General features: G+C 47.9%; 1 protein-coding gene and 1 long non-coding RNA gene across 10 annotated transcripts; one reads left to right on the top strand and one right to left on the bottom strand.

The window, feature by feature from the left end:
- Positions 1-30,355: 30,355 nt before the first annotated feature.
- On the bottom strand, positions 30,356-40,860 carry LOC111845527 (uncharacterized). Of its 6 annotated transcripts, XR_002838642.2 has the most exons (5): positions 33,927-40,860; positions 33,531-33,668; positions 31,969-32,568; positions 31,483-31,632; positions 30,356-31,042 (listed from the first exon to the last, which is right to left on the bottom strand). It is a non-coding gene; the product is annotated as an uncharacterized lncRNA (long non-coding RNA). The 6 variants fall into 6 exon arrangements; XR_002838640.2 differs by lacking the exon at positions 31,483-31,632 and having other exon boundaries at positions 33,927-40,856; XR_002838643.2 differs by lacking the exons at positions 30,356-31,042; positions 31,483-31,632 and having other exon boundaries at positions 31,684-32,568; positions 33,927-35,096; positions 40,319-40,860.
- Positions 40,861-41,894: 1,034 nt separating this feature from the next.
- nr4a3 (nuclear receptor subfamily 4, group A, member 3) lies at positions 41,895-68,914 on the top strand. 4 transcript variants are annotated; one of them, XM_023814832.2, is made up of 9 exons: positions 41,895-42,219; positions 45,497-45,652; positions 48,883-48,914; positions 50,035-50,831; positions 57,585-57,714; positions 59,600-59,763; positions 60,322-60,521; positions 64,260-64,438; positions 67,915-68,914. In XM_023814832.2, the coding sequence occupies exons 4-9, from the start codon at positions 50,037-50,039 to the stop codon at positions 68,196-68,198; spliced, it is 1,752 nt and encodes a 583-aa protein (XP_023670600.1). In that variant the 5' UTR covers positions 41,895-42,219; positions 45,497-45,652; positions 48,883-48,914; positions 50,035-50,036; the 3' UTR covers positions 68,199-68,914. The 4 variants fall into 4 exon arrangements, with proteins under 4 accessions (XP_023670600.1, XP_023670583.1, XP_023670590.1 ...); XM_023814815.2 differs by having other exon boundaries at positions 48,883-48,921; XM_023814822.2 differs by lacking the exon at positions 41,895-42,219 and adding an exon at positions 42,305-44,761 and having other exon boundaries at positions 48,883-48,921.
- The last annotated feature ends 3,175 nt before the right edge of the window (positions 68,915-72,089 follow it).

Raw genomic sequence — 72,089 nt, 5'->3', positions numbered from 1 at the left:
TAACTTGCGGAGAATCGCTAGCAAATTCAGATAGAATCATTAACTTAATGGAGCAACTCTTAATTGGTTTAATTGGGTTGATTAAGTCACGCCAACTCGTTGATGCAGAAACCTGCTGAGAACTAGAATAATTCCAGGAATACAGTTCAAGGATGGAGATATTTGATCCGTAATGGGTCTGTTTTTCCAACTGCAGAATAGATACTAGTGGGAAGGTGATTCATACACGTGATATTTACTTAAGTACCTCAAGTGAAGCGTACGGTAGAGGCCTGCAGCACCAGAGGCAGGAGGTGAGCCTGCAGCCCTGAGGTTTTGGGGTCATGCAATATATCTTCATCCAATCTGGAGCCTGAGTACGTATGAGGTCATGTGGGGGAGGGGCAAGACTAGCTCGGGTCTTGGGGGGGATCAGAGCCAACATGAACGCCGTTGATCCCAGTGTGGGAGAAGGCTGGCCTCGTACCACCACATCTTCAGGCTTTTCCAGAAGGATCCATGTAGGATTAAGGGTCATGGGACCAGGAGAGCTTGTGCTCTGGGTAGAGGGGTGATTTAGGATATGTGCTGCATGAAACCCTCCCTGAATCCCAACTCGCAGGCAGATTCCAGGAGACACAAGCTGAAAATAACCTCACGGATTATTATTATCTGCTCGATTATCTACACACATTTTACTTTTGATGGTCTCCTTCTATTGTCACCTAAAATGATTCGGCGATTCAGCACACAGAAGCTGCAGGTCCGTAACACACCAGGGAACCATTAAAGTGTTTTATTTCTCTTTAGGCAGCTGACACTCTCATGCCGAACACAAGGTCGTCCTGTCGTGCACGTCTGTGTGGCTGCCATGCGTGTTTGTGCATGTGTGTTCGTGAGGATGCCGCTGCGTTTCGGACAGTATGAAGGTGCGGCATTAAAGTTACAGGTCCCTACAATGGAGGCCTGCCAACACTTCTGAGTAATCACTGCCTCGCCCCTCCCCAACCCCCGCATGGCTTCTCCGTGCAGGAAACATGTCTGACGTGCCAAGGAGCGCAATGACATCACCCCCCCCACCGGGTTCCAGGAATGTGTCACTGCCGCTCCAGTGACTCGAGGCAATCCCTGACGATTCCTCCAAATGGGGCAGGGTGTTGTGGGGGGTGGTTAAAAATGCACCCCCTTCCACTCTACGGCAATCCCAAACAACATCTCAGGATGATACCCAGTGCAGGTCTCTGCAGTTTCCGAATGAACTCGCCGTAAGTGCATCACGTGCCAAGAAGGACGTTACTGTCCAGAGAACCTTCCAGAGCAGGGTTAGGCAGCCCTGATCCTGGAGTGCCGGGACCCAGCAGGTTTTTTATCATACCTGATGAGTTACTATCTGCCTGAGATCAGCTGTGGTTCATCAGATAGGTTGGATGGAAAACCTGCTGAATACCGGCACTCCAGGTCAAGTCAAGTCAAATTTATTATCCCACCAGGGAAATTTAGGTTGCAGCCAGGCATTTAAAAAGGAATACAACAAATAAATAAATGATACAACATTAAAACCAGTGACAATGACCAATACATAATACAAAACAGACCATCCACAAAACCACAGCACAGACCAGTACCCAGTACACACCAGTGCATCATTTGGTACATACATCCATCAGTGACATCAGTGACCATCAGTGACCTTTGCTTATTCAATATATTAACAGCAGCACAAACAAAAGAAAGTTTATATCTTTTAGTCCTGTGTGTGGGAACCTGAAGGTAGAACCACAAACTCCCTGTAGAGGGGGTGTCTTTATGACCAAGTACTACCAATGCCTTCCTGAGCACATGACGGTCATACTGGGTCACCAAGCTGGGTTTGAGTTACCCCAATGACTTTACCGGCTATACTGACAAGCCGGCCAAGCTTATTTCTCTCTGTATGGTTGAGGTTACCAAACCATACCACAATGGAAAAGGACAGTACAGACTCAATAAAGGTTCTATAAAACAGTGTCGTCATTTGGTACATACATTAAAAGTGTTAATTTTTCTCAAAAAAATAAAGACGCTGCTGAACCTTCTTAGGATCAGGGTTTCCTACCCCTGTTCCAGAAGTTTTCATGTCCAGATAAATTGCGTCTGTCCACCCATTTATCTGAGGATCAGCCCCCATATTGGCTGATTGGATGCAAGGGGAGGGAATCGATTGACTGCCTGGGCAGCTCACATCCACTGGAGAAGTTGAAGATGAATCTGGGACTGGGAGGTGTGTCCCTTTCAGAGTAAAAAAAAAACAAACAAAATGTGTATGGGGGCCATTCTTGACCACGGTTTGACCATGGCTGCAGCCCGCCAGGCTCTTGCGTAGTCGCATCTTCCTGCGCTTTTGCCTGCATCCGCTGTGCCGCTCTGGGCCTCGCAGGCACTGACGTGCAGCCTGAGCCGCAGCAGAACATGGCGCACATGATGACGGGGGGAGGGGGAGGCCACTACGCGCGTCTGCGTGGGGAGCGCTGGAACCCGCGCAGCTGGTCGCGGCTGGAGCCAGGACACCGTCCCACAGGAAAGCTGAGAATTCACCACTGGCTTCCCGAAGGACCCTCCAAGCGAGGAGCAGAGAGAAAAAAAACAGAAGAGGCCAAAAATAACGGCGGGGTGGCCCAGGGACATGGGGCAGGCCACGCGGGGGGCAGGCCTGGGGGTGGCACCGCTGACGTCTATCCCGGACACTGCAGCGTGCTGGTCCCTTGTGATGTCGTCACCAGACTCCACCGGACGGGGGCCCAGAACGTCATCAGCAAACGGGGAGAGAGGAGGGGACACTCAGGGATGACGGTCACTGGCCATACGGCACCGAGGGCTGACCGTAGAGGATGGATTTGGGGGGGGCGGTTTTCAGGCCCCACCAGGGAGCACGCTACAGGAAGTCCCCTGCCTGGACCGCTGCCTGGTAACAAACTCCAGATACTCGCATTTTTCAGAGATGGTGATGATCCATTAGGGTCTAATGGGGGCTTTTTAATTACAATACGGCACTTGTTCTTTTTCAGAAGTGGCACTTGCAGGTAATTGCTTCCATAACAGGCCGTCATTTTCACAGAAGCCATGCCCAAGAAAACAAGTCCCGGCTTCACCCACCCATCGACTCCAGTGTCTTCTCCAGGGCGGATGCCGTGTTTTACAGGGCAATTGCTCAGAACTTTAGAAAAATCAGATGGACCTTCACCCACCTTAATGCCCCTAGTGTGTATGTATGTCCCCCCCTGGCCGGGTTTTCCATTCCACAGCAGAATGATGCCGATGCCATCCTCACATACCAGTGACCTTTGAACTTACTTTGCAGAGGGGGTACCAGGGCATACCAGGACAAGCCCCCCGTTCACAGTATGCGGCCGGGGAGTTCTCCTGGAAGCGAGACGACGATGACGACGATGTCTGTTCTGCCATCCTCACTTAATATCTGACCAGTGATTCTCTGGGGCTGCCTCCATGAGGAACTGTGGAAGTATCATCTAAGGGCCGTAACTTAGATGTCATCTCAGAGCCAGCTGAGGAACCTCAGAGAACGTCATCTGGACATCAGCTGAGCTGACAGAGGATGCAGTGGACGGAGGTCACCGCTGGAGCCACGACGGGCAGAGAGGAGGCGGAAAACTGAGAAGTCCTCAAACTTCCTCATTCAGCTGAAACAGGCACAGCCGTGGATATCCCATCTCAGTGTGGGGGAGGGGGCGGTCACGCTGAGCAAACACTGGGTGGGCGGTCTGCAAGCCGTCTGCTTGGCCGCTACAGACGCGGGGGTTGGTTCAGGTGACTGTCTGGGGGCAACGAAAGTGCACCTCTAGACAGTGTGGGGGGGTTAGGGTCTAGGTCAGGGGTGCCTGGGGAGGTCAGGAGTTTCTGTTTGGGGGGGGGGGGGCAGAGCCAGTTCTAAGGAAAACAGCTGAAAAGCTGAATATAAACATTTAAATTTACCTATATGGTAACACATTAGTTTAAGATCTGTTCCTTAACTACATGTAAACTGTGACTAATCAGTTGATAATATATTAGCAAATAAAAAGATTTACAATACATTTGGTATCTTATTCCTGTGTTACAAAGTATTTACTAAAGAGCTTGTAAATGCTCGATTAAGCTTACTGATTGTCTGTGATTTACAGGGTTTCGTAAATACCAAGAGCAAGATATAATTGTAATATATTTCTAAATTTGTTTGTGAATGAATCTTTCTATCGATTAGGCTCATCTATTACCAAGTGACTAGTGACAGTTTATTAATAATTTAATAGCAGACCTTAAACAAAATGTTACTACATTTATCTTTGCTTGCTAGACACTTCTGTCCAAAGTAACATACAAGTGATGAAAATAGTACATCACAAGGATACATGAGGTCACATGACTCTTAGCACATCAAGGTCAAAGTTCAGAGTAGGTGTACACGTTGTCTTTTTCTCAATCAGCTGCCTGTGTGTCATGAGAGCAGAGCAGTGGGAGTACGGGCAGTCGTAGGTGTGAGGCGGTCAGCAGGCCAGGTACGTCCTGGCCCAAGGTTCTGTCAGCTGCTCCGATTTTGGAGTCACGTTACACACTGCAAAAGAGGACCTGCACCTCTCCAAAAATGCTGATGTTCATCCCAACAATTTGGAGCCTTTCCAGATGGCTCAGGGGAGCCACGTAAAAATAAGCGGTCACATGATGCGGTCACATGATGCGCAGGCCGCGTGGCCGCGTGCTGGTGACACACGGCGTTACCCCTGCAAACTGGGACGCCATGTTTAAAAATAGCCTTTGTCTAAAAGCAGACAGGCAGTAAAAATAGTCTGACACTGTTACTTTACTCTCGGAGCGGCACATGTTATACCAGCCCCGCCCCCCACATCACCCCCCCCCCACCCGCCACCCCTCATTTAACAGTTTCATTATGCTGTTAGTGCGTCACTGGGCACCGAAGATGAAAGGAAAAAAAAGAAAAGTGAAAATAAATAAATAACAGAAAGGAATAAAGGCTGGTGGGAGAACAGTTACCGTTACCGCGGAGACAGCTAAAGTTTCCCCCCGCCAGGTTTGGGGGGGCGACAGGACCTGGGTGAAGCACACTAGTGTGGTGGGGGGGGAGTGTGGCATGGATGTGTGTGGGTGTGTGTATGTGTGCGTGCTCAGCAATTACGTAATCAGGCTGGGTCTCCCTCCCCTTGCTGGGTCTTCTGCTGCAGTCAGGGTGGGGGCTGAGAATGGAAGTTGTAACAAACACACCCCCACCCACACACACATAGTTCTCATCAGCTGGCTCAACTCCCGTTACTTTGGCTGCTCACAAAAGCCACTGGTTTGTTTGACGCAAGTCACCCTGCCCCCAGCACCCCCCCCCCCCCAAGAAAATCCCCTACCCTGGCACCCTGACCCCCTTCCACTCGCTGCCAGCCCGCCTCGAAAGCTGGAGACAGAAGCGTCCCCCACAAACGTCTTCATTTCATGGCCTTTAAATCAATCCAACCCCCCCTTTCCTTTCTCACAAAAGGCACTGCCGTCGTGGCCCCCCACCACCCCCACCCCCTCTTGGCCAGCTCCAGTGTCTCGATCCTTAAGGCCGAATCACACACACAGCCGACATGAGCTAACTGCCGCTGGTCCTGGTCCATGTCGGTCCACTCTTCCAGAAGATTCCAGACTGAGGCCCTTTTGTCCACCCACCTTCCCCCGCCGGTGGTTTCAGAAAATAAAACCCGGGGCAGAGTTACACGGGTATTGCTGCAGTCCAAACCCTCTGTTCTCAGTGAGGCCTGGAAATCAAACTGGGACTGAGCTTGACGGGGGGGGGGGGACTCTGGAGTGTTCTGCGTGTCCTGGCTGACTGCCGGTAGGTAGTGAGTTTTTACAATAGGCTGTCTTCACGACACCCCGATTATAGCGCCTCACATGACGGCGCTGCTCCGGACGCGGCCGGGCTCTGATCAAGGCCTGCTGATGGGGCAGCTTGGCCCTGCACTCTACTAGTGAAATCCACTGGAGTGCTCTTGGTCTCCGTCCTCAAAGATCACATTGCTGTCTTGCTGTCTTTCTCTTACCTGGACTCCCGCACTCAAATCTGACATCTGTGGGCTGAGTCAGTCGTGTCGTGACTCTTGCCAACTAAGTGAAGAGGCCTCTGTAAACATCCTGTCCGCTTTCTCTAACGGCGGTCCATGCCGGGCGCCGGTATTACACCCCCCCCCCCCGATACCCCTATGGCCATCTGCCCTGCATTGGTTGGACATATTTCCTAAACATCCCAGACCTGATCTCAACACCCATAGCAACTGAATCATCTCACTGATGATCTAATTCCTCAGTATTGGGACACCCAGCTGGAGGTGCTGCCCACTCATCCTCACCTTCTCAGGGTTAGGGTATTCCTGTAACTGGTCTTCAAAAGGTACCCCAACCCCACCTGACCTCACCACCACCCCCAAACTCCACCTGACCTCACCACCACCCCCCAACCCCACCTGACCTCACCACCACCCCCAAACCCCACCTGACCTCACCACCACCCCCCAACCCCACCTGATCTCACCACCACCCCCCAACCCCACCTGACCTCGCCACCACCCCCCAACCCCACCTGACCTCGCCACCACCCCCCAACCCCACCTGACCTCACTACCACCCCCCAACCCCACCTGACCTCACCACCACCCCCCAACCCCACCTGACCTCGCCACCAACCCCCAACCCCACCTGACCTCGCCACCAACCCCCAAACCCCACCTGACCTCACCACCACCCCCCAACCCCACCTGACCTCACCACCACCCCCCAACCCCACCTGATCTCACCACCACCCCCCAACCCCACCTGACATCACCACCACCCCCCAACCCCACCTGACCTCGCCACCACCCCCCAACCCCACCTGACGTCGACACCACCCCTGGTGTTTTTGCACACCTGAGTAGTCAGGCGCTGATGCTGGTACAGAATGTAATCCCCCCCAGCCCCCCCCCCCCCAGATCAGCTGTCACACCACAGGAAAGAACAGCCCCTCAGTGCCTCGTGCCACCCATTGCGGTGACCCCCCCCCCGAATGCCGATCTGTGACATGAGCCAGGAAGGAATCACTGGGACACATATGTGTATTTATAGACCGGGGGGGGGGGAGTTTATCTTCTAATTGTTACAGCAGGTGGAGGGCAACTCGATACGCACATGTTTCACAGCCCTTCTCTCAGCATCTCCTCCAGTTTTACTCCAGGTGTGAGCAAGCGACTTGCCACCGTTCTCAATTAGTTCATTTCGGATCCATAGCATCTCTCCCCGTTTTCCAGGCACTTGCGGGGGCTACGGTCCTTGTGATGCTCGGTGTAGCGCTGGCCCTGTTCAGTGGAGTACCTCTCCTCATCTCCACAGCCCGTCCGCAACCCCCCCCCCAGCCTGCTCGGGAATCGCACTGTGAGGTCAAGAGCTCTCTGTGGCACACAAGTGGTCCTTTCTTTGCAGTGCAGAGAGAGGTTTAGGGTGGGGGGTGGGGGTGCTCGAGGTCACAGCACATGGCCCGCTGTGTGAATGGGACCAGGCCGGGATCCCAAACACCCGCTACACTGGTGGAGCGAACAGAAAACTCACAGACGCCTGAGCATCACCATTCACAGCCACATGATGGTGGCAGAGAGTGAACTCACCAGTAGGGGGAGCAGTCAGCAACATCACTGCCCTCCTCCTGTCTCTGAGAGTGAGGAAATTAATGCCAAGCAAGAATGCGGCCAGAGCAGGCTGGATTAATGGAGTCCATTACAATCTAGAGCCAGCATTTAGTAATGCAGTGACCTAGTAACCAGTAAACAAATGGTGATGATCACAGAGCTTGAATATTTAGAGTGATTAGCTGCTTACATGGAACAAACAACCATATCCTGTGAACCAATCACACACCTTGCCTCCCAACACACACAGATTTCCTGCTCTCTCATTAGGGTACAGTGACAGAGACCAATCATGTGTCAGCGACAGGAGACCGTGCTGATTGGATGTCCGGGATGTGGGTGTGGGTGTCTCATATCCATTTAAAATTCTTTGAACGAATGCAGGATGTGTCATTCTTCCTTAGCGGCCCTGAAACAGCGAAACGGACGAGTTCCAATTGAACATCCATCTATAATCAGCGAATGAGCAACCGGTTCGGCTCAACCTGGGACCTAATGCACACACACGCGCACACACATAAACGCACGCGCATACGCACACTCATAGACCGGTGTACTATGCCATACTCGTCCACAGGACCAAACAGATGCCCAAAACAAGCAGGACAGAAGCTGTCGGGACTCGACTCAAGGCATGGGGTGTTACGGCCACACTCCGGGCGAGCGAGCAGTGAGCGGGGAAGCAGATTCCGGACACACGGAAGTCCAGCAAACGGGGTTTATTGCAGGCACAGGTACAAAGACACGGTAGACAACGTCAATGACAGACCTGAGGAAACCGACTTGAATGCGGACTGAAATACAAGACAAGCCGAAATAACAGGAAACAGGTGATCACAATCGGGGTAGTACACGTGGGTAATGAGGGGGCGTGGCACACACGAGGATCGGACAAGCCGGGCGTGGCACACACGAGGATCGGACGAGCCGGGCGTGACAAGGGGCCATTGTCAATAATAATAATAATAATAATAATAATAATAATTGATACTTCATTGATCCCTGTTCATTCTCCCCCAACTTGCTCTCTGTAGGAAGCTCAGGATTAAGGGCCTTGCTCAAGGACCCACAGATGTGCTGAGGTCGGGCTCGAGGCTCACGGGCACGGAGGCGTAGCCCACTGAGCCACACATCGCCCCCAAAACAGACCCCTAATATCAAAAACAAACAAATGTGCTGACCTTCAATGCCAAATCGAGTAACTCAACAACCCTTATACCCACCACTACAAACTTCTTCTAAGGTCTTTGCAGGCCAGAACAACAAGGTAACCCAATCTGGTTGGGGGGTCCAGCGTGTTTGCCGAAGGGGCCGGGGGAGAGCAGGAAGTGGGCACCAACAGGTGGAAACTCCCTCGAGTTCATCAGCCTTGGCTTCGTGACCCCCCCTGAATACTGACATACTGTTACACCAGCCTAACAAGCTCAGTCCCCACCCCGGAGTGACGAGCTACCTTGTGTTATAAATAAGGAGAACTTGGGTAGCCATTGCCCCTCTGTCATCTGATTAATGCTCCAAGCGACGACAGCAGCAGAAGCTCAGGATGCAGATGAACCGCTTGTATCTCCAGCTGGTTGTGTGTATGTGTGGGCATATGCTACATATGCGATGCATACGAAATGTAATGTTTTCACCAAGCAGTTCCAGACTGACATACTCCCTCGGTCCACCTTAAAAATGCTAAAAAGGTACAGAATTCGATGCCACTAGGACCGCGGTGCTCCAACGGTGCTCCAGACCAGGGGGCTGAAATGGGAGGTTAGGGAATCATACCTGTATATGAAGTAGATGGATAATAAACATGATGTGTAAGGGTGGGGCTTCTGGCTGGCTGGGGTAGGTCAGTCATGTGACCGAGCTTGGGGCTCTTGATTCGTCCCACCTGTCTCTCATTCATTACTGAAGACATAAAGTAAAGTGTTCTGTTACTTAGCCTCAGAGTAAAGCAAGGCATATTCTCACGCCTGTCCCGGCTCCAAATTCTGTTGTCTAGAGTAGCGGACATTTTCATCTGATCTTATTATGACATCAGACTGAGGCATTGCCGTGGTTACAGACTGAGCTCCCTGAGGGTCACATTACGTGGGGTGTTTAATCAGAATCGCTCCACTAAAAGATGCCAAAGAAGATGTAAAATCAGCATTAGGTTTGGGGGCTACTTTGGCTATAAAAAAGAGGCTGTGGAGCATCCTGTCAAGGTCAATACTATTATTCAGAAGATTGCAACATCCTCACAAGCAGCAAGAATAGGCCCTGGACTGCCTCATTACATCACACTTATTTTCGCACTGAGTCAGACATTGTTAGATGTTGCTTAATCGACACTGTAGACGCAAATAGGAGACCCGTAAACGTAAGTCTTCAGCAACGAGAATTATTTCTGTGATTCCTAGAAATCCCTGCTGTCTGGAAAATAAACTTCAGCGAATTGCGTGGATGAGGGTTCAGTTTCCACACGAGTCACTGGCTCTGTGGCCACTTCCATGGCGATACATGGGACACGCAGTCGGTGTTGGGTGGGACTTGGGGGCGGGGGGGGGGGGGGCGCTCCCGACTCCACGAACTGACCAGAGCCACACGCGTGCCCCCCCATTCCAGGGACACGGTCGAGTGATCAGCCTTCCGGCATGTTTTATGAACAGTAAGTTGGACAACTCTGGGATTTCTGGAAGCAGAAGGAGAGATCCCATCTCGGAATTAATGGAATTCAGGAGGAGCTGCCATAATGTAGTGCGCAATGGAAACTCCTCTACGGGATATCATCACCCCCCTCACAATCAGCCCTTCCATTTGTGGGAAGACTGCCTCGATTTATTTTTCTGGGAGGGGGGCATTAGTGGTGTCTGAGGTGCTGTACCTAATATGGACTGAGCACATCAAGGCTTGACCGTTTAGAAGCAAGACTCCTTGTTTCATATGAATGATTATATCTTTATTTCATCTCTCTGCTTCCATCTTATCTTTCTCTGGGAATTAATTCAGACGCATTCGGGCACCTTTATTCGAAATCAGAAATGGGGACAGAATGATGTGAGACGAAACGGCAGAGCCGCTCCGAGAAGGGGAACAGATGTTCGTTAAGTTGGTCACCCTTGGCGGCTCTTCTGAACATCACGGTTTCTTGCGCCGTTTCGCTGTTGTTCCCATCGGAAGCCCCGTGTTGCACAGCGATGAGTTACCACCATGTTGCTTTTGTCTTTTTTTGATCTCCAGGACTCTAGCTGAGTCAAAAAACATAGTTACCTCTGTTAACCTTTTGTCTTTAACATCGTTTTGGTACTAGTCTGACATACTTCTTTTTTTTATCTCAATAGGGAAGGATAACACACATCTGAGGCTTGATAGTATTACCTTCATTTGTCAGTTTGTTCTTTATAATGTTGATTCCATAATTACTTTTGAGTACATAATTTGTTCTTCACAGAAGACAGTGTTCGGAGAGTGGAGCCTGACTGTGATGCAGGGATTTGGGTTTGCGGAGGGGGTTAATGAGCCTGTTGGACAGCACCAGTGGAAAATGCTCCGTGTCTGGGTGGGTGGCAGTGCAGGGAGGGCGTGACATCGCTCACCAGCAGTGAGACCCGCCAGCCCCCGTCTGCACGGCTGGATCAGACCGGCGTGGTGGGACGAGCAATACGGGCCCCATCCTCAGCTCAGCTACGCGATGGGAGCATTGCACAGCTAACATTCCGCTGATGGGGGACTTATTATGAAGTGACAGTCGCACCCCCCTCCCGACCGAAGCAAGGTTTTATATCAGACCTGCGGCATCCACCATCAAGATAAATATGTGACATAAGCCCCAATTAGCTTCAGATACCCCCCACGCCGTTCACAAATCAAACAAAACATGCCCTAAATCCGGAACCCATTTTACTTCCTGTATCGCCAAACTTTGTTCAATGGCAGGACATAGTGTCTGCAGGGAAGGGCGTGTGAGCCAGATGATGAAGGGAGGACCGTCTCAAACGTCCCTAGAGGGATTCTCAGCCTTAACAGAACTTCACTGTAACACCAGATCGTTCACCTTTGATCAGCAGGACCGATTCTGCTTAAACCGGTGCCGGGGTCATGGGGTCACCCTATTGTCGCAGTGCCAGTATGTCAGCACACTGTCACCCCCGGCGGGACTCAACATAATCCCGTTAAGAGTGTCTCCCTGCCTTCCAGCCCTGTTATAATGATGTCTCTCTTTAAGGGGAAGAGGCATCGAACAAAAGCAAATTAAGAAGCCAGTTTTTCGTTTTCCTTTCTTGTCTTTTATTTTGATTTACCCTTAAGCGCCCCTCCCTGGGTGACAGACCACATCGATTAGGGGCAGCCTGAGCACACAGGAGGCAGATCAAACCCAAAACAAATAAGTAAATAAAAGTGCGCTGTTATCCCAGCCGGTGTGACCTCGACATTACAGCATTGGTGGTGCATTCGGAGCGGCAGCTTCCGGCATCGTCGCATTAGCCTCTGCGCATCGTGGCAACATGGTTGGCGTTATTTCAGCGCTCAGTTGTACTGCGTCACCCGCCAGTTTGTCGTGGCCGAAGGTGAGGACACCGCCACAGATTCTGTACCCAGGGGGCATGGCCAGGAATCCTGCGTGTCCCCCCCCGGCAAAATGTCACGTTGGGTTCCTCGGTGGATCGGTCCCCCTTGACAAATTGACAGACTCTGGGGGCCCAAAACATACCTACCCCCCCCCCCCCCGCCTCTACCCCCCCCAGGTCCGCAGCTGACTCACCCAGCACGTGATGCACCATTTGCTTCATGCTGATGACACCATTAGGGTAACATGTGATGTTACCAATGTCACATAGTCACACAATTATGACCACATGCGAAAGCTGTCCCATTGATCCCTTCATTTTTAAGTACCTGCATAAATATGCGAGCAGGTTTTCTGGGAAAGTGGGCACTACTTTCGATGACTGACTCACCTTGGGACAAACCACCGGCAGACTCCACCTGTGGACTGACAATAATACTAGTCATAACTGTAAATCAATATCCAGTGTAACTGTGGATGTGAACACTGCAAATAAACAGAAACAGATGCAAGATAAACAACACATTATCGTTTATAGAACTTGGTTCATAAGCTTTGTTCATCTCTGTGCTTGTTGTGTTCATTTATGCTCAGATCTGAATGCATTACTTATTGCCAGATTTTATTCCGGATGATGAAAGCAGATTGTATGTGAAGACCCCCGTGTGCATAATAGGGTCTGTCCCTGTGAAAACTCCAGCTTCCTGTCCGCTTGCAGTCCCAGTCATTCTCCGAATCCCTCTAGTCATTTCAATCACTGCTCATTTCAGCAAACGTCATCTTGTTCTAAGACCTCGGAGAGATAACCACTGGCCCCCTGCCCTACCCCAGTGAGGACACGTCACCCACAGCGGGCCGCGTGCAAGCCTGTCAGGGAAAATCACCATCTCCCATCATCCCCGGCGGCTGGCGGTGGGCTTGTCATGTGGAATGTGTCCAAGTTCAGACCCCCCCCCCCCCCAGATGCATAGAACAAGACAATGGAGGTGGGTGAAAATCACACAAAAACAGCCACTTACTCTGATATAATTCCTGTACCACATTTGTGAGGAATGGAGAGCTAACAGACACAAGTTAACCCTGTACACAGTCTGCAGGCACATGGACAGAGAGAAGCCAGTTACGCATTATTAATCTCTGATGGAAATGTAGAAAAATTTAAGGAGAGCAGGCAAGGCAAGCCTGTCCTCCAGCTTACTGCTGTGCCAATCCTCCATGTGTCACTCCCTCCATGTGGGATGTCAACTCTAGGGCACTGGGGGGGGGGGTGTTCAGGTCTCCATCCATTTAGGGGGAGACATGATTATTGGGAGCATCGTATTAGTCAGTTCTGATTAGAACCCCTCACCCCCCCTGTAATTTACGCCCATGTGTCCATTGATAAGAACAGGTTAAGGATCCTACATCCCTATGGTTCTCTGATACACTGGGTTGTTTAAAATGATTTTTACGATACTCCCAACCAAACTATGGGAAGTAATGAGCACTGAGGTCAGCCACATAGGAGTGACGAGACGGAGCACCATCAACAGAGAGAAGACATTTCTCAGAACCTCTCAAGGCGCTGCCATTTTAGAATCACAGCAGTTAAGACGTTTACATCTATCCTCTGTTCCAGACATAGATGTAAATAGATGCTGGACATTATCTAATTAATGAATGACACGGCTGTAATCTGCCTCATCTGCGTCCAAACCCAGGTGGAAATAGATCGAAATCTACGCAGCGGAAAGCTTTCCTTAAATAGGATTAGTGCCAGAATTTCCAGCATCTTGGCACTTGCTGACTTCGTAAGTCCTGCTCGTCGTCTGCCCGCTTTCTGTGGCTCACGCCTGTAGGCTAGATCGCTCCTCTTAATAGCACGACACCTGTGAGGGTAGGAAGCACTGTGCTGATTGGCTGCTAAGCGGTTTAAGGTGGGGTGAGGGGGGCTAGCCTACGCCTGACCTAATTGGATCACAGAAACAAGTTGTAATCCGAAATCCTCCCGTGGGCTTCCCCTCTCCGTGAGTCTGGCCAGGCAAGGTCAGTACCCGGTCTGCCTCTGGCCCAAGCAGATTTCCGGAAGCGACGCTGGCGTCAGACCGTGTCCTAGTTCCGGAATCCCAGAGCGCCGTCATCGCCGGCTCTGTCTCCATGACGTCCTGCCGGCTTTCCCCTTCCCGGCGGCGGCCCGGCTGAATCCGTGCGGCCCGTCTGTCCCCAGCAGCCGCTCGGGATCGAGTCTCCGGAAACAGCGTTGCTCACAGGGAACACGACGCAAGGGTGACGTTAAGCCCATTAAAAATCCCCGTCGCCACGTGAACCGACGCATCCACAGCCTGTAACGCCGCTGAGTCACGCCGTGCCGATGTCTCTGGCTGCCTCACAGTTAGCGCTTGCTGTGCCCGTTAAATGAACGAACCACAAATGCACCCCAGTGCCAAAAGCGGGTGGCCCTCCTCAAACCGTGCACACTGCGGACACGTAAGCCACACCCCCAACTGGAAGCAGGGGGGTGAAGGTTAGGATGCAGCAGAAGCCAGTGCTGACTGTTCAGATCCTAACAGAGCTGTGATGTTAAATTAATTTAAGTAAATAAGTAAACTTCAGATCAGTGTTATTTTCATTGTTCATTTTAGTCATTTTCATTTGAAATCCAGTTTAGTTTTAGTTATCATGGTGTTTTATTAGTTTTAATTTAAAGATATATTTCGAATTAGTTCATATATATTTTATTTAATAATATTTCAATGGATAGATTGACAGTTGTAGAGCCTTTTTATCAGTCAGCACAGATCTGGGAGCAGAAAGTGCGCAGACGGAAACACACACGCCTTTCCCTCCACCGAGAAATGAATAAAGAGCAGTACAGCAGACTGACCAGCGTTAATGAATCAAGTCAATGTCTGGTGTTTCCGTGGTGACTGTCCACTTGGTGACAGCGTGGGTGGGGGGTTTCGCACATGAATTTTGCTGATTTAGGATTCCCCAATACCCCCCACCCCCGCCATCAGCAGTGACACCAAACTTGATGCCAGTTTGCTTGTTTCTGTTTTATTGTTTTTCACATTATCGCCTGCATAACATTTTAAAATGTCCTCAGCTGACACATGACATTCTGAAAGGTCAGTGCAGTAAACCAAATGTTAAATGTTAGAAACATCCCTCTTGCGATTTTCGAAATAATTTTCAATTTTTCATGTCTCTAATGGTACGCCGCAAAGGTTAAAGGTGAACAGATTGCAATCATATCTGCAGCAGATATTCATTTGGGACAATCAGATATCTGTGAACCCAGTACCTTGTACCTGCTATGTAGCAAACACATCTGATGTCCGTTAAACAGCCAGCACTTATGAGCTCACAATGAGCAGTTAGAAGATGGACGGGTGGATGGATGGATGGACGGACGGATGGATGGATGGCGTAAATTAGGATTTTGTCATTTTTTAATTTTGACTTCCTCTACCGGGCCCCTGGAGGACGGAATCCCCCTTGGATTCTGGTTCCTCCCAAGGTTTCTACCTTCTAGGGCAGGGGTGTCAAACTCCAGTCCTGGGGGGCAGGAGCCCTGTGTAGCTTAGTTCTTTCCCTGTTCCACCACAAATGATTCACAAATGAGCTGTGTGGTAATTAGCACAAGGAGTTGAGTCAGGTGTGTTAAATGAGGGGAAACCCAAAAATGTGTAGGGCTCCGGCCCCCCAGGACTGGAGTTTGACACCCCTGTTCTAGGGAGTTTTCCTTGCCACTGTCGCCTCTGGCTTGCTCACTGGGGGCTACAGTAAAGCACTTTGAGGAGATATAATGTTGTGAAAATGAGCTATACAAATAAAATTGAATTGAATTGATGACCTACAAATAATGAATTTAAATCCAATAATAGTTATGGTGGTTAATATATCAGTAAGTACAGACTAGTTGATTCTTGACTGCAAAACGGTGGTCTTGTAGTCAGTGTGTGTGTGTGAGTGTGGTTTTGTATGTATTACATTGTGGATACCGAAATATTACAGCATAATAATGTAATGAAAAGCAATGATAATCTGTTATTTTCATGTTGTGGGGACCATTTTTTGATCATCACAAGGAGAAATTTAATTTTATGAAAATCTGTGAATGCAATTAGAAAACTAAAATTGCCAGAAGTCTTGTATTTTTTATGGTCTTTCATATGCTTAGGGCTGGGTAGGGGTTAAAGTTGCCATGTTGGGATTAGAGTTTTCCCCATAGAAATGAATAGCGAGTCCCCACAAAGATATAATTACAAACCTGTCTGTGTGTGTGTGTGTGTGTGTGTGTGTGTGACCCCCTCGGCTGCCCATAGGGCATCCCATCCAGGGTCTCCTCCTCTTTTCTCTGGGTTGCCAGGCAAAGGCCATTTTGACCAGGTGCAGGATAAATGCTTATGGAAGCTTATGGATAAATGCTTATGTATAGATGATTTTTAATGATTTGGGTTATCAGATATAGCGATACCAAATACACACATGCATTTTACAGAATTCATACATGTGTTTTTAAAGTGATTCAGAATCCATGATCACTTTTGCATTTCATGAACAACGGAGAACAAAATAATGTATTACGGTGGATGAGCAGTCAATGCTGTCACAGAAGAGAACAGTGATCCTATTTATACACTAAATTACCAAGGAACAACTGAGACCTCAAATTGCCTTCATTCACAGCCGAGTTTATTGTTACTCAGTGACGTGAGTCAGGGTACTCTACAGCAGAGACTTCAGACGGCAAAAATATCACGCGACAAGTAAACGAGTAAACAGGATGGAAGCTTCCCCGGTTTCTGGGGAGGTGGGCGCATGCTTCACCGTTCTGTTTGAAAACGCTTCACCGTAACGCAATGGTGGGCTTAGATGCGTCGTCAGGAAGGATCCGGCCCGCGCGTCGTTCTCCCTGCGGCTCGATTCTCATCCGGCAGCTTCCTTTCTGTGGTTTACTAGGAGGGACTGTCGACGCATCTGTCACGGTCCACCTGGGTTTCACGCGACCGCAGCTGAGCGGCTCGGCCCGGCAGCCATGAAGTGACCACAGCCTCCCGTTCATTATTCATGCTCACCATTGTACTCCACAACACACAATCATGAAAATTTCAATGCCGCTGCCCCAGACAGCAAGGCGGGGCTCCAGTGAAGCCTGCAGCTCCACCAAAGATGCGGTTTAAGTCTGCTGTCAGGCTCACGGACCTTCGCTGTTCTCTGAGGGAGGCCTGCTGGGCAGCTCAGCTAACGCCCTACAAACCAGGACTCAGATATGATCTACCTGCCCGGATCACCCACCCCAGCTGGTGCTGAGGGGGAAGATGGGGTGAAGTTCATCGCTCCTGACAGCCCCGTCAATGAGCCTCCCTGTTCGGGAGGGACGCCAGGGTGAGGCGTGTGAGGCTGGCCCACTGACACACATACCAAAGCACTTCGAAAGCCGGCAGACTCACGCACACGCACATCCTTACACAGCACAATGTGATGTGTGACGTAGAGGGCATGCCCAGACCTGGATAAAATCACTGGATCCTATAAAAACCGTCGCTTCACTGGGTAAGTGCGTTTAAATATGGCCAGCATGTCAGTAATTTGGATAGTGTTGTGACAGCATGACAATAGTGATGTGGATCACAGGAGTGAAAAACGCTGATTCCTGTCCTGACCTGCTACGAGGGTCACGCTCTGATACTTACTATGACCTCACATGACACGTACATCCGCGCTCTGCAAATGATCCCACACACCCCTCTAGGCTCCACCAACGTCCCCCCACGTGATTGACACCTTCTGCCTCCTACCGCCTCGCACGAATGATCCCCTGGACCGCCGCCCGAACGATTGCTCCTCCCCCAGGGAAGCACGGCTCTGTGGGACGTCGCCGCGAGCCGCTTACAAAAGCAGGTCCTGGCATCGTCTCGTGGCGGTGGAGTTTTGTGGGGGAGGCGGATGGGGGCGTTCATTTTCATTTTTATTATCTCTGTTGGAGGAAAAGTAACACTTCTGCCATGTTTAACAGGGGGTCAGAGGTCAGCACAGCTGCATACTTGCAATATTTATATCTCTCCAATGATGAATGTCAAAGAAGGGATTATATTTGTTTTCTCCAGTGCTTCAGATTTTAAATTGAATTTACATGAATCACATATATATATATATGCTAATCCTAAATTAAAAGGGGAACAGAAAACAAATTTTCCTTGGAAGCCTGCAATTATTTATGTGTAATACACTCATTTCCTTCATTTGAGAGGGGGGGTGCAAAATCATTACAAAAATGCTGGAATATTCATCTACAGTCGTCTGTGCAAAATTGTATGACTCAGAAGCCAACTACCTCTTTATCTTATGAAAAATGCGTTCGCGCACAGCATGCGTGTATGTATATCTGCGCAAACATTTCAATGGAGGAAAGTTTAATCCCTGCAAGCAGACAGACATGAGATAAGCAGGAGACGCTGAAGCTCTTTCTCTGGCTTCTTTCTGCCTTAAATCTCATCGCTTACAAAGTTTGCTACTCTATATAACTTCTCCTTAAAGGTGCAGACTTTATACATGACGGAAAATCGCAACCAGTCCACACTCATCCCTGTAGGTCTCATTTGATGTGTGGGTTTTTTTTTCTTTTAATTGATAAAGAGAGTCACAGAGGGAGCATAAGTCAGCGCAAGACAAAGCTGGTATCCCATTACCTCAGGCGCAAACGCAGCCCCGGCGCGCCCGCGTCATCGGGAACAATACTGCGCGTTGTGCGCCCCCCCCAGCGGAAACAGGATGCGGCCTTATCACAGAGAGTCTGGAAAGTAGCAGCTAATGCCTCAACGACCACACCGCTGCTTTCCAGAACGTTCTCTCTGCCTCTCTCTGCGTGTTTTTTTTTAACTTTTTTAACTCTTTCCGTGAAGTCCTGATCGATCGGCAAGGCGTGAGGGGAAGTGGAGAGGGGGTGGGGGATAACACTCTCTAGGGGAGAGCTCAGCACGGAGCTTAAAAACACAAACTTTTATTGGAGAACTTTCAGTGAGGTGGCCACATGTGTGTGTGCCGATGGACGGGAAAGGAGGAAGCAGCAGTGAGCGAGCGAGCGGGCGACTGCAGACTGCGATTGTTTTTCACCACCGGCTCAGGAACAGAAATAGCGCTGTGAGTGGATAAACAACACGTTTCATTCATAAAAAGCTGCCCGGGCTGCCATCACTACCCCCCCCCCCCCCACACACACACACGCACACCCGACAGTCCGCCCATGCGGCCCCGTCATCGCAGGCCGGGGAAAAAGAAGAAGTGCCGTCATGTGACTCGCAGAGGAAGTGGTTACAGAAGGGCTGTCAGTAGAGTGACATCACAGCACCCTCATCGTTGGGTGGGGGGCAGTGGGGGTCGGGCGTCGGTTCCAGTTCCTCGGTTTTGGGCGAAGTTGGAAAATACCAATGAGGTGCCGCATCACGTGGTGCGACCCGCTTTCCGCCGGAGCACGGCGAGCGGGCGGGCGAGCAAGAGGGGAGGGAGGGAGAGAGAGGCGGCCCCCCTGCTTACGTGCAACTCGGCCTGCGAGTGCGAGCGTGCGCACGCCAGGGAATAGGAGCGGCCGGCCGGCTTTCACACGGCCCACGCGCTCTGCCGTTACGACGACGCACTACTTTCCAAGTTTCGCGGCATCACCCCAACAAGCGGCTTCCCGCCTCGACCACGTCCATGATGCACAGATTAAAATAACGATCAAAAAAAAATAAACAGCGTCACTGATCAAACTGGCTTGTTCAGGGGAGCAGGGCGGAGTGGGTATCACTTCTGCTGTAAACCTTCCCTTTGCCTCGGGGGGGGTCAGGTTAAGGGTCACAGACCTGGGTGACCGGCCACGTGGTGACCATCTTGTAGTGAAAGCCGTCCTATTTTTAGATTGTGGAAGCAGCTGGGGTAACTTCCGCTTGAGGTTTTCAATTCCCTTTTCATTGTAAGTTTGATTTATTCTCTCCACTGCCAGTCTTCAGTAGAGCCATTGTTTCACAGTTTTTTGTTGTTGTTGTTGTTGTGGCTTTAAAACGCAGCCCTATACATGGTAAAAGGAGAGGGGTCCAGCTACCGGCGGCGACGTGCGCATTTCAGCCACGGAGAACCCTGCCCACTCCTTCACGCCTACGTGTCAGTGCGCAGGGAAAAAAAAATAAAAAACACAAACAAACGGCCAAGTAATCCCACACCAGCGAACGTTTGACGCGCTCGTCCGCTCGCCCGCCCGCCTGTCCGGTCCTCAGAAAAAAATAAAACACAGATGCTCCGAGATTGGGCACCAATAATATTTAGTCACAGGCCGCTCAGCGCGTCCACGGTTACGATGGGGGCGGGGCCCAGTACACAGGAGAATGCTGGTTGGGTGCAGACCTTCTACTGATCTGACGAAAAGTGATCAAAATCACATCTCGGGACAGAGATGTTTAGCTCAGCCTCTCAAAAACAGATGAAGGGCAGGCAGAGGTCATTCGACCAGGTCAGTAAGAGGGTTAGGATGGAATGTAAGGATTAGGGTTTTGCTTTTGTACCTTTAATGTCCCGTAAGACACGGGTGGAGGTCGTGCAGGCACACGTCACGGCAATTACGTGAAAAAAATGGCCAAACTGCGTAAGGCGACGGACGCACGCGGAGAACGCTGACCGGACTAGTCATGCCCGCCACGGTGAGATGGGCGAAGGGCCAAACAATTAAACATGTAGGAACAGAGATGAGCATCGGGAAGCCGCGAGAGGAGTCGCGCCGGCAGGACGCGGAAGTTCACCGGTGCAGACTGTGTGATTGACTTAATTTAGGCATGCGGTGCCCTGCCAAATGAGGACCTCCCCCCCAGAGAGAAAGGGTGAGTGAAACAGCGCAGGAGGCCGCGTCCTCTGCTGTCGCCCCCGTGGTTGAGCTTGACCGACCGGCCCACTTCCCCAGGGCAGGTAGCCAGCAGTCACACGGTTGGTGTGACCGCGAGGCTGCTGATGAGCCGCTCCCACGCGTGCGTAGCCCCCACCCTGCCCCCAACAGTGGGCCTCACAAGAAAGGAGAACACACCGAACACCAGTATCACTCTCAGGTGCGCTTGCCGAACACCCCTCCCCTCAAATCCAGTCATCTGGTTACACTGAGATCCTCAGCAGTAGGTGGAGCAGGTGTGTGGGCAAGTAATGTAAAAATTAAACCTGGAAATGGTTACTCTGCTGGAATTCCTTTATAAGGCTAACATTTTTGGGGGGATCGGTTTAGGACTCGGCTAAGCCGCAGTTCAAACCCTTTCAGAGAGCATGAAGGACTCTGCACCACGTTTTTGGCCTGACGTCAGTCATGCATGGCGTTCCACTTGTAGGTATCCCCACCAGAATCACCACCTGAATCTCCACCTGAATCACCACCTGAATCCCCACCTGAATCACCACCTGAATCCCCACCTGAATCCCCACCTGAATCACCACCTGAATCCCCACCTGAATCCCCACCAGAATCACCACCTGAATCCCCACCAGAATCACCACCTGAATCCCCACATGACTCCCCACCTGAATCACCACTTGAATCCCCACCAGAATCACCACCTGAATCCCCACCTGAATCACCACCTGAATCCCCACCTGAATCCCCACCTGAATCCCCACCTGAATCTCCTGCCACTCCTCGGTTCCCACAGTCCGATTGACGCTTCGTTCCATGAGCCCCAGACTAAAAGTAAAGGCCTTCTATTTACGGCTAGGGGCCCCACAAAGCCCCCCAGTACTGGCTTTGCTATGTAACCAGAGCCCATTCTTCTTTTTTCATGTTTTATTGGCAGCCCCCCCCCCCCCCCAATCATGAAAGTCATTGCCCTTCTGCCTATAGCTAGAATCGGCCCTGTGCACAATGCCGACCGCACAGCCATGCGTTAAGCAGACCCACCCCACCCCCCCCACCAGGTGTCATGTAGCAAAGCCCTTACGCATCCCTCACCCCCATGCAGACACACCCCCTCAGGCATCACTGCTGGTTCAGGGTCGTCGTCTCTCAGCGCATCTCGGGAACGGTCACCCCAGCCCCAGACCCCCCCCGAAAAGCAGAAGCTGTATCCAGGCCTGTTGTTCCCCAGGTCCCTGTACACCAGCATAGCCCCACCCTCACAGACCGCTAATGGACACACTCACTCCCAGCTACAAGACCTCGCCGACCGCACTGGTGTCGTTCTGCCCACTGGAATGAAGCAAAAGAGAAAGAGCTGCATTAAAACAACCCCCATGTCGACTCCCCCTTCAGATCTTACCTCTCCCAAGTCCCGGCACGACAAGGAAATACAATCGGCTGTGATGGCGCGGTCTGTTTGTGTCACATGCCTCCTCTAGGGAGCCCCTGGCCGTCTGGCAAGGTTACCCCAAGGGACCCTACAAGTGTTAACTATGTAAGCCTCTGACATCGCCCCCCCCCCAACACCACCTCCACTAGTGTGTACCAGCGCGGGGTGATCCACCATCGGGTGCTCTGCTGACCCCATCCAAGCCATAATGAAAAGAAAAATGAACAGCCTCCCTTTAATGGGGAGGATGCAGGGAACAGGAGAGAGTCACCAGGGTCATGACGGGCAGGGCGGAAGCCAAAGGGAACACGCAGAACTCCCACAGCCCAGCGCCAACACCAGCGCTGACATCATTTCCAGGTTCTGAAATTCTAGAAATAACCAACCCAGCTTCATCTACTGCAACACTTTAAGGCTTTGGCACCACAGAAGCCTGAAACGAAGCTGAGTTTTCTTTTGACCGTATTAAAATGGGGATGTATTAAATCTTTATGTCACGCATTAAATATGCAGGGTAGTTACATAAATTGCTTAAATGTATCAATAGTGGTTTCAGATTTCCCATATACATTATTCATAAAGCAATCTACTCTGAGGATTCTATATTCATAGGGGAAACATCTACGCAGAGCGTCTTTGGGCCCGTGAGATATCTCGCTCGTTTTCACAGATTCACGCTGGCCCAGCTCGCTGTATTCAGCCAGCGGTCTTTAACGGTGGCAGGCGGCTGTCTGTTACGCAGCCGTTAACTCCCGCTTTAATTGGTCAGGGTCATTTTTCCATGACACAGAGGAAATGGTTACCAGCAGCGCCGATCGGAGCTCCGTCCTGTTGGAGGTAAACGCCGCCGTAAGGCTGATCCCCTCCCTACCATCATGTTAGCAGTCGAGCGTCAGATGGACTATAAACCAAGCACCCCAAATCCCCACAGAGGGCCACAAATTCGTGGAATGAAAACTGGAAATGGAACAGGCAGATTGAGAGCAATGTTAATGCCTCCACCCCCCTCCCCCCGCCAGGCACTGCACAGGTGAAGCCCAGTCTGTACAGACCGCACCCTGCGGCAGACCTGCCTCATGCTCCTCCTGCTCGCACATCTAGACCTTCTTCTGTCAAACCACCATGGAAAGGCTACAGAAAGATCTAGATGGTACCTTGCGGTTCCAGATGTGACCGATTGCACAACTTCTGAGGTTTATAATAAAAACAACACGCAAAAGCACAAATATCTCACAAACGGTTCTGTCTTTCTGGTAAAGCAGCCCACACGAGGTTCAGCAGTGATTGGCGCGTTTGCGGCCTCCTTCCTCACGTAGAGCCACCTGTCCTGTCCAGGTTTACTTCCCGAAGAGGAAGTGCATTCCCGGGGCCCCTTCTGTCGCTGCGTCAGTGGCATGCGTCGGCGTCCGAGGGCCCAGCTCCCGCCACAGCAGTGGACGTTAATTTAGCCCGCCTCCCGACGCAAAATACGCGTGACTAAACTCTCACTTGCTCTTGGCAGCGCCGCCGGTGAGCCTGCTACATGTTTGTCAGCAGTTTGTCAGCGTGCGCAGAGTCGTCTGCGTCGTCATGGTGATGGAAGTGCGATTTCACCATGGTGACTTGGGGGGGGGGGGGGGTGGAGAGAGAGAAGCCGGGGCAGCTATCCAGGTTGGCAAACAGAGCCACTGATGCTAGAAGGCCTGGGCACGTGGAACAGAACCACGGAAGAGAACCGGATGTGGGCCAGAGCGTCGCAAGTGCGTGGCGAGCACGTTGTCGTGCTGAGACCGCCAGTGTTCCCATGGTACCCGCATCATTAAAAAAAACTACTGAGTGGGATGGAGATTTCCACTTTTTCAGGCTATTTAGTTAATCCATAGACTTTACTTCACAGAAGGCATATTTGTACAACAAAAAAATAAAACAATCAGTGCTTGCATGTGACCAAGAAATGGTCACCATCTCGTATTTTTAACCATCTCTGTAGCATTTAAGGTACTCATTCACTCACTGCTGATCACTGCACCAATCATACAAATGAGGCCCACTATATGTATTAAACTTTTTCAAGTGTACAGTTTCCATGGTGACTCCTGAGTGGTTGGAACGCCGAACTGGGGATGGATTTTGGCACGTTTTTGCCGCTAGCCCGCGGACCTGCGACCTTGGCCAGCCAGTGCCAAAAGAGCCCCCCACCCACTTTCCCAGTGACGCATCGGCACTCGCCCCATCAAGTCCCCATTAAGTCCCCAGCGCAATCATTACCGCCTGCGACAAAAAGGAGCCTCTTCACTCCCCTCCCCCTGCCTTCCGATGCCTGGTACGTCCTACATTTGAATATGAAAGGCGTGAAACTGCATTTGCCCGCAACTTGTACAGCAGCTCCATTTTGTTTGCGCTGTTTTTGTTTTGTTTCGCTTTGTTTCCCTGAGTGGCCGGGGTCTATTATTCCCCATTCCTCGGATATCGTAATAAGCGCCGGGCCCGGCAGCGCTTTGTTCTGCTCTGTCAGTATTCCCGTCCGCCTCGCCCCTCGAGGGTGTCGAGGCGCGTTCATCAACGGCTCGTCACACTGCGACGTTGCGCCGCTAATCCGCCGGATGAGTGGGGGGCTTCACCCTTTGTTTTGGCCCAGGGCTGCCTGTACAGGTGCGCCACCTCCATCCAGACAATGTGAACAGGTGTCCCTGGGGATATATTTAAAAAAAATAAACTTCTTCATCATTTTGGGGTTATGGATTACAAATTCCGCTCCTCCTGTCTGTCATGTAAACTGTCGCTGCTTAATCCCATAAAACTGGGATGTTGTGTGGCTCAGAGGGTTACAACACTGTGATTGGATGGTCACGGGGTCGGCAGAAGGACTTCACTATGGGGCCTTCCTGCAAGGCCCATAACACCACTTGCTAACCCTACTTTCTCAACCGTATGCTGCTTTGAATAAAAGCATCTACTAAATAAATGAATGTAAAAAAAAAAAGATCCTTTGTGTGTCTGAGTTTAAATCATAACCACAACCAACCACTGGTGAAATAGACATAACTGTCGTAAAAGATTCAGCACGGGTGCGAGTTCCGACAGTATCATTAAGATTCACGCATGATCAAACCACAGAAGATGGAGCGTTCCAGGTGGACCGAGCGCCTCCCGTGGTGGCAGAATTCCCGGTTTCCACAGAGTGGGCGGGACTTACTGTCCCTTGGCACGTCACCACTAAACACACAAAGCCGCTACTTTTGCAGTGGCCAGCAAGGAGGCCAGGGGACACCAGGGGACACATGGTGCCACTTCATTGAGGGGGGGACAACTGACTGGAAAATTTTTAAGTCGAGCCTGTGGATTGTCCTGAAACAAAGGGTGTAGTGGATTTATGACCCGTCGGGGTCACGGAGTAGTGAGTTTCCACCAGGTCTCGTCACCCGGAGCCAACTTCTAGGGTGTAAAGGCTGGCATGTGGTAACGAGGGGTCCCCCGGCCCCCCTCAGGTTCAGGATGACACACACCCAGGTGAAACAAGCGGAACTGCGACCGAACACAGACACGCGGGTGCATGTGAAACCAAACAGAGCGAGCCGTGGACTACAGGAATAACCTGCGTCACGAAACTGAAGCAGAACTGGCAGGGTGACCACAGGCGGGCAGCAGGGCACATGGCAACACCTACGTTTACTTCCCTTACCTGCCCTCCGCGGGCACTGAGGATTGTACAGCGTGACCAATGAATATGGCGGGTGCCCAGTGAATGCCTGACTGCAGATGGAAGTCCGTGTTGGAGTGGCAAAACAAAACAGGAGAAACGGCCACAGAATGATAACATTTGTCATGTTTTCGGCGCACGTCACAATCCCTGTGAGCTTGTGACACGGCGGCTTCCTCTCCCCAGTACTGACCCAGCAAATCCACCACCGTGGAGTTCAGTGAGGAGCACGGAGAGTGAATTTCTGGGCCGGACGGTGAAGCGGGAGACCTGGTGCTCAGGCTTCGACGTTGGGGGGTGTACCATAAGGTAGACCTAGTGAGGGTGACAGCTGCAGCTTGAGCTGTGGGGCGGGGGGTGCCTGGGACCAGTCAGACCAGCACGGTGGTGCATTCTCCCTTCCTGCTCCTGTTTGCGAAATATGGTGCAAACCCTTCCACCCTCACATCCAGCCCACGGATTTCCATGGAGAGACATGGGCAATCCCCCCCCGCACCACCACCTTTCCATCACTCAGACTGGGCCGCATGAAGGCTTTTTCCCTTCCCCTCCCTCATAGGACTGCAGCACCAGTGCATTCCAAATGTTTTCCATCGAGGGGGCGTGACACAAAAACCAGCAGGTGTTTCAACATCTCCCCCCCCCCCCCCCAAAATTAAAACACAAATTCAATTAAATATATATATATAACATTTCAGCTATAAACTACCAGCTGGATGTATCACTTCTGCAACGGATACGTTGCTAATAGCCTGTGCGCTTGTAACTATTGATAAACATTAACTGCTGGTTTATAATTAAAGAAAACAGGTGAATCATTAGCTCACGTTGCCGTGACGGAGAGCCGGCCCTGCCGTTCAGTGAATCCCTGTGCCCTTAATCCATTAGACGACATCGCCCGGTGCCAGATTTAGAACCTGAGTAGAGCTACGCCGGCTGCCGGATTTGAATGGGGCTTTTATTTTTCTTGCCCAATAAGAGATGGAGAGATAGCGGAGCGGACAGGTCCATGAGGGTAGCCACAGCAGCCACACACCGCTAATTTGCCTATTCCACTACACCACACGACACGGTAGCTTTCTGGAAGTTTCCCTGCTGGATCATCCTTCGGTCCCCTCCCCATTTTCACATAGCGGCCTCTGTTTCTTGTCGCCGGCGGAAAGAAAGCGTCTCGCCTGAAGGCTGCCATTTTTCAGGTAGGCCGCTGTGCGAGGCAGCCACCCCGACCGCCGCTGTTTACTTTAACCCGCTGGGGCCCATTAGTGAAGTGGTGCGTGACATTTGCAAGAGGCAGCCCGAGAAGTGCTTGATGGTCTGAAGGGGCGGGCGGTGAGGGGCTCGGCCGATGCCAAGGTGCCATAACTGGGGCCTCCTGTGGAATGTAAGGCGAGGAGGAGCCTCATCCGTCACTCCGGAGCGCAAGGGGCCGAGCCAGAACGTAAAACACAGTCATGTGGGTGACAGAATGGGGGGGGGGGGTATGGGGGGGCACCATCTCCAGAACAGCACGTCATTTGTCCTTCCCCAGGCGAGACAGTGTTTCTTATTTTTTTATATCATTCTTGCTTTTTTCTCGTGACACCTGCCAGAAGCGCAGAATGTGAGCAGGGGATCCTGGGACACGTGTGAGGCCCCCACCAGTCATGGCCCAGACGCCAGGGGCACCCAGAGTCATTTGCTTCGTAGCCTCTGTGGCAGGGGGTGTTGCTATAAATTCTGGGGCCTCTGACAAAATGGCGCCTTGGTCCCCCACCACCTAATAAAAATCATGTCCCTTTCTACTCAAGGGTCCCCGTGCCATGCTGAGGTCCCATGAATCTGCCCAGGTATCCATGGCCCTATTGTGCCCCTGGTCTGTGGGCACGAAATTGGCATCTTTGTCCCTCAGGAAGGAGTTAATTCATGATACAAAGTCACACTTTACACACTTCCCCTAAATGCTTCTAATTAAGGCCCAGTTTCACCTTTGTGATGAGTCACCAATGCAACGCATCACAGGAACACACACAGACTTTTTACAGTACCCACATATCTACGCGCTACAGAGGTTTACTTAAGCACTGCTTTGTCGACCTTAATTCGGCCTGGATTTGGGTTTATTCACACCTCTGCTTAATTATCTCATTAACATATGCGATTTATATCATAGATCTAGACCAACTGGTGAAATGGCTTCAGAATAAGCTCCTCATTAGCCGGGGGAAGAGAACGAACGCAAATTAAATCACCAGCGTGCATATAGAAACACACAAAAGAGCTCTCTGTGAAAGCGAAAAATTAAGTGAAATAGAAGGCGGCTGTGCGATAGCAGTGGATTAGAGACACACACCTTCACCAAAGCAGCCCCATTCCCGGCCCAGTCCACGTCTACGCCAGGGATTTATTCTTGAGTTGGATTTTTTTTAATAGCAGCCTGGACACAATGGGATTAGCCATGACTCGGTCAGCGCTGTCCCGACTCCAGCACTTGAGCCTCATCATCAGCGTCTTGCCGATCGTTATTTTCACACCGGCCCGGCGATCACTCGGCTATTTATGGCTCCCCCTGGCTATCAGTGTAATCAGGAGGTTGCAACTGGAGCTTTTACGAAACACACAGACATCGCAGCTCTCGTTGGCGGCGATGCTTCAGAGACCATGAACTTCACACTGGAGAAGAATATGGTAGCTGCTGGACCAGAATGCTCAGATCTGGGTAGAGGAAGAATATGTTGGAAGCGTGACATCATGGCTGTGACTTACAAACTGTGACATCATGGCTGTGACTTACAAACTGTGACATCATGGATACTGTCAATCTACCAACCCACACAGCCTGGCACAGAGAACCAGCTCTCTGCCTGCAGTTTATGCCTTGCTTTTAGCAAGGATGGCCCATTCTTTCTATATTATATAATGTTAGCTTTCCTGGGGGGGCAGTCAGTTGACCTTGGACCCCCCAGCTTCTTGGGAGTCTTTGGTCCCTCTCCTCTAGGCTCTCATCTTCTGCCTTTATTTCTTTCATATTTTCTTTGTCTTCCATTCTTCCTTGTTTCATCTGCCATTCTGTATAAATGATGCAGTAATGTACTAACACACGCCCATATAAAGCACCTGGGAGTGACACTGCTGTGAACGACGCTATATAAATTGAACTAATCTGAATGTCGGTCTTTGATAAAGGCAATTTGATACGTTTGGCGCATTAGTGCTTGTTCAAACAAAAATGTCACTATCCCTCTACTGCAGGGTCTCCAACTCCTGGAGAGCTGCTGTCCAGCAGGTTCCCTAACCTACCTGGCTTCTGATGAGCCACACCTGTTCCTGGTATTGACCCGAGACCTGGCGCGGCTCATCAGAAGCCGGGTACAATAGAAAACCGACTGGACAGCAGCTCTCCAGGATTGGGTATTGGAGACCCCTGGCCTACGGTGCACCTGTGAGCTTTGGGATAGATTACTACACCATAATAAAAGCATTCATAAACTAGTAGAGAGTAAATAGATTTCCATGTAGCTCACAACTGGTCCCTTGATGAAATGTACTTTGACCTTCCCCATATACTTGACATAGGGCTTAAAAGGATGATCGATGAGAGTATATAACCATATCTTTGACATGGTGTGAATCACAGACCATAGTGGTCTCCTCAGTGAGACATACAGGCCGTTTTCTGGAGCCAACGGGGTGACTGAGGTCAACTTGGTCCAGAGCAGAAAATTCACACCTCTGGACTTGTTCTCATCCACTAGGGTCATTTTCCCAAAATCCCTGTAAATTTTGACCTTTTCACATGCCAAATTACCAGTGGTGTGTCCCAGCCTCCTCAATGGCCTGATGCAGGCAAAAGCTGCAACATCATTGGCTGAAGGTGTGTGTGTATAACTCCAGCATCAGCTATGGACAAGTGTGATGTGATTAAGAACTAGAAAGGATTTTCCCCTCCGCACCCGAAACATCAATGTTTGAGTCAAACCCAAAGATTCACATTCAAAGGAAGGTCCTTCAGAACACGGCCCAGAAGCAAGGAGACATTCCGTGAGGCGTGACGTCCATGCTGGTCACAGCATCTTCCCCGTCAGTTTAATAGATCGCCATGCCACAATCCCACAGGAATGTATGAGTTTGTGAGATCCCCTATCGGCCTGAACCATCTAAATGAGCAGAGACACGCTGTAGCCCGGCAGCAAATGCCAGCAATGACTCCGGCGTCACGCGTGGCTCAAGTCGGCCAGGCCAGGCCCCTTAAATTATTTATTGCACAAAAACATTACTGTCTAAACATTTAGATAAGGCAGCTTTTTTGCTCCAAGTTATTTTCCAAGTTTACATGCAGAAAAAAAGAGAAGTGAATCACATCCTGTGAGTCAGCATATTATTTAACAAAGTGGGCACACGGACTGGAGCGAAGCTGTCCTCTTGCAGCCTGAGGGGCCCTGTTCGCACCCGAGCCACCAGGGAAGCGGAGCCCGGCCCAAACCCCAAGATCCCATACCACTCCAATCTGCGGGGTTCCAGATCTCCTGGGCAACTAGGGTCATGGCTAAACATGGCTCCAAAGGACACACTTTCCCCATCGTCAACAAACTACCTTCGGCTTGTATGATCATACTCCTTTTCCTCAAAGCTAAACAAATATATAACATAAAAGACAGTGACTTCTTTTCTAAAATTAATAGGGATGTCGGGGACCAGAGAATCACAAGACGTATATAAAAGACATTTATAAAGGCATGTCACATGACACAAACTGCTATGTCACATGACACAAATGGCATGTGAAAAATTCAAATCTACGGTATGCATGTGTTTGGTTTATTCAGTCCAGTAACGTAAGCATGACTTCGGAAGGAGACCTCGTGGAACTTCTGGAATTTGCCAACGTCACAGGAGACTCTCAAAGATGGCACTTATAAAGAAAAGACAAAGAGAAAGAGAGAATCATCTGAACACATTTCCCGCACACCGTGAGGCACAACAGAACTGGCAGGCACACCAAGGAACAAGCAGGGACAGACCTCACCATCATGACAGACCTCACCATCATGACAGACCTCACCATCATGACAGACATATACTAGCAGTGACACACTACAGAACTGCAGGGCTACAACATCACAGAGCAAAGGTGTCTAACTAGATGCATGGAGGATCCTTTCTGCAGGTTAATACTTTACTAAATCCTGCAGCTTTAACTGAACCATTTAATTCAAAACTGAGCTGAGCATTCCCTGAAAATCAAGCATAGTAGCAACCCTCAAATACCCTTCATTCACATATATATTCATATATATACACACACACCAGATCATTAAGGAATGAAGGTAGGAGCTCAGAGCTAATACCCACATGGTTTTGCACCACTGGATTCCATGCTTTATTGTTCGCTTCCCAAGTAGCACACATCCCCTGCTCTCTAAGGGCACTAACATTAAGTCATAACCAGATGGTTCTCAGTGATTTCCCAGGAGACAGTTCCTCTGAATCACAGAACTACCTCTGAACGTAAGACGTACAAAAACAAAAGCAAAAAGAACACGGAATAACAAATCAGCTTTTTTTTTTTTTATTCCTCAAACATTTTTTTCCGCCAGCGTTCAGTACATACAGGCTGAGAGTCCGTTCCGATTAATTACATCAACAGATAATTACATAACAGACACAGAAGTGAAGTTGTTATTATGCAACCGGGAAAGACCTGTCACCGCTGAGGTGTGGCTGACCTACTCTACATTTCAGAGGAAATAAAAAGATAAGTCATGAATGAACGAATTGCCACATACCTGTGCCCACTCACACATGAACGGTATGAGGCAATGCTCCTTCTAAGCTCACCTTAGTCATCCTCTTGTTTACTTTTCATCGGGATGCCTGAGCGATGGGAATCACTTAACATTTTGTTATCTTTCACGTTCTGGAGGCGGGGACACCCTGGGCTTTATGGGAAGCCGGCCTGCAGGTGGTGCCCTGGGCTGCCGTTTCCACAGAGGGCCCCGACCCACGCAGCATCACCGCCGTGACGGTGAGGACGACAAAGCCCAGGAGATTCAACAAATACTGAAAGGGCAGCCGGGCGTGCCGACAGAGAGCAGCACAGGGCGAAAATGTCGCCGGACGAACTCCCACGTAAACGTCACGTTAGCAGAACTGCGACCTGCAGAGATACGCAAAAGGTCGGTAACAGCCGGGGCGTATCACGCAAGAGCGCAACTCGCTCACTCCACATGCCGCGTCTTAGGGCCGTATCACGCAAGAGCGCAACTCGCTCACTCTTTTTATTAGCCGATTCTCGTGGGTGAAGCTTATTTTCACATTCGCACGAGGAGTTCCACGGCAGCGCTTCTCACGGGCTCTGAACCTGCAACCTCCTGGTCTCAAATCCACCTTCTTCTTTCACCCAGTGGCATCTTCATCAAGACCCAGCACTCATGACATCTGGAGAAAGGTATGCAAGAAAGCGGCCATTAAACCAGCCACCCCCCCCCCCAAATAAAAAGCAAATTCAATATAAAAAAAAGCAAATAAAAAGCATCAAATACAATAAAGGACCTTCTTGCTCACAGAAACTTCTCTCATGACCATATTGAGATTTTATGAAGTAACAAACAGGCTGTGTCTCTAGCCCAGTGGTCCATGACAGCCTGACAGTAGGATGCACCACTTGATAATTTAGCCCACACTGCTAACAGCAATCTGCACCAAGTCAGCAGCACAGTCAAAATTCTCAGCTGGGGGAAAAGCCAACTGCTTGGTCTCTGCCGCACGTGCTCTTTCACACAAACCCATCCCCATCAGTCAGATTGTCTCACCAGAAAACACAGCTAAGCAGAGCAGTACCCAAACGTACAGCTTGTCAAATCCTGGTGTTGAGCTCACCTTCATGGTCCAACAGCAATACTCCATCCGAGACTGAAGCCTATTTAAATTCTGTGAGCATCACCGCTAATATTATAGGACTCCTCTGCTGAATTTCCGATTGGTTTTCCCAGTTGCAAATCACTCACAAAACATACACCTTAATAAACAAAAGGAAAGCAGGTCTTGGTAACTTCTTGGGCTTCTGGCTTTTATAGTGAAGGACTGTCGAGGCAACCTGCGCATTAAGGCGTCTGACACAGGCTAATGGGGCAATCAGACCGTTACTAAACCCTGTACACTCAGGTGACCAGGATGTCTGAATAGGACCTGCCAGCCAAACTACTGACTTAGTGCTTCCCTGTAGACCCAGGGCCCCCTTCCAGGGGCCACAGTCTCTGGACTCCTGCTCCCCACATTCCCCCAGCGAGACCCACGTTTGTTCGTCGCCAGAGATTCCGATACACGACAAGCAAGAGCGAGTTCATAACTGATGCAGCTGCACGGTGAGGATTAAACACACATACCGGGACATTTCTCACCTGCTGCTGTCCCAGCGGAGCCATTTTTTTTTTATTTTTGCCTGGGTGACGCGATCTCCTGGAATCCCCGACACGTGCTCACGCTCTCCCTGGTCCTGGTCACATGACTGGTCCTCAGCCTCCGCTTCAAGCTGCAGTCTGATGAGCGTCACGAGGAAAAAAAAGCAAACGAGATGCTGAGTTTCAGGTTTGTCAAGCGACCTCGTCCAGTGCCAACCATCGGCAAGAGGAAGAACCTTTTGAGTATTAACAGCCGGTTAGTTCTGGTAGAACCCCCCCCCACCCCCGCCTACATCTCTCAGTTCATTAAAAAATGTGGGATAAAAGAAACCAAAGAAGCCCTGTATCCAGAACTCCACCTAACCTGCATGTTCAGCATGTCCCACAGAGACCCACCTCCATCCCAGGGGTCCACATCCTCACGCTCGCATCCCCGCACCACGTCGATAGCAAGCTTCGCGGGACTTTCTGGCCAGTCAACCGATGCCAGCTGTCCTCATGAAGCTGCAGCACTGTGTCCAGGCCTCGGCACCTCAAACAGGAGTCGGAGGTCGTCGGCATCATGGTGACAAACAGCAACATGGTTTGGAGCAAGCTTGTCAAAAATCACGACAGAGTAATGTCTGGTGAGACACGTAAATACTGGAACACAGAATTTCTTCCCAACTTCAGAAGTGAAATTAGAATCACAGGTAACACTTTACTTGAGGCGGCACAAATAATGTAGTAGTACACGCTTAATTAATGTATTAATTAACCAGAAACTAAGTGTTAGTTACGTACTGATCCCATGTTCATTCATCATAAATCAATCATAACGGTTCATATATTTCACGCTCTTAATATGTTTGTTCAGGATTTGCACCTGAGTAGTAACTGTATTACTGAGTAACTTGCGGCCGCAGAAGTAAAATGTTACCAAATCACAGTGATCATCACAACTTTCATTCTGGAAAAAAAGAGGATTCCACGACTGAAATGGCCCCCCGCTGGCTCTTGTTGAAAGGCGACCCAGCTCAGCAAGGCACCAAGCAGAACATTAAACAGCAACGTCTAAATATAAATCCTGCTCAGCAATGAAACCAGATCACATTTCAAGAAGAGCACAGGAAAAATATTTTAATTTCAGCCAGTCCCAATAAAAAATAAATAAATAAATACTAATCTGCAGCACTGCTGCTGATAAGCGACCAGCTCAGGGCTTTGTGTCTGGCAGCCGTCTGCTCGCGTGGCTGTGTGCATGAAACCCAAGTCTAACACCCCCCACCCCCGTGCTAACAGGCGGCTGGCCACGGGGCAGGGGTCCCGAGCCCTAACACCTGTCCTCAGTGGGAACAGGCAGTCCCGGGCCCAAAGACAACACCCCAGAACCCCAGGGGTAACCACTCTCTCACATGACTCATCACAAGACCTGACTTTAAATGCCCCTCCCACAACCGATCATGGGACACGGGAGCAGCAGCACGCACACTCGATGGGCAGAGCGGGGACTGCCACACTGCCTCAGGTCACATGACCAAGCGGGCTGAGCGGCACCTGCTTCCCAGAAGCCCTTACATCTCCAGGCTGCGGACACAGGACACAACAAGTATAATATTACACATACAATCACCCTAATTCAGCTACTCGAAAAAACAAACAAACAAGGAAGCCTCTCTGAGTCCCCAACAAAAGAAACTAGAGTTTTTTTTTTTTTATCTGGGTGGTGAATAAGACTCGGTAATCACCACCAACTCTCATAAACAACGTGCCAAAAAAAAAATAATGTATGGCTGTCATGGCATAACATTATTATATAAAAAAAAAAAAAAACAGATTCACACGGACGAAACTACGCAGCAAAACTGCAGAGTGAAAAGTCCAGAGGTGCGAAAACGAGCAACTTGCTAGAAGCATGACGACCGGCTGATTCACATGGTGAAATGTCAGGCTGAATGTCAGGGTTCTGGTCGGCATGTGCAGAGATTAACGCAGAACCATGAGCCCGAGACGGAACCGCGGCAGGGCTACCTCTACGTGGCAAGGATCGACGGGTGTGGGATTCCGGAAGACGGACCGGGAACCGATTGCGAAATCGTTATATCTGATCACGTTTCAGGCAAATTGCTGTTACATCATGAGAATGACTGTGAATGCACATAGAGGTCATCTCTCAACCTATAATTAAAGTTTCTTAGATGTCTACACACCCTCATACTTCGCCTTCGGTAAGAATCATTTAGCTCAGGACTTGTAAGACTCACTTCAGTTATTTGGGTAATGCAACATGGAGGGTCAGAACCCAAACGAAATGTAAGAACGGGAAGGAAGCACAAGACCAGATGTCAGGTTCAAGGACCAGCAAGAACATCTGGCCAGAATGTGTGTTTGGGCGCTTGGTGACAGGTTTACACCGAGGAAACCCATTTTAGGTAAAAGCGGCTTGTCACTTGACATCACTTCACCCTGTCCCATGAGATCTGTGCCCTCTTCCTGTTTTAAAGGGTGCTATCCAAGTATTCAAATAAATTCAAAATGTACTGTATATTCATATTACTGAATAAGTAATGTTCTCCAGTGAATTATTGATTAAAATGACCACAGAATGCATACATGCATTCTGTCCTGTCCTAGGTGCCCGGAACTGCCTCCTTCCCACAGACCACAGGATGCGACTTCCTGTCACTGACAAACGCAGAGGCTCACAGGTTTTCAATACAACAGCGAAAAGGAGCAGGACATTAAGCAAAGATAAATCTCAGCTCCTGGAATGTCGCTCCGAGGGACAGCAGTGAGTTTTGTTTGTTAGTTACCGCCCACGGCGTGTAGTAAACAACTTCAGTGCCTTTAAAGCGGGGACCATGGGCTCGGGGATTTGGAGGTAAACCTACTAGCCGGAACACTTAGCACTGTGCTAACAGCACAGTTAGCCACGTGAGACCTTCGACCCAGCAGAAGGAGCAAGCCAGTGCAGGCAAGAGCAAAGGTCTCAGTGCGACACACAGCTCTGCGTGGGTTACAGCGCTCTCGTGCTCTCCGCTCTCTTGGCCCCCATCTCCTTCAGAAGAAGCTCCCCATGGACCCAAACAGCCCCCTCTCAGAGCCGGATGCCACTCGCTCACCCAACCCCACCCAGCGCCCACAGAAACTGGCCTTTCTGAGAGATACCATTCAGGTAGACCGTGTGACTCATACCCAGCGTGGGCTGAATGGGGCAGGGCAGGGGATTCCCCCCCACGCTATCAAAAGGTTAGAGTGTAGCAACCTTATAAAACATCACAGATCGAGCAGCATTATACACTCCAGTTAAACCTCACAGCAGCAGAACAGAACCTTTTTCCACATTCATGGAACAGATATTCGAGTTCCAAGCAAAGGCTGGTATCCACGCCCTGAGCCCTGACCTGTATTTTTTGCTCGTATCACTTCTTGCTCTGCCATTCTCTGGTGTGAAACACTGCAAGATGTCACCTCATATATGGCATTTGGCACAAACATCGTGACAATATAAAATGTTTAAAAACTGGTCTGACGCTGACAGAAGCCCGCAAGGGAAGCGATAGTCATCTCAGCCTACAGAAAGATCCACGCAGACTCGCTCCAACCTGTAATTTGCCATTCAATGGCCAATCTAAACAATGGCAAAAAATGCAAAGCTATGGTTAACATACAGTTAAACACACGGTCATGATGGGAAAGCGCTTAAGTTCTGGGAAAGTGTTTCATTCACCTTATATCATTCAGTTAATCAGATGATGTGGGGGTCTAGTTATATGCAACGGCCTGTATGACAGGTCGAGGGCCAAAGACAAAAGGCAGAGATTGACTGAGGTTTATCGTTTAAACGCAGGTGTCTGTCTGTAAGCAAGTAATCGCAGGACAATCACCATAGATGCATGGTGAGCATGCAACATGTGACTGTTACTAACCACAAAGACCAGCCACTGAGTAAGAACGCTAATGCTAACACCAGGCCACAAGAGTTGCTGGGAAGAATGCTAAAGCTAATGCTAACACCAGGCCACAAGAGTTGCTGGGAAGAATGCTAAAGCTAATGCGAACACCAGGCCACAAGAGTTGCTGGGAAGAATGCTAAATCTAATGCTAACACCAGGCCACAAGAGTTGCTGGGAATAATGCTAAAGCTAATGCTAACACCAGGCCACAAGAGTTGCTGGGAATAATGCTAAAGCTAATGCTAACACCAGGCCACAAGAGTTGCTGGGAAGAATGCTAAAGCTAATGCTAACACCAGGCCACAAGAGTTGCTGGGAAGAATGCTAAAGCTAATGTGAACACCAGGCCACAAGAGTTGCTGGGAAGAATGCTAAAGCTAATGCTAACACCAGGCCACAAGAGTTGCTGGGAAGAATGCTAAAGCTAATGCTAACACCAGGCCACAAGAGTTGCTGGGAAGAATGCTAAAGCTAATGTGAACACCAGGCCACAAGAGTTGCTGGGAAGAATGCTAAAGCTAATGTGAACACCAGGCCACAAGAGTTGCTGGGAAGAATGCTAAAGCTAATGCTAACACCAGGCCACAAGAGGTACTGAGACGAATGCTAAAGCTAATACCAGCTCACAGCAGTTACAGTGCAGGCATGCTAATGCTAAAGCTAGGCCACAGTATCACCCAGTTAGTCGAATGGTAGGTTGAACTCTCAAAGGTGTGTCCCATTGGAGGGGAGAAGCAACACGTGACCATTTGTCGAGAAGGAGAACCAGCAAATACCTGACAGGGACAAGGTAGTCGCCGGTGGTTCAGGAACTAGACTTGTGAGAAAAAAAGGTTTGCAAGTTCAAAGGCTGAACTGCAGAACATAAGGCTTAACTTTATTTATTTAAAAAATAGCTGGAGGACAAATATGTGTATTTTAAATACTGTCACATCCAAAGAATAAATGAATGTAGTGATCTAGGACACATGCGGCTGTCTTTTAATCATGTGTTCAGCTGCACCGGAGACGGTTAACTCTTACAGCATAGAGGTCCATAACCCAAGGGAAGGCGTCAGCAGCCGTGGCACAGCACCAGACACCAACATCAACAGAATTTACAAGGTATATGAATTATAGCTCAGATATTATTGGGCGGCTTTTGAAAGAAGAAACACCCCTTAAATATCTTAGCCAGTCTGCATCCAGGCTTCTCCGTCTATCCAGGACTCGAACCCCCAGAAAAGTGTGATTGGATTCCTTCTGTCCTCCAGGGCCAACAGCCTGGCCCCCCTCGTACAGAGCGCTAAGTGAGAGCCGGTGTGTGTGTGTGTGTGTGCCGCGATGATGAGATAAGATTCAGATGGTTCCATTACAGCTAGGGAAATCCCGTGAGCTTTCCTGGACAATCGACGTCTGGGCCATCCCCAGAATTAGGCTGCCTTTCAGCGGCTCCAAGCTTTGCCAGCAGCACAATTACCCCTCTGACAAAGCACAGAAAATTTCACAAGTCGAATCAAGGCCACTCTTTGTAAGTACAGCACTCTATTCAACAGGGCAGTTTTAAGGAAACACAGGGGACTTACATGTTATACATAAATTCTAAAACCATCCAAATACAATTTTTGTTATATTTTTAACAAAAATGTTTACTTTTCATTTACAGAAAACAGAATGTCTAGTGCGGACCAAAGGGAAGATCATCTTCTACGTCTTTACGTCACTACAGCCCCTGTCCTTTAAAGATAAAATAAAATAAAAAAAAGAGTTCATTATGGCTATTACCGGTTGGTTACGTTAACACTCATTTTATCCTAACAAGAAGCGGATGACAGCAGTCGGACAGCAGCTTTCAGATTTCAATCTGCCTCATTTTGGTGGCGTAATTTCTGAATGCGAAGCCGCTCGTCATCGCGAAGAGCTTCCAGCGGACCAAGTGACCCCCGGGTCCCCGCTTACGGAAGGCTTTGTGTCGGCCAGCCTTCAGGCTGCAAAACCACAGACGCTTACGAATTATGTAAGACCCGCTGGACGTCTAAAAACGTCAAATAAGCGCCAGTCTCCTAATTACGAAAGCGCATAATGATTATGTGAAATTCATACTGTAAGAAAGAAGAATGCTCATTTTATAATATGCAAGTAATGTAAACTCCCCACTCTGATGTAAAAAAATCGGGAGTTTTATATACATGCATTATTTACATTTTCTAGAGAGAGAGAGTGTGTGTGTGTGTGGGGGGGGTAATATTACAACCCAGGATCGACGATCCTGCCGTAAATGCACTTTTTAACCATAAGCGGACAATCAGGCCAAAACTCCTCAATGGATCAAAGCTGTAGTACTAAGGGATTCCCCCCTACCCATGTTGCCTCGTTGTAATTCCCTTTCGTAAACAAACATGGATCATTAGGGCGTGTTAACTAAAGTTGTGCAAATGCATTATATAGTATATTATAGTATGTCTGATAGTACACAACGGACCAGCAGTGACCATGCAGTGTCTACTATAAAGGAGGACCAACACATACGCCAGCTACCCGCCCGAATGCTTGTGATGCACCGGATTCAGCGACACAACCGGCTGCCAAAAAGTCCGGGGAAAGAATCTATAAGATACACAACTCGGGTTAATGACAACACGGTCGGTTCGTCACGTTAACCGGGTGCTCAAGCAAAGCCGAGACAACCACACGTAAGTTACAGGCGTGCAAGAAACAAGGTATTATTTGGAAAAATAAAAAGATTTTCGCCATTATGTCCTGTCACTTAGTAGTTACCGGAGTAAAACTTAAGGAGCGGGTGACTGTTACTATAAAAAGACAAAGTTAGTCTGTGTGAACGGTGTAAGCGCACATGCTGCTACCTCTACAAACCTGCAGCGTTAACAGTATCCGCGATCTACCCAAGGAGTTCCCAGTTTCCGATCCGTGACCCCAGCTCACCCACACGTCAGTTTCCAACAAACGACTAAACCACCCCACCTCCCCTCCCCCTAAATCCCTCCGTTTGCTGGAAGTTTTTAAAAAAAAAGTTCCGAAGGACGCAGCTGGTACGACTGCAGGTTCAGCGCCTTTTCCACAAACACAGGGGTCGGAGTGGTGGGTGTCTAACACGTTTAACTCTTTTAATCGGGTCCATATAACATGCACCGACACAACTAGCTGCCCAGCGCGTTAGTTAACTACACATCGTCGCAACGCAGGGGTATCGGTGAACGACCCATTACCAAGCAGAAAAACGGGGACGCGCTTCCGCTAAAAATACCTGTCTACGACTATATTTGGCTTGGCTGGAGCACAATCAAATTTCTAAAATAAACGGACCCGCCCCGAACGAATGAATGGGACCTCGGCTATCTTTCGCCGTTGAGTCGCCCGCTGCTAATTTTAGAAACACCGCTTGCGTCAATCACGCGCCTCAGTGCGTCAAGCGTTCAGCCCGCCTCCGGGCGCCTGTGATTGGCCAGAGCAGATACGTGGCCAGAAAATCACGCGCTCTGTGATTGGCTGTAGTCGGCGTCCTCCTGGCCCCAGCTAAAGCCCTTGCTTTTATTACTAAGTGTTCCATTCTCGCCGTCGCGGTTCTGTCGGTTAGTATAGTGCGATGAAAACTGCTGCAAACTCATCAAAGCTGCATCCTATATGCGTTCCATAAATTTGAAGCATAAGCATTATTAGTGTTTCTAAATATACTTAGAAAACAAACACATGTCGTTTGTCCCTTTCATTCCTTCTCAGAATAATGTATGAGGAAAATAAGCTGCTACAATTCTTGCAGGTCCACCTGTTGAGACAATGCAAAGTAGGACGCTTCTCGCTGCATTCGCCGTTAAATCTTCTTGTTATTATCCCAGGGACCCACCTCTGACATTTTCACGGTGTTGGAACTTAATTTCCACGGTCATTTTGTTCAAGAAAATTTCACACTTTTAGTTTCCACTTCCAAATTTTAACGTGCAGGTAGCGCAATCTATGAATAGCTTTCTTAAAACAAACACCTCATATTTCTCTATAATAATCATATCCCGAAATATTGCCAGTGCTTCTTGTGCTTAATTTTCTGAAGTCTTATTTTTGGTACGAACATAAGCATTCCTTCACAAACTGCCAAAGCTCACGTTTGACGAGTACGACATTTCTTTGCACGCCTGAAGAAATTATATGAAGGAATGTGATTTTGTGTTCTGGCCATGAAATCTCTTGTAAAAACGTAACATGAATACTGCCTTTTTTTATTATGACCACAGATTTACAATTCCCCACTGGTTTTACTTTACATCAGAAGATCAATCCCAGCAACACCACCCCTCCACTTTTTTTCTGGCACTGTGAAGAGAGGGCTCATATGTCTACTGTAGTTCGGCGAGCTTGAGCCGAGCTAGCGAGTGACGTCATATGTCCCATGGCGTCACATTGACGTCTCGCATACCAGTCGCTCTATGTAGAGCGCAGACACATAAATGTGCTATTAGACTTTCTCTCACAGAGCTCTCCACATAAACAAAGCCACATTGCAACTTCATCACAGCGCATCATCAGCATTAGTAACACGGACGCAGAAAACGGATCGCAGAAGTCCAGTGGTCATGCACCGGAGTATTTTTTGCTCTTTAGAATAAAAAACGAAAAGTAAAACAAATCTGTCACTACGTCTAGAACTACTGCTGTACTACTGTTACAACGACTATTTCATTTTTATGATAATTCCGAAAATCTACAGGAAACTTTAAGGGGGCTAATATCACATGTAAAGACGGAACCGCTACAGCAAGCAAGTATGTATCGATATGTTGTTTTTTTATTTACGATTCATTTTATTTATAATTATTGGACTTAACCATATAGCAGTGTTATGGCTAACGTTACTTAAATGACAGGTTACTTTTTTATCATTAATCCTTGGCTAACAAGAAACTTTATTATTATTTTCGTCAAAGAATAACTGAGCTCTTCGAAACTTTGTGAATTTGGATAAGGAAACCTGTTGAATATATGACATTGTAACAGACCGAGAGCGGAAAGAACACGGTTTGATTGTACGATTAATGTCTGGCGAATGGAGGCGATTTCGAAGAGAAAAAAGGTATCATATTCTTTCTGGTTGTCATGGAAATGAGATGCCATTCACCGACAGCCTGTAGCGCTGAAGCAGACCTAGGAGATGTAACGGTGATACAAGTTTTTGCGCCTTTCTTCGGACAAAGTTGTCTGTGCTCTGAAAACGGAATATTTTTTTTTCTCTATGCTTCGTTACTATCGGTAGTCATATTGTTTCGCTTAATAATGATTCGCATCTTTGATTTGCCTGTGCCATCATTTATTATAACTGACCGAAGGGTAACTGTGACCTTATTTTTTCGCCACGTGTGTGTTAACTCTCACAACATATAGACGTATTGTTGCGTAGGGATTGTTCAAGGTGAATTCGCTAAAACGCTATCGGTTTCGGGGTGATTTGTAATGGAAAACGAACCAGCCTGCGAAAGATTAAAATAATCCCGTGTTATAAAGTTTGCTGAGCTCGTGGATGACTCCGTTGATGACACTTTACGAAGAATAGCCTTTACATCTTTGAATAAATATCCAACTGATGCTCCGTTTTATGAAGCGGCATCTATTCGCATTGCAGTCTCGGTAGTTACTGATCTTGAATGGACTTATTTTCATATGAGGTTGAGTTGCATCTCCGGTATCAATTCTGTTTTTTGTTCTATGTTAGGAACCGCAGATAATATACAATACAGCTATATGGCAAATACATGCGCAAGCAACAGAAACTGTAGAGTCAGGTGACAACTATAGGCTATTCTGAACAAAGTCTCAAGAAAAAAAGCGAAAACTCTTCTTATTTTTACATTAGCCTGCTGTCTGAAATTTAAGTCTTAGTTCAGAATGGGAAAAGTTAAAAATTGTGTCCTTCCCATACTGCTTGATGGCTGATTGCACGGCAAGAAAATAACACGGGTTTCATTTTGGGCAATACACACATCATCAACTAAACACAAATGGAAATCACGTTATTTTGTCGTTATAACGATCGACAGTCTACGTTCAACGCACCATAAGGCAACTTAGACCAACTGTGGATAAAATGTTGCTATGTCTTTTTTCGGATTGTCCTCGTGCTCAAGATGTTATAAATTCTCGTTTTCATTTAGGCCTAGCAACATTAGTTTTACTCCTGCTTTTTGAACATGTATTGAGATATTTCAGAGTTGTTTGGCAGTTTTTCGTGTGATTTAGCCTACTTATAGCCCAAGTAGACACAAAAATCATCTCTTGACAGGTTTCACTTCTTCAGCTGATTTACTGTAGTCTACTTGTAGCTTTTCGTTTTTCGCTGTCTTTCTTTTTCTTTCTCCTTTCTTCACTTGTCTGCCAGAAAGCCACTTACTGTCTGGCTTATTAAAGTCGGGCGCTACCGCCTATCACAAGGTGCGTGTTTAAAAGACCATTCACGGTTCTCTAGGTAACCAGTCCCCGATCGCTCCGGATGGATCAGCGAGTGAAAAATAACCACACCAGTTAGCTTCTGTTGGAAACATGTAGCCTGGTAATGGTCTATTTGAAGTGATGATTGCGAATCCATCTTTACAAAGCTGAGCGACCGAAGAGGCACGCGTTTGAATTAAGAAAACACAAGTTCGGCATGAATTGTTGAGAAGAGGGAGAATTTGCCAAGTTGTGATATACCTTGGCAGTTATTGTGAAGACGAGACTGAGTGAAAGCGTGGTGTCTTATAAGTCTGCTTCTGTGTAGGCTACTGTAGTTGAAATCGGATTGAATTCTATATAAATCATATTTTATCTTATATTAATTGCTTCACTGTCTCCATTTGTTCTGGTATTATTATTAACATCATTATTGCTATCATTACTACTACTAGGCAACTACTAACTTGTTACTGTCTCACAATACTGAGTTTTCGAATTAACTTAATATTGGAAGGCTGTTTTATTTTAGTTATCTTACTAGTTCCAGTAACATGGCAAATCTGCACATATGTTGCATGCGATATTTAAGTCCGGAAAAGTATATGTGTATTAACAAAATGTGTCATTTTGCAATCAGTTAAGTGATTCATAGTTTTCGGAATTATTAATTAATTGTCTTGCCGAAGCATAAATTCTATCAAGTTAGAAACAAGGGTACCGAAGTGGCTTGATTTGTTTAGACATGCTTACGCAGAGAGGGGGCGCTGTACCCTTTTAAATAGTCTGTTCTTGGGCGCTTGAATGCATTTCAAAGTTGAAGGCGTAGGACGCGCGCGGACAGTTTCATTTTATGGACTAACTCAGGTGGATATTGCTACAAAGGTAACTGGAAGTGTGTGAGATGTTGTGAGTTGCTTGAAATTCAAAAACTTTCACTTTTTAAAAATAATATATGATTGTACTCATATTTCCATTGCTGTTGCGTTGTTATTCATTTCTGAACTCAAATGTATTGTCTGTTGTGTTGGCAGTTGCCTATCTGACATTTGCGCGTGCTTGATTTTCAGTTTGTTTGGATGTGAGATTGTTATGTCATGGCGAGTAGGATTCTGTTCTTTATCTCCTCTTCTGAATTTCTGTTGAATTGTATGAATTGCGATGTGCATGCTCTCATTTAAAGCTTGATCTCTATAGAAAAAAAGTTAATTTTACGTTATTCTTGCTAAAAAGGTTATAGTTGTATATGTGTACGAAGTGAAATACATAGATTTTCACTCGTAATCAAAAATTAATTTATGTGTTGTAGTTTTGTCCGGCTAAATGTGTCTTTATGCTTCATTTAATAAGACAATGTTATATTAATGTCGTTTAAAAAAAACGTTATATATGAATATACATTAGTGTTAAAGCTGATCGTTTGTAATGATTGCAGCTGCATTAGATTTGTGTTTGCAGTTTATTCCTCATAGTAAATATCCGGAAATTGATGTGGGAGACCCTTTGCCTACTAATCGCATTTTTGTCGATGTTTTATATATTAATCCTCGCGAATTAAAAGTTTGAAACAAAAGTTTGGGCCTAGTTTGCTTATACAGTTTTGCGTTGGTCTTCATACAGCCCCCGGTTCGAAAGAGCGCCCCCAGCCGAGCTCTGAGACCCGGCCGTCGGACACTGTAACTACCGAGGCGTCTGTTGCAGCTGCCTCTCTCCATCGCCTTGTACCAACTCCGCTGAGAAAACCGACCACAATTCAGCGTGCAAAATTTCAACCAGGTAAATCTCATTCATGGTTGAGATGATAACTCATTATAAAGAGACAAACATGTACGAAGGAGCAGAGAAAATTCTAACAGTGAGAATGGGTTTGTCTGTTTGTTTGTTTGTTTGTTTGTTGAATTACATATCTATAGACATAGAATTCTACCAACCAACAGTCCTCTTAATCATACATCTATCATCTACAAACTGTAATAATTAGCATCGTGCATTAAATACATTATGATACTTTTGATTCTTATGGTTTGTGTTTTTGATTATTCTGCTGGTTTATTATTTCAATAACAGTATTATTTCAGTGCTGAAAATATATGGAAATTATTGCATAAATGCGATTTTAAGTCCAAGAGAACACAGATCATGCTTCATTTTCAATTGTCCCCACAGGAAATAAGTACTAACTATAGATATAACTCTAAAGAAATACAGGAAAACTTGTGAAATTATTTATGAAGGATTTTTTTTTTCAAAAAGCATATTTATACACACACATACATACATTTATTATGAGAAAATATATATTACAAATAGTAACGGTTCACGGTGTAGTACAAGATAGTGATTTGTGAAACGCACATCATGCAACATTTTGTTGGATTGGAATGAAGAATGAGGACAAAACACCAGCGTCCATCCGGCTGAGGGGACGAGGCGAGAGTCGCGGAGGTAAAAAAAAAAAAAAAACCCTAAACACGCGAGCGCCGCGACAGAGTTCATAAATAAACAGGTTACACAAGTACAGGAATGCTGAGCAGTGGTATGTAAATGCTCTTTTTAAGTTAGACTTTTCTTTTTTTCTCAATCAAAGGTGTCACTCCCTCGACTCGTTCCCACAGCTACTTTTATCATAATGACCTTAATGACTCCAGTGATTGCGCGTTGAGTGTGTGTTTGCGTGCGTGGTGAAGCGTCTGCTGCCGCATGGTTTGCGCAAATATACTTGTATTTCGTTCATTTTCAATTTTCGCTGGATGTATGGCATTCTGGGAATGAACAAGCGCGCCCAATTTTGGGACGGCTTCATTTCATCCACCTAAAATGCACACCTCGAGGTTACAGACCGCTTTAAAATTCAGCTCCATCCGCTTTATTCTTAATCATTTCGAAAGCTTCTGTCTGAGGCATTTTTCTTTGATGGGCTGTTTGGTTTTTGCTGTTTGGCAGTTTGAGTCTTCTGTGCTGTCCTTTCATACGTGGACAGATGTCTGGAATTAATAGTATTTTTTAAAATATTGAAATTTTGCCCTTATCGCTTTGAAAAGGTGGATTCATATGCATATTAAAGTTTGAGACGATGAAAATTAATTTATTCTAAAGTTAAGCCTGTGAGGTAGTAATTATTGTACATTTTATTCTGGGGGATCTGGTCCAATTAATTTCTAAATGGTCTGCGTGACAGTTTAGGTGTTGTAGGGGCAGGTAAATACGGTCTTGATTTCCACTGCACCATAGGCAAGTTCACCATTATTCGATAAGTTATTGTATTGACATTTTCTTGACATTTGGGGATAGTCCTCGCGACTCGTTATGTAAGCAAATGCAAATTTTGCTGAACTTGGATATTTAAAATATGTACCTGCAGAGCTCATGATGGCGTTTTCTTAATAATGTGAAGTGAAGGCAAACAGTATACAACATTTCAGCCATATGTATGTTATGAAAAAGTTTTATTTGTACAGGCGACTCCATGATGCTGCAAGCTAATGGTCATTATTAGTAAAGCATTCGTTTGAAAAACCTGTCATCCTGCATGAAGCTCAACGTTAATGTGAAACAATATGAAAAGGTTACAATCATGGGAAAGGTTTATCATGGGAAAGAGAGGGAATCAGTATGTCCTAATATTTCTTTCTGTTGCGTGTAAGGTCCACTGGCGTTGACTTCACAGAAATGTGTAGCGGAAAGTATGCCCGCGTAATAGGGTATACTCGGCATCATAAATACAACAGCGTGCGTCGCCGGAGGTCATTTTGACGGAAATTGTATGATCACGTTAGTTAAAGCGGAAGATGCCCTTGGAGGTGGTGGTCTCGAAGGAGTGCACTGGGGAGAGTGTCCCACCCATCACCGGCGGTACAGGGGCAAACCGCCCTGACGTCACGGCCTGTCGGGCTCTCCCTTCGCACCCACCCTTTCCAGTGAGTGGGCGAAAAGCTTCGCGCAGGTTTCGTAAAAGAAACTTTGACTCATGTAACAGTCTAATAAAAAAGAAGGAAAATGGCCGTAAAATTCTGTGATGACATCATATGTAATATTGGGCCTATCTAGATGCTGCACGAAAGAAAAAGGTGTTATAAAACACAAATGACGTAACAAAAGTCTAAATGCCAATTTCTTTTTAATTAGGAATCATTTGTTCAGCTTTTTTGTTTCTGAAAAAAAATATTTCTGCAACTACATTTTCTTAACCAAGCACCTAATTTAAGATTACATTTTTTTTAAAGTATTATGCGGTATATTTTGTTAATTGTAAACCATAATATATAAAATGTGTTACAATACAATCAACAAAGTCTTTAAAAAAACTACACTTAAAAAAAATCGAACCGGAATTAGTTTCCGACTAATTACATTAAACCGTGATCGCACACAGAGCTCTGGTTTTACTGTCTCCCATTGATAGCTCGTTTACAATGTGTGTGTGTGTGGGTGTCTTAAATAACACGTGTCTGTGTGTTTGTGCGAAACGGAAAGACGGTGGACAGCGAGAAAGGATAGACTTTATTTACGCACACCGCTGTACATAATTGATAAGTCTGATTTTATCAAGCAAATATTACGTACTGCCATATTGGAGATTACGGGGACAACAGACGAAAAAAATCTGTTTATGCAGTGCCAGTGAGACATCCACCTTGTTGACAGTTCCTCGGTTGAAAGAAACGAGCAAACAGGTGCACTTCAGTGCGCTCACAGGAACGATTGATTGCAGGCCTGCTCCCTTACCTTTATACACACACAAACTCACACACTCACACACACACCATACATTCGTAAGTACTCCTGAGGTCGTCGATTGAAATAAACCCTTTCGTTGTTCCTCCTCACTCACACTTTGCAGGGAATACACTTCAGACCTGTTTGTAATTTCTTTTTGCAACTTGCGTGTTTGTTTTCAGTGTATATTATGGCTTGCAGTGCCAGACAGTGTTGTATAATATTTAGCCTATGTTCAAATTATAAAGCAGTTTTATTAGTAATACACAGAGAATGTTTTTCCCCAACAGAACTAACTGCAATGACATTAAGAACAGGAACAGTAAGTAGTAAGTAGAAATGCGATGCATGTCTTGGTTGCTTTTTTGACACCTGCCTACGTTCCTCCGCATACCTGGGGGGTCGTTCCATTCTAAATGCTGGGACCAGTGGGTGCGTGAGCCAGGCGCTGGTTCCGTTGCGTAAATTTACTGTTACACCTCATTGGCTAAGGAGTGTGGCATTGTGCTTCATCTTTATGTTCTCACATGTCATTTGTCAGGGTTTGTCTGTGACACAAGTCTGGAGTTTTGGGCAATGGTGCATGTACATTAATGCTTAGATATCCAGAAGGACCTCCAGAAGATCAAAAGAAGGCATATAGCTACACGAGAAGAGCGGATAGGCGTTACTCACAAATATAATTAAAAAACCTGAAACTTGAAAATCAGAAATCCGTGAGAGAATTTCTAAGATTATTCCTGGGCTGGGGACTGAGCGTGAGTTTCACAGCCCTGGATCATTCAGAAGTCGTCTTCATCCCACACAGCAAACCACAGGGGTTTGTCGCGGACACAGTGGTGTCTATTAAAATTTAACCAGTGCACAGGTAATAAGTCAGGGATGCCTTAGTTATTCATCTGAGAAGCTCCTCACTGCCTCGGTAATGTCATTAGGCAGCCAATTGACGCTGAAGCAATATTGCATTTTGGGTAGTATTTGTGAATGGCTTTGCGGTGAGGTGTAATTGGCTCTGAGCTTGTCATATCTGGTCATTTTTTAAAACTGTGTCCTGGAATGTTTGTGTTCTGAGGCTGCGTTGCTGATCTACACTTCGCCTCAAAGGGGACGTGCCTTTGTGTGGCTTTGCATGGCTGGTGGCGCATGCCGGCGCTGACTCCGTGCCTCTGGTCCTGGGTGGCCTTCTACAGCAGCTTACAGGAGCTCCAGCTCAGCTCCACAGTACACTTGTCAGCTGAGCAACTAGCATGTTGATCCTCAAAGTAAGGCAGCACTGATACAGTTGGGGAGGCCCGGGAACCTCTTACGGAGTGTATTTAGGAAGCTTATGACATGCTTTTGAATGGTGGTGTCTGTGAATGATTTTTTTTTGTTGTGGGGGGGAGCTGTGGTATTTCTGAGATCTTTCTTTCACCTCTCTTCCTCACTGGTTGTGCTTACAGATATGCCCTGTGTGCAGGCCCAATATGGCCCCGCCCCCCCCGGATCCAGCTACACCAGTCAGACCTTCTACGACTACAGCTCTGAGCTCATGAACCCGGACTACACCAAGCTGACCATGGAGCTGGGTGGAGGGGAGATCTCTGCGGCGGCCACCACCTCACTGCCCAGTTTTAACGTGTTTGTGGACAGCAGCTACGAGCCCAAGTCCTCCTGCCTCTACCAGATGCAGGGCCAGCGGTCCTTGATAAAGAAGGAGGAAGACCCTTACCCCGCACCCCCCCAGCTGTCTGAGGATGCCATTCCCAGCACCTCCATGTACTTTAAACAGTCTCCACCCTCCACGCCGACCACTCCTGGCTTGCCAGGCGCGCCCAGCACCTCCTTCATCTGGGATGATCCTCATCACCTCCCCCAGGTCCCGCCCAACTGCTCCCTGATGGATTCTGGTGCCCTAAAGTCCCCCCGTTTCCCGCCCTTCTTCGACCATTCCCCCCCGCACGGCAGCTATGACCCGGTCCCGAGGCCGCCGCCTCCCTCGTCCTCGTCCTCCGCGTCGGCCGTGCAGCACCCCCCCGGACTGGAGCCCCACATGTACCCGGTGCGCTTAGGGAAGCCGGGCACCCTACACTTCCCACTGAGCATGGGTCCCTGCACCCCCATCCTCGGGGAGGGCACCATGCCATCGCCTCCTGGCCGGTCCGGTTCAGGGGAGGGTACCTGTGCCGTCTGCGGGGACAACGCCGCGTGCCAACACTACGGCGTGCGCACCTGCGAGGGCTGCAAAGGCTTCTTTAAGGTAAATGCAGCATCGCCGTCACTACCTGGCCTTCGTGGGCCCAGGCGAAGCAAAGGTGGCTCTCTGGAAAGTCAGGAAAAGGTTACAGTCGGCGATGGGGCTCATCGGGTCTTTCTGAAATCTCATGTCAGGAACTTTACCGTAGAATGAAATCCCAGGCAGTGCCCTAAGGAGTAACGCGTCACTAGTAAATTGTAGCACCAATGATGGCTTTAACTGCTATATCCCTGGGAACCAAACTGCCTGGTAGGAGGCTGTGTGAAGCTGTAGAGTTACACATTAAAAAATAGCTAAATTGTGGTAATAACTTGGGGTTTACCCTACTGGTGATGTTCAGTCAATTACTGTTAAGGTTTAAGTGCCTGAGTCAGGAGAGAGGCGGCTGAAGCAAGCTTTCCCATCGGGATGTTTCCACGGAGTTGTGTTGGCAGGCGTCGTCGTAACATCGAGTCTCCCCACAAATCGTTCCGTGTCGAGGCACCGGGCCGCGGTGGTGAGCGGTTGCCACGGCTCCTCGCGAGGGCCGTTTCCCTCGGAAACCAGCGATTCTGCCGCCCCCCCCCCCCACCCCGAAGCAGCACGACGGCGTTGGGTAGTGAAAACATTGCGCTGTTCCTGGCTTTCCGCGAATTCTCTTAGAATGAGATTTTGCAGACCTTTAAAAGAATGTAAAAGAAAATCCTGAACAGAACTTGGCCCAGGAAGAGAATGTGTGGAAGTATGGAAATAACTTACTGGAGGTACTCTGTTGCGTCACTGGGTGGAAGAATCCATAGCGGCCATTTTTTTAAACTACTCAAATGGATGCCTGTATATTTGACCGGATGATGCTTTGACCGTTTGCCGTCTGTGGTGTCGATTAAGATATTCTTACTGTTATCTCTAAAAAAAGGCTGGGGTTTGTGTGGATGGTTCTAGAATGTATTATAAATGTAGCTTTTAAAGACAGTCTCAGTTTCAGCCTAAACAAAAAGCCAGCATCATATGGGCATCTTAAATACCCTTATATAGATGGTTTCAATTATTCAGTTTTATGTCAAACATAATTTCAAAACACAGTTATTACACTGCAGAATTTTACACAATTTTCAGTGATGGTGGTATTTATGGGCCAATTTTCCCCGCAACAACAATTCAGAAAGTAATGATTTTACTCATGATGTTTCAGTTGCTCTGTGCTTAATTATACAGATTAATTCAAACAAAACCAAATTATACGAACTGAATGAAATTCTTTCCTATTTTTCTTTTACAGGAGTATAAAATTACTAAGCTGCTTTTGTCAGAAGTCCTTCACATAAAGTTTAATAATACTTGCCCATATTTCAGACACATTGCCACTAAAATCATTAACATATTTTGTGCTGTAATTACATGTTTTAACTTTATAAAATCTTAGTGTAGTATAACAGCAAACGATATTGACATGACAAATAATGCACTGGAATGCATTATCTGTCCATTTAAAATCTGCTTATTACTGACAACTTAGAATTTCCACTTGCGAGTATTTTATTTTGCAAAAAATAAATTAGTACAGGCTATGAGGCACAATTTAATAATTTGCTGCTGTTATCAGCTCGTTTCACAATTTGATTTAGTAATTAAGTCAGAGGCTGATTTGCCCGCTTTTGCGTCTGTCTGGCCGCTTTTGGTGCTTCGGAGGCGCCGCCAAGGGCCTCTGTCTCTCCGCATACAGGGAGCCGAGTGGTGCAGGTTAGCGAGCCACTTAAAAAATTAAAATAAACAATTCACCTCGGCTTAAGCATACGATGTCACGCAGAAATGCAAAAACACCCAGCGGCTCGCCGGTTTAGAGACACGCCGCGGCCGCCGCTGATACACTGAGATGCTGGTCTGCCTCCGGTGCGCCTGTGCGCGTGGACCTTCTGTCTCTTTAATTATATCATCGCAAGGTCGCTGCCCTCCTTAATTGAATAGATGTTATGTTTGATATTCTAAGGGAACATTTATTAATTTATTCACATCTCGTACTTTCTCCGATATTGTCGTGTAATTAAAGCTGTTTTCGTGAGCGCGACTTCCCCTCAAATCAGATGGTATTCCAGGTTAAATAGCTCGAATACCTCCTTCGCCTTTCCCTTCACTTAAGTGTAATCGAGTGCATCGCTTACTTAAACTGGAACCGATTATTTGGGCAAATTTCATGCAAGTTACAAGCATTTTGAGGTCCATTGATTATGTGTCGCTGTTTTTTTTTTTTAATAGAAAAAGTCTTTTTGTTCTGCCAAATGACCCCTCAGGTTTTCAAATCCTTCTGGAGCAACTCAGATTTGCCATTTGCTCAGAATGCCGACAGACACGTAGGTGTGCGCATGTAAGTAACGGGACGTCATTAGCCGTCAACATGAGACGTTCAGAGCCGGCAAGTCAGACGGTGGGTGTATGAAGAGCAGTGACAGCGAATCCCTAAACCCACACTGACTCTGTTCATATTTTTGGCAATAAGGAAAAGTCCGCCTAAGAGAAAGTGATTCCTTTAGCAAATATGACAATGAATGTACAATATATTAAGTAGTGTATTTTTCGTAATCATCTTCAAATAATTGTTTTTTTTTTCTGCCAAAGCAACTATAACCTCTAGTTGTCTGTAGACATTACGGGAGGTACAGCTCCTATCACCCTTTTAGAACCTGGAGAATTTTCTGATTCGTAAAGGTTCTATGGTTGAACACTACGTAAACTCCATATGAAACAGCTATAACTAGTGAAATAAAAACCGGTTTTTACAATTTCATAAACCTGTAATCCAACCAAGCTGAACGGACGTAACGTTAACCCACGCCTCGCTTACTCAGCCAATTAAAGGTGACCCAGTTCACTATTCTCCAGAAAAATAAATAAATAAACAACATTGCAAGAAACCGCAAGCGCCCGAGCACTTTTAATTAGGAGGGGGCCGACGGCGGCCGCCGGTCCCGCAGCACACGGAGAAAATGCCCGTCTGATAGACGCTGATTAGGGGTGGAGTGGAGGGGGTTAGGGAGGGGCGGCGTCCCTGAAGGCTTTTAATTTAAGCTTAGGCTATTAGCACATGTTACATGGCATGAATCTGCTTCTGCTAACCCCTCCAGACTCTCTCAGTATGGGGGGGGGGGGGGTGATCGGACATGAGTGGATTTATGTATGTATTTGTGTGTGTGTGTGTATATATATATATGTATATATATATATAGGACTGATGCTTGCAGTGTTGGGGGTCAGTTGGGGGGGGAGGTTACTGAGATTTCAGCTTGCCTTTATTTGCATTGCTCATACCCCTTGCAGAAGGATTCGGGGTCAGATGGCTTGATCTGGGAGCTCCGGCCAGTTTGCACTGAGCGCCCAAACACACGCCTGACCGAAGGAACATGATGACATTGAGGACAATGCATGATGGGTAATGGGCACATAGACACAGGAGGGCTAAAGAAACTCTGAGATGAGCCCAATGCAGGACTCGTCTTCCTCCCCTGTCAGCCTCAGCAGCCAAAGGGGAATTCTGGGAAACGGTTTCATTACGGTCACAGTTAGTGCTTCTCGCATGGTCCTGGGGTCAGGGGTAACTCGACTGTGTGTGTACTTGTGGAAGCTTCTCCACTGTGTCAAACAAGGTGCAGGTGACTCATCATTTTGACCTTGTCACATGATACATTTAAGGAGCGGCCACGGAGCTGCCCGGACAGGTACGGAGGCTCTGTAAAAGACCGTTCCCTTAGACTGTCGTCACCCACCCACGAACCAGAGGAGCAGTGCAGATTGGTCACAGCATCACCCTGATTGCCAAGGTCGTTTGGAGCTGCGCCACCTAGGGGGGATAGCAGGAGCTCACGCTCGGCTGCAATGCATGTGCATTCATTGCAGGGTTCGCATTAAAACGATTACATGAGCAGAAGCTGTCAAGGGCTACCCCTTGGATTTCTGTGAACCATATGACAAATTTCTTCATTGACACCCATGGTCCATTTCTTTGTGATGGCTGCCTTTTCTTCTTCGAGCATCCAAGCCAGTTCAGGCTGTTTTTCTTGGAATTCCTGCTAAAACTCTTTGAAAACAGGGCATGATCTTTAGAAATGCACAGAAATGCACCACACCAAAATCAACAGCTTCTGCATGGGGCACACCCCGCACAGGATTGCAGTCCATAGTAGGACACACAAGCAACGCAGGGAAGTTTAGAGACCCCAGCTCTCTTAGCTGCGTGTCTTTGGGGTGCAGGTTAGGAGCACGGGGAGAACATGCAAACTACATACAGGTTTTAACTGCTACATAATCAGCCTCATTGCCGCCAAGTGACTTTGCATAAATAAATCACAATATATTTTAAATCTGTGGAACGTCGATATGGAGCCAGAACAATACACAATCTCTTCATTAGTACTCATTGTCTTTGGTATAGCCAGTGGAAACCACAGTTTGGGTCAGATGGTGTGGTCAGTAGATCAAGAGATGAGGCAACCAGAGAAGACGAGAGAGAGACGTCCTCATTGGGGGTGGGGCCTCACCGCTGCAGCAGTCATCACCCATGGAGAGATGGGGGGTGAAGTGGACTAATGAAGCATCTTTTGTGTAGGAAGGAGGTGCATGGGAAAGTGTGGTGCACATTTTGCCCCCCAGCTTGCAGAGCATGCTTGGCCTGGGGAGGAGACTGCGGGGGGTGGGTGGGGGGGAGTTGCACAGCTTTCTCTCTAAGCATATATATCCTAAGCATGGTTAACTGAGCTTTTTTTGCAGATGTTTAGGGCAGGGCTCTTCTGATCTGGCCCTCGATTCCAAATCCAAGCCGTGTTTTCAGTCCTCCCAGGTAGTTTAATAATTACTGATCCTGATTGGGCACATGGGCTTCACACCTGACTCACAGGTAAAGGAAGGCTGGAAAATCAGCAGGGCTCGGCCCTTGTGGACCATGACTTCAATAGCCCTGGAGTAGAGCTTTCCATTCATAATTTATATAAAAGACAGAGGCAAACTAAGGAGTTATTTAGTGCAGCCAATGAGGCAGCTATCATTGCGTTTGGCTGAAACCTTACATACATAGTTCCCAGTATAAAGGTGTTGCCTCAGAGGAATGCTAATTAATACGTTTGGTGACAAACAGGAAACCCCTAGTATAAACTAGGTTCGTTTATAATGGACGATTCGACTTTAAATAGAACCTTCCACCCGTCTAACTTCTCACTTACACTGCCCAAGGTCACGGTGTGGGAGGCACCGGACAGCATAGGCACAAGGCTGCTATGGGCGGTTAGATAATCCGTCATCTGTAAAATCCTGCATACGATCAAAAGCTTTATACGGGGTCCATTTTTTTTTTCCTTAAAAAAAAACTTTTATAGCAGCACCAAGATTTGTGACTTACCCTGTATAAGGTTTTAATGGCCGAATGAGCACAATATATCTGTTATGCCTACGACTGCCTGAACTATAAAATTGCCTACTTATCATATATCGTGATGCATGGTATGAATGCGGAACAGTGGATAAAGAAAAACGCGCAAAACAGCAAATCATCTCATTTTCAAATGCTTAGTGCATCGTCCGTGGCTTAAGCATCCAAACCCCGGAATACAATATACAGGCAATTTAACTAAAATGGGATCCCATTCCGCGGAATTTGACTTGATTATTTAGATCTGAGGGTTCATTTCCTTCTTGTGGAAGTGGAACATAGAATAATTGCTTGGATATTAATCTCCCATACAAGAGGACACGTGAGACGCGCTCGGCTGTAATTATATTCATTTATTTTGATGCGTATCAGACTTTCCGGCTAAGCGACATTCTCGCACCTCTGGCGCAGCCGGCTGCGCAGGGACTAAGGGTGTCCGCTCTTATTTGCCTTACTCCTACACCCTCGCGTGCTTTTCTGATAATAACACCTGTTTAAGTGAACCCAAGTGGCATTAATACCCCGGTAGACGAAGCTTTCACCTCATTCTGCAAACAAAATTCACCCTAGGTTAAATTGTCTGAAACGGCATTAATCGGATTTTGTACACGTTATGTTAGGTAGGCTATAGATTTTTTTTTTTTGTAATCAACCCTTTAATGATTTTCAATGCTAAGTGGAAAAGAATACACACTTCGGGTTAGATTATTAACTGCTTAAGCATAAAACTGCAAAACAATTTATATCGTTGTTGAAACATCAATTTTACCTATATAAATTGGGTAGTATGTTTTGAATTTTGTATTTTCTGTATTAGCGTCCATGATTGACCGTGCGCTTGGGTCTCCTATGCGGCGCGAGGAACTCAATTACTTCTTGTCTTATTTTGTACTTGGAAAAAGTGGTGGCAACAGAAGTGAACCCAGATCGTTTTGATTTCATTTTAATAAGGTCAGTAATAATCGCGGGGAGCCAGCCGAGGAGAAAACAATCCCCAAAGGCGCAATTGAGAGGCGAGATGCGGAAAAGCCCGCGGGAGGCGCGCGATGACCCCGGAGTTTCACAAACAATTTTATCACGCGGCGTTGACTGTCTCGCGGGACCCGCTTCAGCACGCGCCTCGCTGATTCTCATTGTCAGCGGCTCGCGCTAATAAAATTGTCCCTCCTGCAGGCGAGCATGTTAGGAAATTAATTTTATCTAATTATATTGATGCCACCGTAGCTTTTTCACATTGTAATTAAAATCTGACCTGCAAGCTTCTTTTTTAATTCTTTCCAGGGGAAAAAAAGCTAATACAATTAAATAAATAAAGTGTGTGGTTCCCTCATTGTTTATTTCTCCCCATCACTGTCTCTCTGTAGAGAACCGTGCAGAAGAATGCCAAGTACGTCTGTTTGGCCAGTAAAAACTGTCCGGTGGACAAAAGAAGACGCAACCGCTGCCAATACTGCCGCTTCCAGAAATGTCTGAGCGTGGGCATGGTGAAGGAAGGTAATGTACCGAACTTAACAACCCTCAAAGGCAAGCCCACACGGCAAGGAGAGTGAAGTGGACCCATTGTAAACATGACCCCATGACCTTAAACAACTGTACACCACATATATGTAAATGGGCTGCATTTTATATCCCCAATTCCCAGCCAATCACAGAGAGCATATGCATGCGACCTTCCCCTGGACCCTCATTTAGTAAGAGATTGAGAAAAATTGGAGCCTTAATATAGCCTGTCCTGTGAGACTATGGCAAGGCAAAGTATGAGACTACCTAATGAATCCTCATCCACCAGCGCTGGCAGCTTCCTCATATGACGCTACACGTGGACTCCTAGGTCCCATCCATTACCGCGCCATCGCACCGCGGCTCCTGTAACTTCCGGTGCACGCTAATCAGCCCCCCCCGAGCGCTAATCATGGACGGCGGCGCCATTAATGACCCGACCTATTGCGGTGTCACAGACTGAGAGACCGTGCTGGCAGAATCAAAGCCGGCAGATTGCTGGACGCAGTTTCGTGCACTTGATGCGGAACTGCCAGAAACAACAGGTCCCCCCTGTACAACCTGATGTCTCATAAATCTGATTAAGGTGGCATGAATTTCTTCAGGGAGTGTTTATGTCCAGTCATCACATTAGCAGTGAAATCCAGAGACTCCTTTGCCATGCTTGTATGTTCTCAGAATTTGTCTGTTAGACATGTACAGCTACTGCCCTTGTACACGTTTGTGTGCTAAATTTGAGATGTCTGTTCCCTGTCCAGATGTATTTAAATACTCGGCACCGAGGTGCCCTCTACTGGTCAGGAACAGCTTAACTTCTTCCAGATTTTACCACAGTGTTCCCAGACTTTTAATTTTTTTTACTTTTTGCCTTCATGATCCCTTTGTCTCAGTAAGAGATGTCAAATGTCCTTCTCTGACTTTGTCCTGTCCTGCCTTCCCATGTTCTCTCTGAGCTCATGGATCCCTTGTTCAGAACTTGTGTGAAAAATCAGGTCCCTCAAAACTTTGGAGAAGTTCTGAAGTCCTGACCGTGATAGAAGCTCTGGTTGATGGTAAACCAGAGGATTGGATTCATGCTCTGGGTTATGTCCCTGGCTAACACAAAAAAAAGTGTGCAAATGAAAAAATACCTCAGTATTTATGTTTTATTTGCAAAGAGTCCACAGCGTGTACCAAAGCTTATATTTGTGTATGAGAATGAGGGGGTCTTAAGCAGAATTTGAAACTATCAATATTGCTACAGCAAATAGCCCAGATAATATCTGGAAAGAAAGCAGTGCCGATTCTGTACCTCGAAGAGAAACCATCTGATATAGTCATAGGCCACTGTCCTGAGCACTATGAAATCTCCGTTTTTGACCACGGTAAACCGAACACAATAAAATAATTCGGTGGAGAAAGCTTTCCGATTGACCTTTGAATGCCAGCCTCGTCTGCAAATGATTGCAATCTGCCATCACCATTCTTGTCATAATGAAAACCTCCGCTGGTGAATATCAACAAGAAGTATTAGTATATTGCAAATGATTGGTTTGATTATGACTGTGCCGACTTCCCAGTTTACTGTAGTTTTACAACCAAATTTCACGCCACATGCTGAGTATGTTCACTGAATACAGTTCTTATACCATTTACATTACGCCGTTGTCCCGTTCTTTGATGTAACTATTCAGTCTTGTTATTTGGGGAATTTCTCCAGCCTGTGATTTCCTTATGATTCTTATCTGGATTCTTTGATAGCTTTTCATGTTATTTGTGGCTTCAGGATCTGTGCAGCTCGGGCTGATTGTGGTGTCACCATTCCTGCAAGTCCCTGTTGGCGGTGTTTACATTTGGGGGTGCGACTAAGCCTACCTCGCTCTTTCTCTGCCCCACCCAGTGGTCCGGACAGACAACCTGAAGGGCCGAAGAGGTCGTCTGCCTTCCAAACCAAAGAGCCCCCTACAGCCGGAGCCGTCACCCCCCTCACCACCTATCAGCCTCCTCAATGCCTTAGTGAGAGCCTACTCTCAGTCCACCCCCAGAGACCTGGACTACAGCCAGGTGAGGCTGCTCAGGGTGGGCTTTCGGGTGCCTGCAGGGTTCAGCACAGCTGCAGCTGAGTTCAGTGAAATGTCACTGCGTACATCTCACTTCCACGCACCGCAGTGACTCCACAGTAATGACCATCTCTTCCACCGACTCGTTTTGTATTATTGAAACCTGACTCTGTGCTTTAAATCAGCTTTTCTGTCTAAATCCTAGTATGATCATCAAATCAAGCTCTCTAAAGAAATGGGGCCCTAGTAAATCAGATAATCAGATCATGTCATTAAAGCGGAACCACATATCTATTAGGTCAAGAATGGTACCAGGACGCATTATCAGCAAACTCATCCTTCTCTGGGTCCCGTCTTTTTCCATCTTTTCCCCCTTATCTTTTCTTATCCCCTCATCGTTCTGTCGCCGTGTCCGTCTCAGCCTCCTGTTGTCTCTGTATGTTCGTCCTCAGTTGACGTCATTTTCGCCGCTTGAGGAACATATTTACACTTTTACACTCCCGTCTCCCATTTAAAGTTACGGCGCATCACTGCATCCTGCACGTCTCTCCCCTCTCCGCAGTTCAGCGCCGTGGACCAGCCGTCCACCACCTCAGACGCCCAGCACATCCATCTCTTCTACCGCCTGCTGACCAGCTCCATGGAGGTGACGCGATCCTGGGCCGACCGCCTGCCCGGATTCTCCGATTTGCCGCGGGAGGACCAGACTCTGCTCATTGACTCCGCCTTCCTCGAGCTCTTCGTGCTCCGGCTGGCCAACAGGTGAGGGGATGCTGTGTCCCAAGACACTATTCCTGCCCCTAGACCCAGTATCGGGTGGGGTATCTCGTATAGGGGGCCGGTTACTACTAAGGGGTCGTCTCACCTGTAGGACCATCACCCCATCACTGTGGCACCGTTGCAGATGGTTAAAAATGGATACAGTGTTTTCAAACGGCAGTCCCTGGAATAATTGAATAATTAGCCTGTTGATTTATCTTCACTGGGGAGGACTGGAGCGAGTCACTGCCATAACCGGCAAGGTTAATGAGTCTCTGCAGTGAAGTGGGGCTCGTTAGCGTAATTAGACACACACCCTGCTAAAACAAAACATACATTTCCTCCTGCGGGGGGCAGGGTCTACAGACCCAGGTCTGGGTACAGGCAGATACCCTGCTTCTGGCTTGGAACCGAGATCCTGGGGTTGACACAGTGCTCCATGCCGAGGGGGGAGGGGGGTGGTTGGGGGGTGTGTGCGGGTTGCTGGGGGTGCCACGCCAGCCGTCCAGAGAATGAGCCTCTTTAAATTTATAGGCCAAACTCAGGCCAAAGAGACGCCTGCCTACAACTCCCCCCCCCCCTCCCCACACTTGAACATCTCTTTTTGTGTACGGTCGTCACGGATGGGAGGGGGGCTTGTCACCGAGGAACTCTTGCCTTAAAAAATCTGCCTGCCCCCCCCCCCCCCACCTACTGGGCATGATTTCACATTGCCCCCCTTACACTCCCATCCCTCCCCCCCACTCTAGCCCTATGCAGCCTGAAACGGAATCACAAGTACAGTGATCCTTATGTACAATGATCCTTAAGTACAATGATCCTTACGTACAGTGATCCTTATGTACAATGATCCTTAAGTACAATGATCCTTACGTACAGTGATCCTTAAGTACAATGATCCTTAGCCAGAGTCAGCTCAGTGACCACTTTCAGGTCGTCGTCTTGATTCCCTTTTGGTGGCCAGTCGATGCCAGTTGATCCCATTCTACTGAGAGCGACCTCTTCCGGTTTGCTTCTTGAGCTGGTACCACAAATCTGCTTGCTCATCGAAGGCCTGTAAATGCAGAGTCTCCCCCAGAGCTGGGCCTTAGTTGGTGCTCAAGTGCAAGATGGGCAGTGGGGGTTGGGGGAAGCGTGTGATGCAAGGAGCACCACGTGGGGGGGCCTTGGGATTGGGAAGTCTGACTCACATCAGGGCCCTCAGCAAAGGACGTTCCCCACACGTTCCTGGGGGACATTGGCCCGCTGCCGGACTGGGCTGGAGGCTCTCGCCGTCTCTTTCACGTGGCTGAATGCGAAGCCGCCCACAAGGGTGTGCGATGGCCGGGGCGGTATGACCCGGTTTGACGAGCGCTACCTGAGTCACCCTTCGAGGGATGTCGCAGATACCGACACGATTTTCGTGTCTTTGCTGAGAAACGAAATCCCCTGAATGTAGCCTCCCGCCGCAGCCCGAAGGGGGCTTTGGCATAGCCGCAACGAGGCCTACAGGCCGTCACTGGGGACGCATGCGGCTGCACTGCGACCTGCAGGCTGCCGGCGAGAGGGAATGCAGCCGTGACGTCCCTATCGGCACGGGGCTGTGTGCGGACAGACCGTACACTTCTCTCTAAAACTGCCTCCTTGTGTTCTGTTGGGGCAAGAGCGCGGGGGAAACAAACAGCTCCTGTTTTCGCCTGAGAGCAGTGGGACTGCCGTCCCTACAGTGACCCCTTAAATCAGCTGACCTGGAGGCCCCTGCCCTCTTACCAGCGAACAAGGGCTATTCTGACAAGGGCCCCCGTCTTACTTCCCCACTCCTCGAGAACAGAAGGACAGTTTGTTGGTCTTTCGTGAGAGCTGTGGATACTGTTATTTTTTTTCTCCTTTTTTTTTCATTCTCTCTCTCACTTACTGCCTCTCTTCTGCTTTCCCCCCCCCCCCCCCCCCCATCCGTCGCTGTGGTTACTGGGGTAGGGGAGAGTTTCTCTGGAGACTGCTGTAGTCAGGGAAGAGGGAATGAGGAGGAGGAGCGACTGATGACTTTGTTGCCCAGAAGTGATAAAAGCGGAGGTCGCTGGGGGAGGGAGCTCTCTTTGGGGCCGTGTGTGTGTTGCTCATGTAGCCTCTAACCATTGTCTGGAGACGGCAGAGCCATTGACTCCCCCCCCTCCCCCACCCTAATACCCTACACCCCTCCTCACTTCTTCAATTGTCCATTCCACTCTGACCACCCCAAGTCCACTCACCCTGCATTCACATTAACGACCCCCCCCCCCCCAGCTCCTGTGTTGTTCGTGGACCCTTTGGCTCTTAATGTCCTGAGTTGAGCAGTGCCCCCTCTCCCCCCTCCCCAGCAGCCAAGAACGAACTTAAACCCATTAGCCAGTATTAATAAAGCACATGTTTCCTGATTAGCCGGAACCCGGGGCGGCAGACACAACCAATGAGCTTTTAATATTCTCTGTTACTTTTCTGTTTGTGTGTGTGTGTGTGTGTGTGTGTGTATGTGTGTGTGTGTGTGTGTGTGCCCTGTGATTGCCCTAAAGGCTCTCATCGGTTTGCTTGCCCTGATATTCCACACCACATTTTCTGAAACTGGGGGGCAGTTGTCTGGAGAAAGCGTTTTCCATTGTTAATGGTCGGACCTTTGTGATTAACTTCATTTCACATTCACCTGAAGCCCAGTTTGATGGGGGAATCGTTTTTTCCTGCCGCAGAAGTTTAAAGCTTAATATAAGAGATAATGAGATTTTATTTATTGTTGTATCTTTTATTTTATTAGAATGTCAGAGTGCTGTGATTTGTTAGCTTACACTTCATTCCCATTCTTATGCGTTTACTGTATCGTTCTTGTGCGTCGTAATGTGAGCGATTTCCTTCGGGATTAATAAAGTCTTCTGATTCTGATTCTGATTCTGATTCTGATTCTTCCAAACAAAAGGCACCAGAAAGAAAATGTGGCCATGTTTAACAGGAACCGCTAAGAATGGCGGCCAACATGCTACTTTCGTTTGAACGTTTGTGGAAGTGGCATTGATGCCGCAGTGATTTAATAAATAACAGTCGCTCGGCTGGTGTTTGCGCAGTGGCGCAGGTTTAGGGCAAACGGGGACCTGCTTTCTCGGGATAACAGGATTCCGTCTTGTGCCAGAGCTGTTCCATAGCAGAGCAGGACCCATGTTCCCATGGGAAATGCAGGCTGAGGAGAGTCACCCGCCTTTTAGCTTCCAGGTTGTGAGAACTAACTGCAGTACCGACTTTTCATATCATTTCAGGAATGTTACCGAACGAGAAAAAAAAAACCTTCATTTGGAAAACACAAGTTAATTGCTAGCATTCCTGTCCATCTTTGATGTGCGCCTTTTCCCCCCGTGTTTCTAATTTATTGCCGTTGTAATTATTTCCTCTCTTAGTCTAAAAACCGCAGCCAATGGGAATCCTGATCTTTTGCATGTGACTCCCAGCCTGCACTGGGCTACTGTCTCAAATTTTTGCAGAGCAAAAGTATAATGTTCTTACTGGTTTATTATTGAATGTTTTTCATTTGGGCCTGCTGCAGTGCTTTCCGCTTTAGCCCTATTACTGCTGAGCTTGATAGGAAACACGTGCTTAATGTTAAGAGTATAACTCTTTTTATAGTTACACTGAAATACAGAGTAACACCTAATTAAAACCCAGCAAAATCCTCTCACGAGAGACACAGAATGGACTGTTGCCACTGTCCAGCGGACTCAAGCCGGCCTTTCTGCTACCCTGCAGGTCCATCCTGGCGGAGGACAAGTTTGTTTTTTGCAACGGGCTGGTTCTGCACCGGTTCCAGTGCCTTCGTGGGTTCGGCGAGTGGCTGGACTCCATCCGAGATTTCTCGTCCCATCTGCAGAACCTTAACCTGGACGTGTCTGCCTTTGCCTGCCTGGCCGCCCTGGTCATGTTGACAGGTAACGCCGCTGTCTCTCAAGCCTTGGGGGTGGTGGTGGTGGTTAAAGCAGGTGGGGGGGGGGGGGGGGTCCTTATCGTCCCTCCTCATCTTACATGTGGCGGATCGACGACAAGAATGCAGATTAAGACTTTAATGCGCCGGGCAGGATTCACACAAAGGTGTTTCATTTACGAGCGACAGGCAATTATCCAGCACGGACGTGACGTTCACGTCACGCCTTCCTCATGTGGATGGATTTAATTACGCCTCTCTCCGTGTTTTTGTGACCCCCCCACCCCCCCACCTCCTAGCTCAGGAGCGATTGCTTGGGGGGAGAGAGCACAGGTGTTCTGACAGGTGTCTGTAGGGAGGGTGTGGACTGTGGAGAAAGTGTCCGTGTTGCAGTGTGCAACTGGAGCTTGCTGGGAGTCTCCTCCCCACCCCGATCGGACAGTCGGCCCTCCATAAAAGGCAGGGGTCTGCTTTTTTTGCCAAAAAAATGTTGCTGCTTACCATGCACGGACGAGGAGTGTGGACTTGTGGGTAATTCCCATTCCCGCAGTTGCACCTTGTGGTTTCAAATATGTCACCATGACGGCAACCAGTGACCACAGAGCAGGAGCAGAGTCTGCTTCAGGCACTGCCTCAGACACGTGGTCTCAGGCCTCATACTAGCAACGCTGGGACATCAAATGCGTAGCTGATTGGAAGTGGAATTCATCTCACTCATCTACCAGGAAATGTATTGGAGAGCTTCAAGTGAGAGATTCAAGGGCATGAGTATCTGTCATGAGATCTCAGGGAACTGCCAATATTTTGGTTATGAGAATGGGTGCTGAATCTACAATAACACCCTTACAATTTTAAATTGAAATGTGTTTTCCCCCATATTAGTAGAAGGTTTTTTGGAAGAAAATGTGATCTGTCCTACATTGACACAACATTTGGTAAATAGCGTAAATTGTGAATGATTCCAGGTTTTAGGTACAAAGTGGAGCTGTCTGAATATCAGATGCCTGACCAATTCAAAGTGCCCCCCCCCCTTCCCCCGAACATTCACAGATTCACCGGCGCTAGCAAATAATCCATTCAGTGGTAACATTCAATTAAGTGGATATTTAATGCATTTTTAATCTCCGCAGAGAAGTGGGAAATTGAAAACTCATATTTGTCACGTCACGTAAAAACAGGTGGGAGCCGAAGTCTTGCTTTTTTCCCTCCCAAAACTGCTTCTGTCTGGTTTATGTTTGTGCAGTGTTGCCTAGTGACACACGCTGGAGTTCCTGTGGGCGTGGCTCCCAGGGAATGGCGATGTGGCAGGATCGATAGGTTCAATTGGGGCTGGCGAATATTCGCAGTGGAAACATGTAAATATTTTATGATATATGTAAATTGTGCACCAACAGGTGGCGCAGTGGTTGAGAACCTCTTTATAACTACATGTTTTTGCGCACCAGTTGGGGCAGCTTCGAATCTCTCTCTACCTGCAGGCGGTTTCTCCCCCCCCCCCCCCCCCCCTTGCTCCGCTGTTCGTCTCTCCAAGGCAGGGGTGTCAAACTCCAGTCCTGGGGGGCCGGAGCCCAACGCATTTTTGGGTTTTCCCTCATTTAACACACCTGATTCAACTCATTGCATCTCCTAGTGCTAATTACCACACAGGTCTTGAGCTGAATCATTTATGGTGGAACAGGGAAAGAACTAAGCTACACAGGGCTCCGGCCCCCCAGGACTGGAGTTTGACACCCCTGCTCCAAGGTCTGATCTCTCTTCAGGTTCTGCGGAACCAACCGCAGGCAGCTATCATGAAGCGAGGACACACAGTACTTAAAACCATCTCCTCTTGCCTAAGGCCTAACAGGTCCGATATGCCTCCCTCCCAGGCCTACCAATGTCCAGTTTTCCTTCCACACTGTGTAATATTTTGGGAAGGTGCGTCTGTGTTAGAGCCTAATCCCTTCCTGTCTTGGCTGGATGTGCCTGTGGCGTGTCGTTCCACGGTGGGATCGCCATCCCGGATTTGCCACGCGATTCTTTGGCGTAGGGAAAGTAGGAAAACTTCTGGAACTTTCTGGGCAGGAGATGACGCATAGAGCCGGGATGAGCGATGAGCCGGGTCCCTCGGCATGGGACACAGCGGTCATACGAGCACCGCGGGGCTCTCTGTGATTTTCCCGGGCCGGATCGGTGATGAAGGAGGAGGGCTGCAGGGCACCTTGGCCCCTTGCTCCAGATATGGCCGACGGCATCTTCTCTCCTTCTTTAACGTCCCCAGTGAACAACATAAGCTGGCGATGTGAAGCGAGGGAGCTGCAGAACCCTCAAATGCCAAGCCTCCCCCCCCCCCCCAAACACCCCCAGCCTCCCCACCCTCCCACCCCCATGCCTAAACACACCCACCTTCACAAGAGCACTTAACTCTCTGGCGGAATCGACCGGGGCTCCGCGGTGCTCTCTTCACAAATGGGCCGTCTCGCTGTGCCGCAGGTCTGGGCCCCTGCTCCCCCCTGCACCCCCCCCCCGACCCCGGCCTATCGACTGCCCTAAAAGTGTTCGCTGCAAGTCTGCCATTCATTAGACCCAGGGAGAAGGCAGCAAGGGGACTGGAGAGAAAGGGGAGAGAGAGAGAGCGATAAAAGAGAAAGGAACAATGATTCCCTGGGGTCTCGCCTTTCAGCGTCTCGCGAAAACACGCTGCCTGCACCAAACCACCCCGTACCCCCCACCTCTCCGTTTACTCCGAGCCCCATACATCCAAAATGGGGGGGGAGGGGGGGGACACCGAATCGCTCTTCCCACACACGGATGCAATGCCGGGGTGTTGTCATGGAGCGGATTCGACACAGGGGGAGGAAGAATCTCCCAGCATTCACTACAGTAAAAGGTTCGAGTGTTTCCCTCATTACCTACGTTCCCCTTCACTGGCGGCTGCCGGACTCGCCTTTGTCCGCAAGCTTGCTCTTCGCGGCCCAAAGTAAATGAGTAAATCACAGGTTTAACGCCGCGCTGATTAATGCAGATCGGCCCGATGCAGTGGCCCACCTGACATCTCTTTGTCTCCGCCTTTATTTATGCGTGTGGACAAGCTGGGCGGCTCGTTTTCCGCACGGCCGCCGTGGAATAAATTAGTGCCCTATTAGAGCCCAGCGGTCTAAAGCGCTGGCCGCTGCCTGCGCGGCAGGGTTGCCATGGCGAGCCTAATTTGCAAAAGGCTTAATCGCGTTTTGCCACTCGAGGGGCTGCATAATCCCTTTAATTGTTGAGTGCTGGGGTTGGCGTTCAGCGGCGATGTCCGTGGTGGCGGTACGATGGCATGTCGTCTCCTTGCTCACAGAGGCTGACCTCGAATTTGTTACAGCAAACGTAATTTATCTGGTTTGTGTTTTTTTTTTCGTGAAACAGGCTACGGGCAGGGGGTTTGGGGCGGGGGGAATGAAAACGTTTGGTTCCTCATGCTTGTGCAACCCATCATTCCTTCACCCTCTCTGGTCATTTCAGAACAATGCCCGGGGCTGAAGGAACCAAAGAAAGTTGAGGAGATCCAGAACAAGATCATCTGCTGCTTGCGGGATCACCTGGGCTTCGGGGCCGGCGTGGCAATCGGCGGGGCCGCCGCCGCCGCGATGAAGCCGTCGGCCTCTCTGAGCAGGGTGCTCAGTCTGCGGGCAGAGCTGCGGTCCCAGCGCACCCAGGGCCTTCAGCGCATCTTCTACCTAAAGCTGGAGGACCTAGTGCCGCCCCCTCTTGTCATCGACAGGTTCCTGGACACCCTACCTTACTGACGGGGGCCCGCTGGCCGCATGCAAAGCCCCTCCCCTCCACGCAGCGGGGAGCGCACCCTGCTCTCTCAGTCCCGTGAAGACGTCCATTGTTTCAGAGGCCTCCACGATGCGCTGCGGCTGCGGATTGGCAGACGTTCTAGATATTCTAGAATTTAGAGTTCGGCCCTGGGGTTCTAGAGCCTCGGCACAGAGACAGTGACTGCCACACAGCACAAAAGTCCTGGACTCCTGTAAAACCCCCTGACTGGGTTTACATTTCTTACACAGAGGAAAAAAAACACACTTTCACACACACACAAAAATCAGACTTTTCACTTTTCCTTTGTTTCTATGTGAAGACGTGGGTATGTTTATTTTCGACAAGTGAAATCCAGAAAAGGACACTCCTCTCCGAGGTCTTTTCTTGCCAGAGTGGCTAGCATAATGTTTTTTGATGGAGGTTAGTCCCTAGTCATGTTTTGGAGAGAAAACCTCACTCCCGTTTGACACTAGGGGCGAGCCGGGATCTCCACAGTCCAGTAAGAGTTGTAACACATTTCTGTGTAAAATATCTTTCTGGAAAGTCTATTTCAGGTAATCAGCTCTAAGAATTGGTGTCATTTTTTTTTCCAAAAACTCCAATCTGTGGACATTTGTATCGAATTGTATCTCAAACAAAGAGCTTTGTGTGTACATCCTTCTGGAGTATTTTGTTATATAAAGAGTTTACCAGCACGGACTGTTGGCTCATGGGCTGTGACTGAAAGCAGACGTTGTGTTGTATCTTCGAACTGAAGGAGCGCATTAAACCCATCTCACACCATGGGGAATACACACAAAACAATGTGACGACAGCCTGTTTGCAGTGCAAGTGCAATTCCTAAAGTGCTAAAAAGAACAGGGAGAAAGAGACCATGGTCACAGATCAAACTCTAAATTATTTCAATACTAAGTCAGAAAGGAGAAGCAGAATTTAATGTTTTCAAAATAAGGGGAAGGTAAAGTAAAATATTGGGAACAGAAGCCAATCGCACTAACTTTGTATGACAGAGTTCCACAAACTTGAATTTGCAGTTTTGTTTTTTTAACCGAAAATATTTTATTTTAGCTATAGGAGGAAGTACACAGAATTGAAATATTTTATTTTAGCTGTAGGACAGCAGGATCTGGACTGAGGAGAAGGAACACAGAATTGGTTTCGAAGCACTTATATCGTTGCAGAGGCGGACCGCATGTAACGCATGGTCCAATACAGATCCAGCCGCTTAAAATTTCCCCACTTTCCATGACAGGTCCTTGACAGGACCTTGACTGGCTCTTGGCTGGTCCTTGACTGTAATGAGATCCCCCACGATGATGTAATGAAAAAGGGGGCCGGCATGATCCACCCCTCAACTCTCTGTGTGTAAAGTACTTGCAATGATCTATCCATCCACCAGGGAGAGCAGTAATCTGAAGTGACTTACCTGAAATCAGGTAAGATACCTGAATCAGGTATTGTAACTCCACTGCAAAAAATGAAAATCTAAGCAAGTACAATTTCCCTATATTTAAACAAAATTCCAATTTCATTAATAAACTTACTACACTGCAATAAATGGCCTGTGAAATTTAGAAATAGTTTCTGTTGTGAGGCAAAGATGGCCTAAAACTGTCAAAATGTGTTTTTAGTCAGTTTATTGATGAAATTACAATTTTATTTTACTTCCCTCTTTGGAGATGAGGCGGTCCCAAGATATGTCCAATACAATAATTACAGGCCTAAACAAAGTATTAAGACTGATATTGTCAAGCAATGAGAGGTATATGAAAATTAATCAGATTTGAAGCCCATTAAGCTTGTTTGGCACAAGATGAAAGATTTCATGCGCAAGGAGGCCAAGCCAGGTACAAAGCAGCAGCATGTCCAAGAGTTATTTTGGGAGAAGAGAGTGACCCAAGATGTGTGTGACAGACTAATTACAGGTCTAAACAAAGTAATAAGGTTGACTGTGGAGAATAAAGGTGTGTTCTTTCTTTCTGTCTGGCTAACAGCCGGATAGGCTGCTGGTGGCTGCACATCCACGGGGGGGGGGGGGGGGGGGGTGATGTGTGAATGTGTCATTAACTTCTCTGCTTGGCCACAATGAAACAATGAGACAGATGAGACAGATGTTTGAAGCGGTCAAGGTGAGGTTATTTTTTTAACATAAGAAACACTGCTTTCAGATCATAAGAACATAAGAACTATACAAACGAGAGGAGGCCATTCGGCCCATCAAGCTCGCTTAGGGAGAACTTAACTAATAGCTCAGAGTTGTTAAAATCTTATCTAGCTCTGATTTAAAGGAACTCAAGGATTCAGCTTGCACTATGTTATCAGGAAGACTATTCCATATTCTGACTATCAAGCCAGTCGGTTAAATAAACACTACTAAACAGTCATTACACACTACCAGTCAAAACTGTTGTTGGCATGTAAATTAGAAACCAGAAGACTATAGTGGAAAAAAAGTATGATTGTCTACCAAAAACATTTATACACTGTATAGTCATGACTGACATGCTGAGGCTGGGTTTGAACCAGTGACCCAGGGAACACAAGCACACAGGCTTAGCCCACTGAGCCACACAGGGACCCTGAAAGTGCAAATGTTTTTTGCATGAAAGTTCACCATAGCAAATACCCTGAGCAAGGAACTGCCCACAAGCACAAGAAAAGTGGTGGGGCTGGGGGCTGGGGGCTGGGGGCTGGGGGCTGGGGGTGGGGGGTCAACTGAATGTGTGAAAGTCATTAACATCTCTTTTGACTGGTAGTATGTGTGTGTTTGTGTGTGGGTTTGCATAGATCACATTTGAGGACCAAATTGCCCCCAAAGTGTAGTAAAACCTGAAATTTTCCTACTTTTGGGGACATTTTTTGAGGTCCCTATTTGGATAAACACTTTTAAAGCCTCTGATCACAAATTTTTCTGAACACATACAAATCGAATTTCAATGAAAAAGTTGGCCAAAATTTCACATCTGTTCACGACTATACGCTCGGGTGGTGAACAAAAGCACTGGCAAAGTCTTGCATTTCTGAAAAGTTTCAATACGCAGAAAAAGGCTAGTCACATTAGAAACGCTATTTCGTGAAGTCTGGTCCACCATCTAAACGGCTAAACACACCAGAAGCCCCTGAAATAGAAGAAATCACAAGACAGAAAACATTTTAACATCCCTCCATCACAGAGCCAGACTCGCCATCAAAACTGTAAGCTCCTCTAAACCCAGCTTATTGTACCTTGATACCTTGTACGTTGCTTTGGATAAGTCTGTTAAATGCTTTAAATGTAAATATAAATATTGTACAGTGTAAAGCCATGTAGCAGAAATGACTTGGGGTCAGTAATCCAGGAAACATGGAGGTGTACAGTAAATATCCATTGTCTTCCCAACATCAGTCACTGAATGGTATTAAAAAAGCACTGGAGAGTTCAAAGCATACAATTCTCACAGTCTAACAGCACCACCAACATTCAGATGTAAATGAGCTTGAGATGTAAATGCATGCTGGCTGACCAGATCACCCCCCCTGGAAAGAAAATATCCCTATTCCCTTTTATTGTCCTTGGTGATTTTAACAGAGTGAATCTACACCAGGAACTTCCTAAATACAGACAGCATATCGACTGCCCCACCAGGGACAACATCACACTGGACCACTGTTACACCATTTTAAAAGATGCCTATCGCTCTGTCCCCCGGGCAGCTTTAGGACATTCTGATCACTGTATGGTCCATCTTATTCCAATTTACAGGCAACAGCTTAAACGTGCCAAGCCTGTAGTCAAAACTGTGAAGAAGTGGACCAATGCAGCAAAGCAGAAACTGCAGGACTGTTTTGACTGCACTAATTGGACTGTCTTTGAAGCTGCATCTGATAATCTG

The sequence above is a fragment of the Paramormyrops kingsleyae genome, chromosome 9, assembly GCF_048594095.1.
Source record: "Paramormyrops kingsleyae isolate MSU_618 chromosome 9, PKINGS_0.4, whole genome shotgun sequence".
Classification (NCBI taxonomy): domain Eukaryota; kingdom Metazoa; phylum Chordata; class Actinopteri; order Osteoglossiformes; family Mormyridae; genus Paramormyrops; species Paramormyrops kingsleyae.
The sequence above is the reverse complement of the archived record's forward strand: the minus strand, read 5'-3'. Positions and strand labels throughout refer to the sequence as shown.

Bases quoted from the DNA above. Each gene is read 5' to 3' on its own strand.
- nr4a3 (XM_023814806.2), top strand. From the start codon at position 44,974: ATGGCGAGTAGGATTCTGTTCTTTATCTCCTCTTCTGAATTTCTGTTG. The intron at 59,764-60,321 runs GTGAGGCTGCTC...CCCTCTCCGCAG, and splicing joins GAGACCTGGACTACAGCCAG to TTCAGCGCCGTGGACCAGCC. The intron at 64,439-67,914 runs GTAACGCCGCTG...TGGTCATTTCAG, and splicing joins CGCCCTGGTCATGTTGACAG to AACAATGCCCGGGGCTGAAG.